At 37.6% G+C, this 52,159-nt stretch overlaps 6 protein-coding genes and 1 non-coding gene across 12 annotated transcripts; 5 read left to right on the top strand and 2 right to left on the bottom strand.

Moving 5' to 3' along the window:
* Positions 1–855: 855 nt before the first annotated feature.
* LOC103987110 (E3 ubiquitin-protein ligase BRE1-like 2) lies at positions 856–10,986 on the top strand. 3 transcript variants are annotated; one of them, XM_009405313.3, is made up of 19 exons: positions 856–1,014; positions 2,433–2,594; positions 2,695–2,782; positions 2,894–3,124; positions 3,235–3,402; positions 4,872–5,065; positions 5,171–5,254; positions 5,370–5,489; positions 5,559–5,745; positions 5,816–5,976; positions 6,701–6,772; positions 6,922–6,998; positions 8,019–8,213; positions 8,900–8,972; positions 9,064–9,150; positions 9,639–9,776; positions 9,889–10,091; positions 10,189–10,351; positions 10,597–10,986. In XM_009405313.3, exons 1-19 carry the CDS (start codon positions 934–936, stop codon positions 10,726–10,728), a joined length of 2,616 nt encoding a protein of 871 aa, XP_009403588.2. In that variant the 5' UTR covers positions 856–933; the 3' UTR covers positions 10,729–10,986. The 3 variants fall into 3 exon arrangements, with proteins under 3 accessions (XP_009403588.2, XP_064967893.1, XP_064967894.1); XM_065111822.1 differs by lacking the exon at positions 856–1,014 and having other exon boundaries at positions 2,459–2,594; positions 2,699–2,782; XM_065111821.1 differs by lacking the exons at positions 10,189–10,351; positions 10,597–10,986 and having other exon boundaries at positions 9,864–10,080.
* A 1,760-nt stretch (positions 10,987–12,746) lies between these two features.
* Positions 12,747–22,456, bottom strand: LOC135614440 (polyadenylate-binding protein-interacting protein 3-like). 3 transcript variants are annotated; one of them, XM_065111818.1, is made up of 16 exons: positions 22,261–22,456; positions 21,914–21,971; positions 20,167–20,298; positions 19,938–20,099; positions 19,612–19,742; positions 18,907–19,097; positions 18,270–18,447; positions 18,014–18,175; positions 16,811–16,935; positions 16,622–16,667; positions 16,517–16,544; positions 15,843–16,120; positions 15,573–15,716; positions 14,542–14,637; positions 14,364–14,426; positions 12,747–13,127 (listed from the first exon to the last, which is right to left on the bottom strand). In XM_065111818.1, the coding sequence occupies exons 3-16, from the start codon at positions 20,285–20,287 to the stop codon at positions 13,098–13,100; spliced, it is 1,755 nt and encodes a 584-aa protein (XP_064967890.1). In that variant the 5' UTR covers positions 20,288–20,298; positions 21,914–21,971; positions 22,261–22,456; the 3' UTR covers positions 12,747–13,097. The 3 variants fall into 3 exon arrangements, with proteins under 3 accessions (XP_064967890.1, XP_064967891.1, XP_064967892.1); XM_065111819.1 differs by lacking the exon at positions 21,914–21,971; XM_065111820.1 differs by lacking the exons at positions 21,914–21,971; positions 22,261–22,456 and adding an exon at positions 20,598–20,616.
* A 1,522-nt stretch (positions 22,457–23,978) lies between these two features.
* Positions 23,979–24,576, top strand: LOC135614439 (uncharacterized). The gene has a single exon (XM_065111817.1). The coding sequence runs from the start codon at positions 24,031–24,033 to the stop codon at positions 24,403–24,405; it is 375 nt and encodes a 124-aa protein (XP_064967889.1). The 5' UTR covers positions 23,979–24,030; the 3' UTR covers positions 24,406–24,576.
* Positions 24,577–29,128: 4,552 nt separating this feature from the next.
* Positions 29,129–29,779, bottom strand: LOC135614438 (large ribosomal subunit protein uL15x-like). The gene has a single exon (XM_065111816.1). The coding sequence runs from the start codon at positions 29,714–29,716 to the stop codon at positions 29,270–29,272; it is 447 nt and encodes a 148-aa protein (XP_064967888.1). The 5' UTR covers positions 29,717–29,779; the 3' UTR covers positions 29,129–29,269.
* Positions 29,780–33,111: 3,332 nt separating this feature from the next.
* LOC135614437 (uncharacterized) lies at positions 33,112–40,612 on the top strand. The gene is made up of 10 exons (XM_065111815.1): positions 33,112–33,351; positions 34,175–37,204; positions 37,288–37,347; positions 37,434–37,514; positions 37,967–38,119; positions 38,284–38,447; positions 38,525–38,672; positions 38,838–38,960; positions 39,649–39,736; positions 40,252–40,612. The coding sequence occupies exons 2-10, from the start codon at positions 34,424–34,426 to the stop codon at positions 40,425–40,427; spliced, it is 3,774 nt and encodes a 1,257-aa protein (XP_064967887.1). The 5' UTR covers positions 33,112–33,351; positions 34,175–34,423; the 3' UTR covers positions 40,428–40,612.
* A 1,127-nt stretch (positions 40,613–41,739) lies between these two features.
* Positions 41,740–41,812, top strand: TRNAA-UGC (transfer RNA alanine (anticodon UGC)). The gene has a single exon. It is a non-coding gene; the product is annotated as a tRNA-Ala (tRNA).
* A 4,712-nt stretch (positions 41,813–46,524) lies between these two features.
* LOC135582141 (phosphatidylinositol 4-phosphate 5-kinase 1-like) lies at positions 46,525–51,238 on the top strand. Of its 2 annotated transcripts, XM_065111813.1 has the most exons (9): positions 46,525–46,592; positions 46,756–48,046; positions 48,142–48,309; positions 48,391–48,556; positions 48,782–48,892; positions 49,005–49,198; positions 49,295–49,425; positions 49,519–49,621; positions 50,477–51,238. In XM_065111813.1, exons 2-9 carry the CDS (start codon positions 46,878–46,880, stop codon positions 50,778–50,780), a joined length of 2,346 nt encoding a protein of 781 aa, XP_064967885.1. In that variant the 5' UTR covers positions 46,525–46,592; positions 46,756–46,877; the 3' UTR covers positions 50,781–51,238. The 2 variants fall into 2 exon arrangements, with proteins under 2 accessions (XP_064967885.1, XP_064967884.1); XM_065111812.1 differs by having other exon boundaries at positions 46,534–48,046.
* The last annotated feature ends 921 nt before the right edge of the window (positions 51,239–52,159 follow it).

The following is a 52,159-nucleotide window of genomic DNA, read 5'->3' as shown; positions in this document are numbered from 1 at the left end:
CACAGGATCACACAGATCTCTTCCTATCCTTTCACAGGATCACAAATTGATGGATTTGGGGAGAGAGTCGAGGAGAATAACTGAATTCCTCAACGGAGAGATGCGTCTATACGTGTCATCAACACCCCCTCAACCCAGATCTTGTCCTTTTATAGGCGAAAGCAGAGGGTCTACGATGAGATCTTATCCAATTAGTTAGCAAATGTAGAACGATGCTATAAGAGCAAGACGAGGTAGAGTGACGCAACACCGTTGTAAATGTCTCACCTCCATCCTTTTCCTCCTTTGACGTTGTACCGCTTTGCCTCACTTGCCCCCTCTTCCTCCTTCCTCCTCGTCGTCGACAACGCAAATGCCTCACCTACCTCTTTTAGTGTCGACGTGGATACAAAGTAACATCAGAGGAAGAAGAGGAGGTAGAGCGATGCGACACCAATGCAAATACCTTACTGCTCTGCCTCCTCTTTAATCTCGTTATCGATGTTCTGATCGACATCGACAAGACCAACCATCACGTCGTTCTCGTTGACCACTATTACAATTGTCAATCACGATACCATCATTATTAAAATTACAATTTTACTTATCATTTTTGTGTCATTCATGCATGTGCTATCATATCTTCCGTCGATAAAATCAACGACGTTAAGATAAATAAGATTAATTATTTTTTATAATTATATAATTTTAATATAAATTTTTTGGACGTCTAACTATCATGTATAATATATAATCAACCCAATTTGCCCCGGCGATGGAGTTTCGGGAACTCGTGGCGATCTGAGCAGTTAGGGATGCCTTGAGATTTGTGCCAAAGATTAGCGCTTAATAAACGGGGATGCATACGGGTTCGGGTTCGCCCAAACGGGGAGACCCTTCGCTCACCGACTCTTGTAGCCTTGCGGAGTGACCGGGAGCGGCAATCCGGCAACCATGGAAGAGGATGCACCGGCCGGCCTCGGTTTCGGCGGCGGCGACGAGGGATCTCCGGCTTCCGCCATCACCAGGCAACAGGTACCTCGCGCTATTCCTTCTAAGGGTTGTTTCTTGCGTTTCAGTTGTCTCTGGCCTTCTTGCCCTGGTTGTATTTTTCGAGGAAATTGCTATCTTTAGGGTGTAGCAATCTACTTTTTCACCTGTACTTTCCTTTTTCCGGTTTCCACTGTTGTATGTGTGGTTATTATGCTTGAATCTGACTTGAACCATGTCCAAGGTTGTGCCCTTCTAATTTTCTTTCATTTTTAGCTGAAATCCTTGATTGCTTTATTCTATGATGATTATAATTGCTTTGAATGGGTTTAGTTGCAACCATATATGTGACCTCACGTGTGGTGCCTTGTTTGCCGGCAGACTGCAGCTCGATGGAAGTGTTTGATGTAATTTAGGTTTCAACGAAGATTGGGTTTTGCTTGCTTGTTCTTGACTATTTTTTTTAATGATTTTACTTAATTTCAGGCTTTTTTTCCTTCAACGTTTAGGTTTTTTTTAGAAAAGGCCACTTAGGTTATATGTCCATTTAACTAAATCTTAAGGCCTTAAAATTCCATTTTAGAAGTTGTTTTTGTTGTTGATGGTCCAAATTTTTCTTATTTTTTTTTATTCCATTCTTGATCAATTATTGTTCAAACTTAATGTGAAAATTTTTCTAGTTTCACTTATGAAGGTTTTTGTGACCTTGTGCTGTGACAATGAAATTCATATATGATTGATCATATGAACCATACTGATTCTGGTGCAATCTTGTCTAAAATTACTAATGGGTGTACCACAACTAATACAATTATTTTGAATCCTCCTTTGACTGGATGGAAATGCAAATTGAGCATCAGAAATTCAATAGCAAAGCTCTGTCTTCATGAATTTTTTGGGTTAAACTGCTCGAGAATTATTCGGAGTGACATTAGATAACTAGAGAAAGTTTTACATCTGGGATAGTTTAAAAGCAAGATTGATATGGCCTGATCTTGAATTCTGAAGATTTTGCATCATTAGTTCAGAAAAAATAGGAACTGTGGTTTAGAGTTGCTTGACTTGGCATATAGAAAGATTGAAATTTGAAGCAGAGAAGGATATACTTGGTGGCAAAATATAGACATTTCTGTTATATCAGTCATGACTTCCCTTGTGACATAAATTAATGTGCGAGTAAGTTTCCTTGAGTGAGAATTTCAATGTGGACTGCCACAATTATTGTACTCATCATAGCTGGTGATCTATACTAACATTCTTCTTTACTGTTTTAATTCATGTCTTGGCTCAATGAGGTGGCTGATAGTGATTCTTTTTTGAGAATATAGGGATTATGTACATTGATCCTCACCAAGGCTCACATTGGTGGGAGCCACGTGCACTGGGTTCATCATTTAGGACATACTGTAGCATTAACTATTTGTTTAGTGATTGGGAAGCATCTTTGAATTTTCTGTGTCCAGGTGGATGCTGCAGTCCTGCAATACCAGAATCAAAGGCTTGTTCAGCAGCTGGAGGCCCAAAAAGCTGAAATGCACACACTGGAAGGGAAGTTCAAAGAGTTGAGGGAGAGACAAAGTTCTTATGATAAGTCTTTGATGACTGTTAACAGGATGTGGAATCAGGTTATCTTGTGACTGCACTAATTCGTATTTTGATATAATGTTCTCACTTGTCCTTTTCCTGATTTCACATATTTCTTTGCAACTCCTGACAAAATCATAGTTAGTTGATGATTTGATCCTGCTTGGCATACGAGCTGGTGGTGACCTGCATTACTTACAATCATTGGACCATGAAGATCACTGCAAAGGTTGTTTCTTGAGGTTTACTCTTTTATTATAAATGAAATGACATTGTCATCTAGCACTTATGCTGTTGAAATTTATGTTGTGGTAGCTTGATCCTTTCAATTTTTTTCCAGATGCCCTTGTATCATGTCCCCCGGAAGAAACATTTCTCTGCAGGCTTATAAGAGCAGGATCTGTGGTAAAAATAAGTGGAAGTTTATCTGTGAATTTTGTTCAAGAAGCACTTGCTTCACGCCATGCAGCCACCATTGATCTGATGAAATATGTTCTGGAGACAATCACTTCTCGACGAGATAAAAATGAATGCCTATCTTTTGCTTTACATGGGAAACTAGCTCCAGAAGGTTAGAATTGAAGCATATTTAGCTTGTTGTGTTCTGATTACAGTTTGCTGTATACCTTTTTTATTTGGTTGGGCATTTAGTGTGTTTTTCTGCACTATGATGGCCTATAGATGCTATTGTTCAAATCCAGAAGTTTGATGAATCTTTGAGAGAGGTCATTAACAACATGCATCAATCTGCCGATATTCTCTTGGAGAAGCACAAACAATTTACAGAAGAAATAAACACTTACAAAGAAAGCCTTTCAACAACACAATCTGAGATAAAACGCCTTTCAGGTACTGGAATGAAGTTTTACCTTTTGCTCTATAAAATCTTCATATATTAGAAGTCTGTTTTCTAAACTGCTGTTTCATTTTTCTATACTAACTGTTAATAGCCCACATTTATTTCCTAAGAAGGTCTACCTTCTAATTCTCCAATACATGGAATTCTTTTTTCATGTGAAGCTTAAATTGGCAAGAGACTTACACATGTTCTAACATAACTAGTTCTTGCCATAGTAAAAAAAACAAACAGCTTGTGTTTATGACTGTTGATTTTCAAACATATACTACAACAGGAAATTCATTTGATGCCTGTTCCAATTTTCATAACAGATTAGTTGGTGTTGAAGAAAGAATAATTTAATTGGTTGTGCTTGCCATGTCCTAGTCTCTGAAGCCCTGTTCAATAAGTAGAAGAAACTATAGTAAAAAAGGAGAGCTTATGATGACTATTGAAAAATGAGGCTGGTAATGAGATCTTCCAGCTATTTAGATGAGAAGATAGTGGTGGAATTGTTAGCGCATCATTTGCAATGCAGGAGGTAGGGTTTGTGTAGCATGATATAGCAGGAGTGATGGCAATGATATGTACATGACAAAATAAACGTATGATAAGAGGCAAAATGGATTAGGGAAGTGAGTCAAGGATGGAGTTAGTGGAGATCCTTGAACGTCACGAAGCAAACACAGGTGTGGAAATGGCAATAAGAAGAGGGACAATGTATGAGATGATGTTGATTGGTGGGTGGAGGGTCGGAGGTGAATGATGATGAGACATAAAATGAAATAGGGAAGTGAATGAAGGTGAGAGTTAGTGTAGATCATGACAATGGCATTGCACACACTGAGGTGAAGGTGGCAATTAGAAGAGGGACAATATATGAAATGGTGTTGGTGGTGGCAAGTGGGATGTTGGCAAATTTGGGGTTGGTGGACAGAATAGTGTCAAATTTAGGATGACCAATAATTACTAGAATGTGGAAGATCATTCGAGGAGAGAGAGAGATGATACTTTTAACAATGCTTGGCGAAATAAGTAATTTAATTATGCTTTGTGGAGGTTACACTAGTAGTGATGAAAAGTCAAGCCATGTTCTTTTTGTACTAATTCTACTAATCAAGCTTTAGCTGACCTCTGGATTTACAAGATTTAATTTGAAACTGACCATACCATATAACGAGTCCCATCATTCAGTATCTTGCAATATACTGTACCAAAGCATACAGACAATTCAATAGATAGTCATTTTTTAATGAGATATCACAGTGTGCCATATGGATATGATATTGTATGGTTCAATATGGGACCAATGTGGGGGTGGGTGCTCGAGATTTGGTTCCTTGGATTAAATACAGTATGTGTACAAAATGTCAGGGCTTTGCAGTCTTACGAGGAAGTGGGATATTTATGCTTAGTTTCTTTGCTACTTCTGTCATTTTTTTTTTCTTTATGAGCTGAAAAAAGTTTTTTAATGATAAAGGTGAATTAGAGGAGAGTATGGCAGAACTCGAGGAAAGTCGACGCAAGTTGGCAATTTTACAGATGCATAAGCATGGAGCATCTACGACACATGCTTCAATTGCAAATGCTGCAAATGGAAGCAGTTCACCAGATAAATCTGCAGATAGAACCATGGGATTGAAGGATCTGAAAGACTCAATTGAGGAGGCTAAGGTGAAATGAAAGCTTGCATTTGGCTTAATATTTGTTCTTCAGGGATAATTTATTATTCATTATGATGCAGTTATCTCCCTTATTTTCTTTCCCAAAAAATGGCAGACATTGGCAGCTAGCCGTCTTTTGGAACTTCAGGAAGCCCAGGAAGATTTCTTGATTCTCTCAAAGCAATTGGATGATCTTCAAGTATTATTCTTGAATACTGAAGTTTTCTTAATGCTTTTTACGTTGCTGATTAGATTAGTCTTGATGTTTGTGTCCTAAATTACACTTAACTCTGAACCTTTTTTTGTTAATGTAGAGCCAACTGAAGGATGAAAATTATGTTGTCACATCAAAACCCTACACTTTACTAAATGATCAACTCCAGCATCTGAATGCAGAACTTGTACGGTACAAGGGTCTGATTGAATCCTTGCAGGTAACATTGTGTTTTTGTGGTTATTTTTGTGATTAATTGTTAATTATCTTATAAGATATATATATTCAGGTTGACAGGAACAACTATCTTCCAAAGGAGAATGAATTAAATCTTAAAGCAGACTCAGCTGATGCTATTAAGATTTCTGTTAGCAATTATGAGGCAAAGATTGCAGAACTTGAGCTTCAGATTCAAAAGTTTGTTGTTGAAAAAAATGATCTTGAAAGTAAACTTGAAGAAGCTGAACAGGATTTAGGTCAAAAGCTTTTCTTATTTAAGAATATGCATAATCTTTTAAAGATGTACCTAAGCTATTGCTGTTTCAGGTAGAAAAGACATCAAGGACGAAATTAATGTCATGGCATCAGCATTAACTAAAGAAATGGAGATGATGGAAAGCCAATTAAATAGGTCAAAATTGGCAGCTTCCGAAGCACTTGCACTACGTAAAGAAGCTGATTCTTTGAGACCTCTGTTAAATAGAAGGGTATTGGCCAAATCTTGCTCTCTGTGTTCTGATATGCCATTTGGTTTGACAATAATCTCCAGTCTATTGTGACATGTTTTTAGCTATCTACATCCTCTCCGTATTTATTTTGGAAACAATTTGAGCATCAACATTCCAATTGTAAAATGGATTTCTAAATTATTGCTTAACTATTATTTCCTAGTTTCTATTCCTATGTGTTTATGACTTGAGTATAATATCTCATTGCTACATTTTTCTGGAAAGTAGATTTTAAGGTTCCATAATGATTTTGTTGCTGATTAAAGTTTAAAATTTCATTGATATGGTTGTTTATGCCTTTTGTTAGAGCATTAAACCCACCAAGTTAGAGAACATACATGATCCTTGGGTCTTTCATACATCTCTTGCTTCTAACATAACTTGAAATTTTTTTTTTCACATACAGATATGTTTCTGTAATTTGCCAGAAAAAAATGTGTTTTAGAATAGCTAATTTGAACATGCCACATAGGGATCAGAGACTTTATAAATTTTACGACTAATTATTGGTCAATGATGTTTGAGAAGCTAAATCTCTTCTATTTTTGCTACACTTTTTGACTTATTTTTTGTGTTCTAGATTATTTTTATCTTTGAGTCTAGTTTCTGTAATTGTCAATTGTAACTCTTCTATAATTTTATTTTTGACAAGATTAATATGTTTCTCTTTTGATTGTATTATTAACGTCTTCAATGTTTTTAGATTAGTGAACACAAAGTCCTATCTGATAAATATGCGGAAGAAATGGTTGAGATTAAATCCCTCAAAGCACTGGTATGTTTATCTATAACATGCTTATTAATTTTCATTATAAATTAAGGTTTAATTTTGTTACTTGATCAACCATAGCAACAAAGCAAATAGTTGGATGATTATGTTCAAATTTACACATGGTTTTTACTGCTGAATAAAATAAACTGCAGGTTGATAAACTGGAAAAGGAAAAGCAGGAGTTGCAATTTATCATGGATATGCATGGACAGGAATGTCTCGATACCAGGTATGTGCAAAGTCTAAGCACACCATTTTTACACATATCAGAGTTCATTCCTAAATTGTCTGCTCTATATATTGCCCTCCTTTTCTAGTAGTCTTATAACAATATTTTTTAATATTAATTTCTTTTTTTGCTTTGGAAGCTAACATTTCCTTATAGACCTATTGATCTTCTTGATCATTGCTCATGCTGGTGATAATAAATGCTAAAAGCAAACCTTGCAGTTTACCAGCATTGTCCATGTCCCAGAACATAATAGCATGGATTGACACAGGATCTGTTTGCCCTCCAAGGGATTTGTGGTAGCTAGTGTTGTATCAGCATTTCCTTGGCATGGCTGCATGCTGAAATTGTGCTTACATGGTATGTGCTGATTGGCATAGGATGACATGGTTGACACATGTTGCTTGGAAGTCCATTTCTTTTTTTAGAAGGATTTGTAGGTGCTTGAATTATTCTTGCAAAAAGATTCATCAACATGTAACACCTGTCAATTAGAATATAGTAAAGTACCCCTTTTGATAATTTTGAAGTTTGCTTGTAACATAATTGTTTGACATTTGATATTTAAGATTTAAAAATATGTTTACATACTAGTACTGATACTTGATTAAAAGTCACATTGTTTCTTATATAAGGCTTGACATGTGCATGAACTATATATGTAAAAGGTTCGTCAACATAACTTGTCAATTTGATAATTGTAAAATACTCCTTTTGATAGTTCTGAAGTTTGTTTGTCACGTATTGTTTAACATTGGTATATATGTTCTCATATGTTATCCATTTTAAAGCATGAAGTTGTTTTTCAATGTTATGATTTTATATGCAATATTAAGTGCATTCTGAAATATATTATGCTTGAGATAGCTCTTATTGTTTAGCTAGTGTGTTGTTCACTGTATTCTCATGCAATAACAAGCCTTAGTCCTATCAGGGGTATTCTGATGATTACTCAACTAACTATTTTAGTTTGATCTTTGACAAAAGATTTAAAGGATTTGAACTTCTGATTCTGCACAGAACAATTGTTGAAATCAAGGAATCAGAACACAGAGCTCATATACAAGCTGATCTGTTGAAAGCTACTTTAGCAGATCACAGCCTTGAGTTACGAGTGAAAGCAGCAAATGATGCTGAGGCAACTTGCCAGCAAAGACTTTCTACTGCTGAAGCTGGAATTCCAGAATTAAGGGCCAAGTTAGATGCTTCTGAGAGGTTTGATATCTGCCATGGTCCAGCATAACTCTCATATTAATCCCTTCTTAACGTATTTGAATTCTTTATTTCTGTCATCCTTAAATGATTTTTACCTTTATTTTCTGCCTAAGTTTTTTTTGTGGTTTATTGCTTTATTTTTTGGATGGATTTCATTTATGTTGAGAAGTTTTAATATTGATGTTGTATAATTGTGAAAATATATATTTTGGGGCTAAATAGTTGGGACATAAACCTATTGTTATTTGTTCACGAATAAGTTTGCCACGCTGAAGAGTTCATTGCTGCTTATTAATGTCACGTAATGTGAAAATTTGCTTTGCAGGGCTAAGCAATCAGATATAAGTTTTTTGTTGTTTTTTAATGAATAATTTGTCATGTTGAAAAGTTTGTTGTTGCTTTTTGTAGCCATACTTGGTAGTTATGTAAAATTCAGTTAGATTATAGTGATTAAGGAAGCAATATGTAGGACAAGAAAGTGAATGAGCCTTGGTGTCACATTAAGGTTGCTCTTTGCGGCCTGAGTGGCCCTGGTTCAACATTTGAAAATGGCCTCTCTGGTATCAGGGCTAAGGACTCGTTACTTGGTCTTCCTCAGACCTAACATTGACAAGAGGGCACTAGGTTCAGCCTTCTAAGTAATATGTTGATATGCTCTTTTATTCTGATTTATTTTTGTTGCTCAGAGATGTCTTAGAGCTTCAAGAGGCCATAAGAATAAAAGATGCAGAAGCAGAGGCTTATATTTCTGAAATAGAGGTCAAGTTCCCGGTCTTTCTGTGTGCTTTTCTTTTCAGTATATTTTGGTTATTTATATATTTAAATGTTTGTTATCCCATTTCCCAAACAGACAATTGGTCAAGCATACGAAGATATGCAGACACAGAACCAACATTTGCTTCAACTGGTTGCTGATAGAGATGCCTACAATATCAAGGTTCTGCCATGATCTTGTCATTGTCTTGTCATTGCAAAAATTAATATGAATATTCAATAACCCTTGTCTATGTTTAATGTCAGATCTTGTGACCAAATTAGAACAATATATCAGCCATTGTTCATCATTTAAAAGAAATTGTCTCAAAAGTATTATAAGCATTGAGGTTATGCATTTTAGTCTCCAATGATATTGCTCATGAATTGAACTATCTGCTAGACCAGAAAACTTGTCTGTGTACAGAAAGGGAAATTGTGAGTCATTATATGAAGTTAATGAAATAATGAGAACTGTGATTTCTCTTTGTGAGTCATGAACATTAACATTGCTTCCTACTTTTGATTTCTTGTGTAAATCAGATTGACAGTTTGCCTAATGTTTTTTTTTCCCATTCAGTTATGACATCTGGAAGATTTGTTGCTCTATCTACAATATACAAAAGAATTATTAATTGTTTGCTCATCATTGTTATATCTGATGTATGCCAGCTAGTTTCTGATAGTGTGAAGATGAAGCAAACTCATAGCTCTCTTCTTTCTGAAAAGCAAGCCATGTCGAAGCAGCTCCAGCAAGTGAACAGCTCATTAGAGTTCTTAAAGACAAAAGTTGCTCATAGTGAAGAACAGGTTCTCTTTTTTTTTTTTTTCGCTTTCGTACTTTTTTTCTTCTTTTGTTATTTTCATGAGAATTTTCACTTGTTTTCAAGCAAATAGGTTGTTAACCGAGTGAATCATACAGATGAAGTTACATGTTACACAAGCTGTTAAAGCTTCCATGGAAAATAGGCACATTAACATCAACCTGGAGAAAACTAAGCTGGAGTTGGTTGATGCCGAGAAAGAGTTGAAGTGGCTCAGATCAACCATTAATTCATTTGAGAAAGAATACGAACGGAATGAGAAAAAGATTGCTGAGTTGAAAGTGGAACTAGAGAGAGAAAGGTGCTGATCTACTGAATTAAATTAGTGATATATTGCTCTACTTCTAACAGCTGATGCTCTATTGCTCCTGGTTTTCAATATATGAATCTGAACCCAGAAATGAGAAGAAAAAGCTAGAGGAAGAACTTGCTGAGGTAAAAAATGAAGTCATGGAAATGAGTTCTGAGAGTGAAGAAGTTACGATCCAGAAACTTCAAGATGAGATCAAGGAGTGCAAGGCAATTCTCAAATGTGGTGTATGTTTTGACAGACCAAAGGAGGTAACAGATTTTTATTATTCTGGGAGTTTTGTATGGCACTTTTCATGTCTAAAAGTTCATTATTCAGCTTGTTTCTCTTATAAATTTAAACAAATGAATATTGCTTCTGAGATGTTTGAAAAGTAAGATCAGTTCAATATAGAAGATTTCACAATACATGTTACCTCAACTTGATTCAACAGTCGAATGTTTCATTTTCTTTCTCGAGTATAACCTCTCTCTCTTGCTCTTTTTTTTCTTCTCAGGTTGTGATCACCAAGTGCTTCCATCTATTTTGCTATCCGTGCATCCAGAGGAATCTGGAGATCCGTCATCGCAGGTGCCCTGGATGTGGCACTGCATTTGGACAAAATGATGTTCGCGAGGTGAAGATATGAGCCTTTCAGAGTCGCCTCTCTAATCACCGGAGCCTTTCAGATTCGTCATTGTAGGTGCCATGAGATTCGTTACTCTCTCTCTCTCTCTCTCTCTCTCTCTCTCTCTCTCTCCCCCCATATACATATATAGGCTTTTTAAGGAATCCAATCCATTTTATAATTTTGAATCTCGTAGATGTTTCTTTCCTGTTTGGTATTCCATAATACGAAGGCTGGTGGCCTAAATGGTTGAATGAAAGCAATTCGGAGCAAGTTTAATTTGTTGTTCCTGGGTTACAGCTCTTACTCTCTCTCTATCTCTCTCCTGGCAGTTGATATCTATGCTGACAGTTCTTGATTTATCAGTGAGTTTGATGTGCTAGTCTATCTGCTTTGCTTCGGTTCTTTTGAAGCAGTTTGAGTTCTTGTTAATCGAACATGTTGATCAACTGTGGTTCTACTATAAAGCTAATTACATATTATCCCTTATAGTTATCGTTAACACTTCAGTTATTTCATTTTAAAAAATTATGTTGACATTTATGTAGTTATGAAACTAAAACATTTAAGTCTATTTACTAACATTGTTGGTTTTATCAATGGAAACATGTAAATAAAAGGTAAAAAAAAATCTAATATTTCACTTAGTGGTTGTGGACGATATTAATGGTGGCAAATGCAAAGCAACTACATAGCACTAAAAATTCATATAAGATCGTATAGTTGGGTCTCTCGCCCTCTCTAGAACCTTAAGTAGTACCTTTACTTTGCTTTTCCTCCTTGTGTTCACTTGACTCTCATTGTCCACCAGAGCCCTCATGGTTGCCTCTACCTCATCCACCTCCTTGATGTTCCCCACTACCTTGTCTTCGTTGCTCTTTACCAGGTTCAGTAGTACAATCGTAATAGTTTTCCTTGCCCTCTCGCTCCCTCCATCAACTAGGACACTGACGTCGTCCACTCTTGGAACGCTTCTATGCTCTTGTCACATGGGCAATCACTATCGTCACGTCCTCCACCACCCCCTTCCTCCCATTTTTTACCACCAGCATGAAGAGGGCAACACGACACCCAGCTCGACGAGGGTTGTGCGATTGAGTGAGTAGAGGTCAAGGCCGAAGAGGGCATTGAGTGCGTCCTTGATGGACCTAGTGGATGCGTTGGGGGCACTGAGGAGGTCCACGAGAGCGACAATGAGGGGCTTCTTTGACCCGATGATGGAACGGTAATATTCGATAGAGAGGAAGCTGTAAAGATTGTGGCGACAGGGGAGAGGAGGCGGAGGGCGATGACAAGGGTGTCGAGGATGGGGCACAACATCGACACCGGTAAGGGGGGTACACATCTCCAAGTCCTGCTTCGATATGCAATGGATCTCCATGATGGCTTCGACAGTAAACTTCGATTCTATAACGATGAAGCGTCGACGTAAATGCAAAGCAACAAAAGGGTTGCTTGGCAACTACGTCGACGTCGATGTCAACGTAGATGTATAGTGATCCTCACCTCTATCGTCACTCTTTTCATCTACAACAACCACTTGCGACTCCTAGCGACACTACCATCCACCACCACCGATACTATCGTCATCACCTTTTTTCTTTGTTTTCATATTTTCGTTGATAAAACTTTAGGATAAATAGATTTAAATATTTTATTTTTCATAACTATAGAGATGTCGATACTGAGATGTTAAAGATAACAAACTATAAAAAATAATATATAATTAACCTATGTAATCATTCAATGATTCCTTGCATGAGTTCTACATTAAACAAGATATAAGTCACTGTTATATTAACTCGAATGTGAAATCTAATAACATTGAATAAGTCGGGTAATATATATATATCCAACACAAACACGCATATAATGTAGTTGTGGCTCCGATGACTTGTGTAAGGCACACATACTACCACGACGTCGTTTCAATCATCATTCGGATGCGTGCATGAGAAAATCTCATCCGATAAGCATTAACACAGAAAACCAAGTGTGATATCTACTACTCACTCAGCTGGTGACCAAGCCCAATCAAATGAATCTCCAAGGTAGGTTTTTGGTTTTTGTTGCTCGGTTTATTTGGATCAGCACTTACAAACCAGTGATCCTCAAAAACAAAGCAGCAGGTATTGTTACAGAGAAGATCTAGTTGATCTGCCTCTGAAGCAGTTTGACATCCAAACTTCTTGTCCAAGTCTTGTGAACAAATGTGATCTGTAGGGATTTACAATCATGAAAAGTTATCATAAAACGTTTCTCGAGATTGATGAAGTCAATCAACTCCCATCCCGGCAATCTTCACCGACACGCCAGCAATTGTTCTTTCGCCGATTCTTCAGTGATCGCAGATTACAGGCCATTGAAATCGCTTGAGGTCAAATCATGTACTAGAATTTTCTGCCTTTCTGTGGCATTTCCTGCAGGTTAAAATGGAAAGCAAAGTCAGCGTAGGGGACAAAAGGAGATGCAGGAGTAATACACTATTGCGGGTAATAAAAGACATGATTTTGATGTTCCAACTGTTGACAACACCAATGTTTTCTTTGTATATCAGTAGTAAATGGTATATAATAACTTGGGTTATGAAAGCATGATCGATGTAACATTGCATCCATTTTCATATGCTTGTATTGACATGTAATTTTGTCATCTTATCAGGTCACCAAAGTAAAAAGAAGTATGGAAAGTCTGCTTAAAAATAATAACAAAGACAAGGGTAAATCAAGATGACACCAAAGGTAAAGCAAGATGGTTCCATGTTTATCGCTATTAACTATTAGACCAATTAGCATACTTCAGTTTAAACCACCAAAGGTTCCATGTTTCTGGCTTGATTGCAGATTCATGCTTCTACTTAGTATCATGATGGATGGGAAGGTTCCGACTACCTTAAATTGTCTAATTTCCAACATTCAGTTACAAATATTTATTTACCACTGAATAAACGATAACTACTTTTGAGTTATACAGCAGAATCCACATTTATTTTGGCTTGAAGGATGTCTCAGGTTTTAGTCATTTATTACAAGGCCTACATAAGATATTAATGTATGCCTGATCAGATTGTCATAAGATATTAAATTATGACAATCTGTAGCATTTATCATAGATTTTAATTTAGTAAACAACAGATTTTATAAGTCTCAGCCAGAAATATATAAATACAGAATTGAGTGTAGAAAACAAACTACAAGACATAATTTATCTTCAACGGTGTAAAAACATACATTCACTCAAACAGATTAGTAGAATCTAAAAGAATTATAGAACACAAAACATTTTTCTGTAGCTAACTAGAAATTTCATGTAGGCATAGCCTAAACATTTTCTTGTCAGAAATAAAAAAAAGTGCCAAATTTTCATAGTCAAGATTCATCATATGTCTGAAGCAGTTTCATATCCCCCTCTATTCTTTCCTTTTATTTTTAAATTAGTTTATGCAAGTAGAAAACCATGTGAAGAACTCGGTTCATGGAAGAATCTATATTTACAACTATTTACAAGAAAATGAATATTGGTCTCCAAACAGCATATTTTCATAAACAGAACTAACAATCTAAATGCGCAGTAAAAGACACTATAACAGATCCTCTAACATGCTTTAGAATAGAACGCCGGATCAAAAGTTAAAATGGATAAACAGATTAACTTACGGGTGGATAGCTCTGCACATAATAAAATTGTGGAGGCTGCCCAACAATCATCTGCTGTCCATACTGCAAACGATGATAAAAAGACTAAACAACCACTATCTTGCACAACAGATGGACATATCTGAAAAAGACTCTTCTTTGTTGGCAAAAATAAGTAAATATAGGAAAATTTGCACACCATTGGTCCACTAGGGTGGACATATGCCTGGGATGATTGCATTGGTGCAGCCTGAGGATTGTAAAGAACAGGCTGATGGCCAAATGATGGACCAACCTATAAAAATGTGAGCACAAGACATTGAAAAAATGATAACAAGGATAAAATAGGATCAGAATAGAAGCGGAAAAAGGTGGAGCACAAAACAGATCACAAACAAGTTCACATCAATGGCAATATTTCCTTTTTGAAAATTCAGTAACCGTCAATGATAACAAAGATATGTGCACATCTGATATGTTCTTATCTGGTTCACTACCAACTAAATGCTAGATGTTATATAACTGGATCAAAATTTATGAGGTGTCTTTGAGAAGACATCCTTGTAGTTAGGGCAAACGATGTACAGTGTTGGGGTCAAGGGTTTGAGTCCTAATGGAAGGATTAAATTAAAAAAAATGAGGCGACTTATAGTACTTATGGAAGGATTTGAGTCCTAATGGAAGGACTTATGGAAGGATTAAGTTTCCCAGAGAGCTTAAAATAAGAAAAAACACAAGATAGGTAATGAGTCGGACACTGATGGCAGACAGTGATACCAATCTAAATTTTCCTCCATATGAAGAAATAAAACAAGATCTTATAGTACATCACTCACACGCACAATCTATATTTGTAATGGTAATGAATTATCTAGTCTTAGAACAAAGAAGAGGCCATCAAACATATTTAGTAGTCTAGCATAGCTTAAATCACATTCTGAAAATAACATGTAATGACTCTACACATGCATGAACTAAATGACACTCAAGTCAATTGAAAAGAGAAGAAAAAGACAAAAAATTACTGAGACAATATCAAATTCTCATTATTCTAAGCTTCATAGGTAAAAAGGATATAACAAAAATAATGACTACATAACAGGAAAAGGATTCATAAAAGGGAAAGAAATTAAGTAAAGGCCAATCACATAATCTACACAAAACTGATTTATAAAAAATAAGAGCACAATACACAAATGGAAAAACAGAGAAAAAAAATCAGGAACTTACCCCCACACCTATAGGCAGACCATGCATATGTGGAACAGCAGTTGCATTACTGGGGTAATAAATTGATCCATCAGATACTGCTGTATGCAGCCTCATAGAAGATAATGGGGTAAAACTCTTAGCATTCGGATTGAGCTTAAATTCCTGAATCATAAAAGCAGAGGTAACTAGGCTGAAATATTAAAGGAAAAAATGAAACCAAATGAACTAGCCTAGGCAAAGTCTAAGCAGAGAAAAAAAAGAAGAAGATCACTTCCACCAGCAAATCACCTTAGCATTTGGGTTAAGTGTTGATTTATCTGAAGATAATGATCCACAAGAAGAGCTCGGTGATAAACAAGGATGACTTAATGCTGAGTCAGCACATGCATGTTCCGCAGAACCACCAAGTCGTATAGGGGGATCAATAGGTTTGGAAGCAGCAGGTAATTTGCCAAGTACCGGAGAATCTGAAGGTTCAGTAATTATATTTCCTTGATTGCAAGATGAAGGATCAGACAAAGTGGCACTTAAAGATAACCCCTCTGATTCTGTTGATAGATGCTTATCTGCGACATGTAGAATGTTTATAAGAAGACAAAGGTCAAACTCCGAAAGGTGGAGCAAAACACATAATTTGGCAAATCGTGTACAAATAAAATATTTTCTCAGTGGCATCAACTTGTATTAAACTAGTGGAAGCTCCAGTGGTCCAAGAAACTTGGACACATTCAGAAAAGATAAGAATGTTGGTGCAAGTTGTGTATGTACTACTGAAACCTCCATCATAAACAACAGAAGAAAATATGAGATTAGAAATAATTATCAATACTCTCAAAGAAAAAAAAAACTGAAGCATAAACAATTTCAAATTTAAGAAAATAAATACTAAACAAGATGAGAATGCCAAGATATTCAATGAAGTTAAAAATCATAGCATTTCAGAAACAATCTCATATACTGACCATCTGATGCTTGAGACTCCTGAATAGCCTGCAGAAGAGAATCATGTCAGAACCAAACAAAGGGGCTTAGAAGTTGCATGAACTATTGATAATAGAAAAACTCACCATACACTCCTTGCCAACTTGATCTTTAATCTGGTTTGCATCCAGCCTAGATACATCATAGTCATCAAATCAACAAATTATGACAAAATCCATTGATGACCAATATGAACAATCTCTCATGCACCCATTATAACAATTTTATTTTGAAAACTCAAGTACAGAATCAAATGACCTAACAGGGGAACAAACCTGATATCAACATCCAAGGATGGGGAACTCCATGAAATAGAATTGGACATTAGCTCAGTATTATGATTAACAGAAGAGAGACCTAAATCCTTATCAGCAAGAAAGTGCAAATCCATCTCCTCATCCTGCACGATTTATGAACACAAAAACCAACATATAGATAAAAGAATAATTCCCCTCATGTTAATTATCAGAAGCCTGAACAAAGAAGATGGACCAGATTTTTATAGTTTGTGCATTGTTTTTTGGATAATGCAAATAACAAATGCGATATTCTACAAGTTATATTTGTTGATAACATTTCATGTAATCAACATGACATATTGTGAAATCATTTTACTAGTCAAACTATTGTCAATCATTTTCCTAGTCTTGATATTTGTCAAATTGCTCTAAAAGATTGGTAGAGTCATTGTGGCTTTTATCTTGTATGCTACAAATCAAATCCAAATAGTTTCAACTTTCAATAACTTAGCATTCAAATTTAGTTCAAGTAGAGCTATAGAACAAGAATTATGGAACATGAGTCCCAATAGATATATGGTATAAAGTTAAATACCTTTATCTCATTTAAAGCAAGGTTTGTCATGCCACTGTGTACTGTCCGGTATGGGCGGTACATAACGGTTTGTTGATATACCTCACTGTATTGTATCAATAGGTCAGTATAGTTCGGTACATACCATACCGATGGTCGATCAATACATTGGTACAGACCGATAAGACGAACCATGATTTAAAGAACCAAAAGAAATTAACAAGAAAATCATAGTAGTGCTTTAACTATACTGTAGTTCTTACATTGTTAGTACTAGACATGGTTAGATATGTACTTAATTTCTACACATTGTGAACAAATCAATCACAAAACTAAAATCAGAAATAACAAGATTTGTTTCTTTGTTTGAAGACTGCCCATTATGAATCAAACATGAAATGGCAACCATGTAATCAATCAGATATCCAGTGAGGAGATTACTAATGTCAGAAACTCGTAACCTTTTCATCCAAGTTGAGTTCAATCATTACAAGATTATTCTGAGAAGAGATAGGCCGTAGGTCTGATTTTTAACCCGCAGCTAAGGACAAAAAAACAAGGAATTCTGATAGCTGTATACTAAAAAATATCCAGAACAAACAGTATGGCTGAGCTTAAAACTATTCATATCAGCAAAATAGAAAAGGGAAAAATGTTGTGATTACCACTGATGAACTGGTAGCTTGAGTTTCAACGTATGATGCCTGTGCTTCATTACCACTTTTCTTTTTTTCTCTAAATCCACTATCATTGGCTTCCCTACGTACAGCTGAATATTTGCTCTCCTCGTCAAGGCCAAAATCATCATGTGAATAAAAGCCTCTTTCCTGTTACATAAAGCATTAAAATAAGTGAACACAATTTCAGAATAGCAGCCATTTAGAAGGTATCAGCATAATTAAGAAAAAAAAAAAGAGTCACCTCAGCTAGATGAAAATCATGGGTTTCCTCTCCCTCTATTTCTCTAGCTATTCTTGAAGCTGCTCTTTCAAGCTCTTTCATTTGGGGACCTCTTTCAAGCTTAGTAGTATATAGTTCCTCATTAAAGGTACTCTTAACTCCAAACAAAGTCTCATTTGTTTCAAACTGATCCCAGTTCCTAATTTAGAGAATTATAAAACACATCAATGAAGAAAACACTATCAACTTAGTGACAGAAAAAGCTAATTAGCAGTTTCAAGGCTAATTTGGATAGTGACAGTAAAAAGAATACCTAGAGCTCTTGCAAGAATAATTTGGATATCTATAATATTAATTATTCATTATCCCGACAATAAGAAACTGCAATTGATATAAGAAATGTAACGAGTAAAACTGCAATTGATATAAGAAATGTAACGAGTAAAACTGCAATTGATATAAGAAATGTAACAAGGAGTTTTGAAATAAGTTTTGAAGGATATATGAATCAAAAGTGTGTTGCAAGGCAGTAAAAGAATGAACCCAAAGTAAGATGCAAGAAATATGAACAAAAATACATGATACTAATGGGATACAGCTAGTTAACCTGGAAATACCATAATATGCAAAATAAAAAAGTTGATGTCACTTCAGCTACCTATCCAATGTTCCATCAAATATATTGTCCAGTTCAGGACAATCAGGATCATCTTCATCAGGCATCCATGGTGCCAGCTGTCTCTCCATCTCCATATGATGAGAATGAGAAATAACAGAATCTATCATGAGGTCTTTTCTCTTCTCACGTGCATGCCCACTGGTAAATTCATCACTACTTAGTGACACATCCTGATATGATGAGAGAAAAGTAAAAAGGGGAAAAGTATCATATGCACCATATAAGAACTAGAATAAAGACACAGGAATATTTCAGAGTATAACAAAATAAGTAAAAGATGGACAAGTCATTCGAGTATTAACCAGCTATGCAAATGCATATGGTCAAAGTAACAGTCACTCAAGCATCAAATTTCCGGACGTGATTTATGCATTGCATGGTGCACATGCTACTGTGAGAGGAAAACCGCTCATGGAAGTGCATGTCATTTGTACGCCCACAATTTGGTGCAATACTCAACAGCAAGAATCATAGCAGCTTACGAGAAAAAGAAATCATTAGCATGGATGAGATGGGTGCTGGGCTGGCATGGAATGGCATGACAGAACACATTTTGCCATACAGGGTCTACCACTAACCTGGTATCTGATAATTGAATTCTTGCAATTAATGAGTAACACAACTCCAATAGCAAGCCAATTTAATTTAAAACCTAAAAGAATATAAAAACAAAGTAAGATAAACCTTTGCAAGAACTTGGACAAGTTCTCGTGCAGGTATGATCATTGGCTGAGGTGTTTTGATAGTATCATGGACAGACTTCTGCTCTCTGACTGAACCATCATTAACGACTTGAGCCATTTTCAAAACAATTTCTGCAACCAATTCCAAACACTTATTAATCATGCAAAATAGACAGGAAACAGAGTCAATGGAAGATATATTTTTATTATCAAGATACTGAATTACACAAATCACAAGAATAGGGAAGGGAGGGATAAAAACATAACCATATGACTGGTACTAGAACTTGTGGTACAATCATGCACAAACAAAGTATGGGTACATACCAAAATCTTTATCAGCATTTGTTGCATGAAAGATCCCCGAGATTATAGAACCATTTTTCACATGAACTTCCACGCGATGACCAACAAGACATGTCAAAACATATGTTAGTCGATCCCGTGATGGGCTAGTAACCCTTCCTGCCTTGATCCCATTTGATGAGCCTGTGCCAAAAAGCTTCATAAGACAAAGGATTTAACAAGTACAACATCTCATCTTAACAGGCATTACCAAAACTAGGGAAGGCTGACTTTCTTGATTGCATCTTACTGTCCATCCTTGAACCTGTCACTGTATCAACTCTACGATGGTTATATCCATTGGCAGATGGCCTGCCTTGTTGCGAATTCATTGTGTTAATTTCTGAGTAGACATGGATTAAAAACACATCAGTTTCAGCTTAAATAGTAAAAGAAAACACTGATTCAACAAAACAAAAAGAAGCATAAAGAAGTCCAAATATTTATTTGAAGAACTAAAAAAATAATATAATAGGAAAAAGAACAGCTTTGTCAAAGTATCAAAAACCTTGAAAATGAAACAGCAAAGTACATAGGACATGGAAGACATGAAGTTTCTGTTACACATCTCTAATATGTCACCAAGAGGTCCAAGAATGCAAAAGAAATGCATGTAAAACAAGAAAGGACCAGAGCTGATACCCAAGCAAAGAATAGATGGAGCTGAGGTCAAGAGAGGGAGAGAGGAATTTCCAAGGCTAATTGCATGTTCAGAGATGAAAAGAAACAATATGCTCCAAGTCTGGAATCTGACAAGAAAAAATCAAGAAATATTTCATGTAATTATACCATAATCCACCTCAAAGCTATAATTCCACTACATTTTAACCAGGGTTCTAAGCTGCATAGGGAACCAACACTAATCTCCAATCTCTTGTTGCTGTGTTGTTTGTTAAGCCTACCATATATAGCTCATTAAATGATATTCTTGATCTTCTTTCCCCTGGACTTCATTGGTCTCATCACTGCCTCAAATGAACTTGGAAACAAGAGAAAGAAATGGAGGCAACAGTTTATCCATAAATAAGAAAAGATAAATCACAACTGTGAGGGACCAAAGGCCAGTGAAATAACCCTTAGTCATCTATGATTTCTGAAACCTGGATGGATAACTGGATGAACTGATAGAGCTGAGAGTTTTGGGAACTCATATCAGCATTAGCTTATAGGCTTCGAGATGGTCAGATGATACAGACTTCAATTTCAGGGGGAAAAAGTCCAGGCTTGAATAAGCAGGAACCACGAAATTACAAGTTAGATACAGGCAGACAGACTTGCAAATGAACCATCAAGAATGATACAAAAAACAAGATCCAGTGGACAGAAAAATACATGAGCAAGTCTAACGAGACAGAAATCAAGCAAACAAGGTATAATGTGAGAAAGATAAGGCAAACAACTGTTATGAACATATATCCTTTTTATAAACAAATAGCCTTATTGGAACCATCAAGAATCATATGAAAAATATGATCCAGCGGACAGCAAACTTAGCATCTGCTCCATGTACAGCACATACGTGAGCAAATCTAACAAGAGAGAATCATGCAAACAACAAGATACAGTGAGAGAAAGATAAGGAAAACAACTGGTAATGAACATATCTCCTTCTTATGAACAAATAGCCTTATTGGAACCATCAAGAATAATAATAAAAATAAGATTCAGTCGACAGCAAACTTAGCATCTGCTCCATGCTTGCCACATACACGAGCAGTCTAACAAGACAGGAATCATGCAAAAAACAAGGTATAAGGAGAGAAAGATAAGGTAAACAACTGGTGTGAACATACATCCTTTTGATAAACTAAACAGCCTTATTAAGACAGAACATAATTTTTTTCAAGAATAACAATTTGTTCCAGCCTCGATACAATACTTCATCGAAACCTAGGATCATTGAACCGGCACTGGGCCACTAGATCTAGGAACAAGCAAATATCCAAGCCGATCGGTACCTTCAACGATTGGAACCTCAATAGAGGCTCCTGTTGAGATCCGACAGATCCCGACCTCCTGCAAAGAAGCCAACAGATGAATTGCACTGCTCCAAGTTCGTTCTTCTAACTTGAACTATTCCAGATCAGCAATTAGTACGAAAGACGAGAAAAAAGAAACAAAATTGGTTCCAGTCTCGAGGTTTTCTATCCAATGTAGATCAAGAAGGGAAACATATCGCCTAAAATGACACGTCAAGAACAAGCATCCAGATCACAGAGATGGATCAGGTCACCAAGAATAATTCTTATTTCTTTTTGGGTAAGAAAGGATCTCGGATCAATAAAGGGGGAAGAGAGCTGCGAACCTCGGTACCGGCGGGATCTCGGAGGAGAACCAACGAATCGAAGGGCGGTGGGATTGGAATCGGCTCCTTATCAGCGCTGAAATCGAAGAGAGAGAGAGAGATTTGAGGGTGTTTTAGGGTTCCACAAGAACAAAAGGGCCGACGATGAAGACGTTTCGGGCGAGGTTGGGGACGGGCGATAACAGCGTTTTGCCCGAGGCCCGACTTTGATGCATAATTTTATGGAATATAAGGGTTAGAGCGCTAAAAAGACCATAACGTTAAGGAAGAAGGGAACATTTATGAATAAACCCCCTTAATTTTGCGTAATTATCTTTGAATAGAGGGTCGAAGAGCCTAAATGAAACAACGAGGGACCATAAAATGGTAAATTTCTCAATAAACCCCTATCATTTTTATATTTCTAAAGACTTTTGTTGTGCCTGGAACTTGCCGTGTAATTTCTGTGGAGTAGAAGGGTTGGAAAGCTAAAACCGAGGGACAAAGAGGTAAATTATGAATTAACTCCCTATTCAAATCTCTTTTCTTTCCTCACGGAAGTTATGATTTTTCTTTTTTTTAATAACAAAAAGTAAAATAAAAGCTCTCACAAATTGAAGAACACTCTAATAGGAATAACATATATTGCCTTATATTTTTTCTTTGATATGAGATATATATACTATCTTAATCATATCAACACGATAATAACTATCTATTACTATATGTCATATTGTCCCAATTATTTAAGTATCTAAAAGAAATTTTATTGAATTAAAAATACTTAATTTTCTATTTATAGTGTCCAGTAAAATCTTCTTACCTCTTTCCTCACATTACACCCACTAATAGTAATCACCTCACGTTATTTTCTCTCTCATTTTATTAAATACCTCGCATCAACTTTAATATTTTTATTTTTATTAAATATCAATTTTCATTAGTTACTTATTAACCATTAAACATCATTAGTTAAATAAATATCTTCTATTTTTTATATCTAAAAGACATAACAATCATAAAAACTCTTTGATTGACCTCTTTAATCTAAATACATAATAAATACATTAGTTTGAGACTTGAATAATCTATCTAATATAAGAGTAAATATTATTATTCTAGTCGCATATGAGCAACGTGAGATTTGCCTCTTCACATGTTGTTTATTAAGGATTCCACAATAAGATTGATCCTTTCAGATTAAGCGATTAGGATCTCTTTGGTCTCTCTATCATAATGATGTTTGAAGCAGCTTTTCCTTGGAACTGAATCCTCCACAAAGGAGGAGGAACTGTGGTAGAACGGCCGAATCATGCCAATATCACTGCAAGGAGGCGAGCCATGGCAAGAGTTCATTCGATCACCTCCATGGCCAAGCTGTTCCATGTTCATCTTCCTGAGCTCGTTCAGAATGATTGAGGCACTTTTCGTGTCCAAGAGAAGCATGCAAGGATGATTTCTGTAGCAGTTTCTCTGATTCAAAGAGATGAAAGGAAGGGGAAGAAGGCGACTAATTAAAGATGGTGAACACTTTGTCTGCTCCACCTAACACTGCGTTTTTAGAGCAATGGAAGGCTTTCACAACCTTATCCTTTGGTTGTCTCCTCCCCGAGAAAGAAGATAACCTTATCCATCTCTCCGGCAATCAAAATCCGACACGTCGGATGCACGTGCTGATATGGCAACCCAAGCAAATCCTGAGATCATGTCTCCCATTCCATACTTAGCGCAGCCCAAACAGAGCCGCTCGAGGCCCGATCTTGATTCGGCAGATCGATTACTAGTACAACAATGGCATCGGCTTGCGCTGTCACCATGGCGATGCCGGGCGTCGGCCGCAGCCGGCCCCTCGCCTGCTCGGATGCGTTCTTCCAGCCGCTCATGCTGCCTGTTCGGCCTACTCCCGCGGCAGCGGGACGATGGCGGCCGAGCAGCCAGCGCAAGGTCCGGGCGTCGTCCGCGAAGGAGAAGGCAATGAGCGGGCTCGCGGCGGCAGCATTGGCAGCGGCGTTGGTGATCCCGGACGTGGCGGAGGCGGCGCAACCGGGAGTTTCGCCGTCGCTCAAGAACTTCCTCCTCAGCATCGTCGCGGGCGGCGTCGTGCTCGTCGTGATCGTCGGGGCCGTCGTCGCCGTCGCCAACTTCGACCCTGTGAAGCGGAGCTGAGACTGATTCATGATATGTGAAGCCTGGCATGAATGCATGCAGGTCTCCACAGTTATTACTGCGATCGCCTTTAATTTCGTCGACCTATAAACGAAGCACGGTGTGAGGAGCTCTCAAATTTGTCATTGTTGGAGAACATGTCGATGATTAATAACGTTATTCTCGTTCTTATTCCCCTGTGCAGAATTACATGATTACAATCCAATGGGAATTCTAATTTTTGCAGGGACATACTTCACCAGTAACAATCGAAATCTTGTCATTCTTTACATTAATATCTAATGCATTTGATTGAGGGCGTCAGAAACACAGACAGATCATAAACTTACAATTCCTACCTGAGCATTCTGTACACAAGCAGAAAGAACAAATGGATGTTATATCAAGTATATCACAATCAAATCTAATTGCTTCTGTGCACATAATGCATGCAAATTCATTTCATGGCTTTTATATTCACACCATGTTTCAAATACCAAGCATAGAAGACTTGCTGTTCCTTACTGTTCTAAAGTTACTTCTGACTCATTCAAGCCAAACGATGACAATAATCTATACTTCTTTAGAACTCTCTTCCATCAACGAACCAGTCACACTTCTACCTATATCAAATTTCTTAGAAGATTCAACTTTTCTTACATTTTGACATCCTCAGTCAAGCTTCCCATGAATTCTGCTTTGCTTTTGCAATCCACCATGGTACAATGCTAGTGAATCTATGGATTCAAACCAAATCAGTGTCATCAGGTACAATGCTAGTTAGACCAAGATGTCAACGACATCTTCCTATAACATTTCGATGTTAGAAGGTAGGCTTGATATTACAAGAACGTTTACTCATCGATCCTTTCAATGAACACTCAAGAGAATAAGTTTTGTGCTCAACCCATAATATTTTTACTTAAGGGGGTCCGTAACCGTTATTTTTATACATCAATGCATCCATCTCAACGTAAACACTGATGAGATATTAACGACCCAGATCTCTTACCCATAGGGATAATACAAGTTGTTGCCCCACTCCCGCTCCAACTAGTGCAACAGGAGATGCCACCAACCCAACTGCAATCCCTAGTTCCACCGGTATCTATTGAGGCTCCTCAACGCAACACCGCATCAACACCCCATATGTGCCCAAGGCCTATCGAACCATCGACAGAGGAGGCAATTTGGTTCTCAACCATGGAATTCAATAGTCCACACCACCCTTAGTCTACCCCGTTAGAATATGAGGCGTAATATGTTGACTCGATGGATGACTCCATACAGGTTTAATTGTGATGGATGGACCAACATTTAGAGGAGATGTGACAAAGCTCCAACAATCAAAAGGGAAAAAGTTGGTTGAAGCCACATCAGTCGATCATTGTTTATCCAAAAAATTATTCCAACAAGCTTCCATCCAAAAAATTATTCCAACAAGCTTCCATCTTCCAATCTTAGAGGCATTCGACAATATTGCCAACTCAACAAAGCACATCGTAGTGTTTCGCGCCCAGATGTCTCTATATAGCACTTTGGATGCAATAATATGTCACACTTTTCTAACCACATTAAAAGGTCCAACACGAGAATTGTATATTCGTTTGAAGCTGCTTTCCTTATGCTCTTTCACCTAGCTAGTGAGAGAGTTTGAGCAACACTTCCTCGAAAATGTATGCCCTCAATGCTCGATGATAAGACTCTTTGGACTAAGGCAAGGGGCAAAGAGACACTCGTACACCTCATTGCTCGGTTCACAAACGAGATCCGAGGATTAGCAGATGCTCATCCATCGCTCATCACATAAACATTCATGATGAGGCTCAAGCTCTCCTGTCTCTTTTAATCGCTGATAGAGACTACCAACGATTGTACCTGAGATGTTTTAAAGAGCCAATAAATACATTACTACGGAGGCAATGGTCTTGGGTAAGCACAAAGAGTCTTGTAATAGGTTGAATTAGGAGCGATCGTAGTCAACCTTGACCCTGGGGTTACCCTAATGAAGAAGAAATGACTAACCAAAGTTATATCGCTCAAGGTGTAAGTTGGCCACCTTAATTATGATTAGAATTAAAAAAAATTCAAATAAAAAAGGAGGGGCACTTAAGGGATCATCACCAAATAAAGACCATATTGACAAAAGAAGATAGGTCCAAGTGCTATCAATTCCATCGAGATTATGGTCACAACACCGAAGATAGTCACAACTTGAATAAATAGGTTAAAGAGCTCATATGTCAAGGACATCTCGAGCAGTTCATTTGAAAGCACCGGAAGCCCTCACCCCAACCCTAAGAGCTACTAGGGAGATAAATTTGTGTCATAGTCGGTGGATCCACCTGGGAGGGGATAGCTCCTCGGGCTGCAAAGCTTATGCCTAAGTCACCATTGAAGAGCACCCAATGATGGATGGCGACCTAGAGGTAACCTCTAAAGAGAGAGAGAGAGAGACATAATATCTTAACCCAAATCATAATGACACCTTAGTAGTTTTATGATAACGATCAATACTCGAGTGGAAAGGATCATGATCAACATAGACAGCTCTAATGATATTTAGAGATAAATATCATCTTACCCCAATGACTTCTTCATTGACATGGTTCATCGACGACTCCATCTCGCCTCTAGGGATTGTGAACTTACATGTCAGAGAGATAAACGTTGCTCTAAAATAATATTGACCAAATTCATGATGGTGGATATTCTTTTGATGTACAATGCGATCATAAGCCAACCCACACTAAACAAAGTTAGAGCGATGATACTGACATCATATAATAATGAAGTTCCTGATAAGGCCCAACATCAGAGAGTTAAGAAGCAATCTAAAGGAGTTGCACCAGTGCTATCTAACAATAATCTCTCTATCAAAAAAAGTCCAACCCAAAACACTACCTGTGGACCCTTGAGACATGGACAAATCCACCCTGAAACCGTTCATCGAGGTGCCTCTTAATACAATCTAACTAGATCGAGCTCTCAAGTTCGGGATGACACTTCTTGAGGAGAGACAAGTGCAACTTATCAATTTTCTTTGAGAGAATGCCAAAGTGTTTGCGTGGTCACAAAAGATATGCCAAGGATCAACCCAAGTGTAACACAACATCACCTGAAGATTTCTCCCAAGACATGACTAGTAAAGCAAGGATCTCGTAAGTTTGCTCCCGATCACCAAGTAATTAGTAATAAGACAGACAAGATAGTAGGAGCTAGATCTATTTTCGAAGTGTAATATCTCTAATGGCTCACCAACATTGTGTTTGTTAAAAAATATAATAAAAATTAAATGATATGCTAATTATATCGATCTCGACAAGACATGTCCAAAGGACAACTACCTCCTCCCTCAGATTGATCAGTTAATTGATGCCAACTTGGGTTACGAGCTCCTCACCTTTATGAATATTTTGTCAGGTTAGTGCTAGAGGATCCAGGATATATTTTCCTCGTCATCGATCATGACACATCTTGTTATCATGCCTTTCAAGATAAAAAATGCTAGGCCAACCAATCAAAGGATAATGAACAAAATGCTTAAACATCAGTTGAGGAGAAATGTTGAGCTTTAAGTGGGCGACATAATAGTGAAGGCAAAACAATCGACTAGCATCTAGCGGACTTGGCCGAGATGTTCCAAATCCTAAAAAGATAGGATATGTGTCTCAATTCGACTAGGTGCGCCTTTAAAGTTAACTCGGGAAAATTACTCAAGTTCATGCATCAAAGAGAAATAGACATAAACCCCGAGAAAATAAGAGTCGTATTAGAGATTCATCCACTTAAGTCGATAAGAGAGGTTCACCAGTTAGTAGGTCGACTAGCAACACTTCCCGATCCAAGTTTCTTATAAACAAAGGAATGCTAAGATGCATTCAAAAAGTTAAAGGTTCATCTCACCAAGCTATCGTAGCTCACCTTCTCTACCTCGAGAAGTTCTGAACCTCTATCTCATTATCATTGTCCCGAGTATTAGCTCAGTATTGATATAGGATGATGAAAAATCCAAAGACCCATCTACTATATCAGTAATATTTTGAACGAAGGTGGTTAATAGAGTTTATAAAGTTAGACATCCAATATGTCTCGAAGACCACCGTAAAGATCAAAGTGTTGAAAGACTTGAGACTTCATCTCATGACTCACTCCTTCATCCAAGGTCAAATAACACATCTCACTTGCATCCTAGCTCAATAAACACATCTCACTTGCATGTAAACTACACATAAACAGCTCGACCCAGACATCACCATCTTCCCAAAACAGCCATAAACTTAATCTAAGTGAGACAATCTCGGGCCACATCAGCAAACTATGAGCTTCTTTGCATCGACAACATAATCTCTTCCCCGACATCATTCATAGTTCTGTCTTCTACAAGATGTTTAACTCACTCAATAGGAAAACAAACTTCAGAATCCAACGAGGAAAAGAAAGGATGAAAACAGATTAGGCACTGAAACAACTAAGCAACCAGAACAAGTTGCTCTCTCTTTCCTCTTCCGCAAAGCTCATATTATTATACGATGCTTTTTTTTTTTTTTTCTGCCCAACTTCAATTGCCCCTTTTTTGAGCCAAAGCTTCTTTGTGGATTTCCCTTGTAATCAATTTCACCTCGAAGTCGGTGCACCACCACCAATGGGCTACAATGGTGACAGAGCAACAACAAAAGATGGCAACTTGCAACATACCCACAACTTGCGATTCTTGGCAGTTGTCGACAAGAGGGCAATGGCATAGAAAGAACAAGAAATGATTGAACTTTACTAAGTGTTTGCAACCACGGTAATCAAGACGAATCGTTAGATCAAGATCCGAACAACGCAGGAGAATTTGATGTCCAGATCACCTCTTAGGCTACGGAACTAACCGACAGGATCAAGCGGTGAGCACGACGGCGCCGCCTGCGGCCTTTATCTTCTTCTCTGCGATCTTGGAGATGAGCTTGGCCTTCACGACGACGGAGCGGCCCGGGGGCAGCATCCCCTTGCCGAGGACCTTGAAGTATCCGAACTGGGTTACGTCGATGAGGGGGGCGGCGGCGGCGTCCTTGGCGGCAGCGTCCTTGACGGCGTCGGGGACGAGCGACCAGAGGCGGTCGACGTTGAGGGCGGGGCAGTGGAACTTGTTGCGTAGGCGGTGGAAGTAGCGCATACCGACCTTGCCGAAGTAACCAGGGTGGTACTTGTCGAACAGGATGCGGTGGTGGTGCATGCCTCCGGCGTTGCCGCGGCCACCGGGGTGCTTCCGGTGCTTCCCGATGCGTCCGTGTCCGGCGCTCACGTGCCCCCTCTTCTTCCGGTTCTTCTTGAAGCGGGTCGTCATGGCGGTGGACGGCGGCTTCTCTAGTCCTCCACGGCTAGGGCTTCTGCGGGGAGAAGATAGGAGATGAGCCGTAGCCCTGAACATATAGAAATGAGAGAAGAGATCTCGGCCGTGTGATTGAGATTGGACGATGAGATTCGTTTGTGGGCTGGGCTATTTATTGGGCCTAATCTTTAAATCCATCGAGGCATATACTAAAAATTATTCTATACAAATTAAGAATTGATGTTATTTTAAATACTTTTATATTCGTCTATTTTATTTACAATTATTAATATTACTTGTAATTGATAGTAATTAATCTGAGTTTTCTGAATGGATATTAATTAGAGGATTATGCAGAAAAATCTCAATATTTGAAATTATCATGGACCTATAATTATCTACTTCTAAATCGTCACATTTCAAACAACTCATTTTGAAGAACAATCACGATTGATCTTAAACAGTTATATATATATGAACAATTAATGGACTAGGTTCAACCACATGGAATAATTAGCCGATTAATTTCGATGAATTTGACCGTCAATTAAGTAAATTGATGATACCACTCTTTAGAAATCAATCTTAATCTTAATTTACTTTCAATATAAAATTAAATGAATGAATGGTGATAATTAACCTCGATAATGATGACCATTAGTATATTGTAGATGGCTATTATTCACATTTAGCCAATCTATTCCTATATAAGACTATCTCAATTTGAGGATCGGAAGAGATTAATATACATAATCTTACCGCTATATAATTGATCTTTAGAGTAGTCATCATGTATTAAGTGATCCTAAGACTACATACTAAATATTGAGAATTACTATAGATGATGCAATTGTCGGTGATGTCTATATCAGTTTGATTCGATTGTCTGCCGAGAGGTCAGCCTAATCTGATGGCCTGCAGCTCCAAGCATCCAATATTATGTCCCAAATGATGCATGGTGTCCAGACTTGAGCAGTTCTCCCTATCTGGTACTTTCTGGTGTGTTCTCTTATGTCACCAATTGTGCTCACATTGTTTCCTAGACTTGAGGGAATCAACAAGCAGCAGTAGCTGAAGCATGATGATGATGTGAAAGCATGGACTCTGGTGGCACAGACCAAGTCATTGTAGCCATGCATTCATCTGGCCCTCCTTTGTTCTTGAGATCTTTCTCTGCAGATCCTGTGTGGCCTTTATTTCTCCTGATGATGATGACCTTTTGGCATGGATCTACAGTGCAAACCAGGAAGAAGATAGGCTGCAAATAACTATTCACCTGCTCCCTACTTGTGCAGGAAGATAAGTCCTCCATTTTCTCTTGTACGCAATCCATCACACTCAATTAATATCAGGAGAAAGATGTCAGCACAGTGCAGGTGATAAGAACAATGAGCACATCCCATGTCAAAAGCAAAACCTAATCTTGAAGCTGAAAGCTTTTCATGAGATGTATGCGTATAGAATTACTCCACTTCCACACTTTTCTAATCATCAAAGATTTAGTTCCCTTTTAAGCCAATTAGAACTGCTTTGTTTTCACTCATTTTTCTTCTGCTATAACTTATTCTGATATGTGAACATCAAAGTTAAATTGCTGAATGACATATTGTAAATAGGCCAAAGATTTATTTAAGCATTAGTGGGAGAATATGTAATGACTTTAAGAAACTGCAAATGGTTCAATGTGTCACATCAACCACAAATCTATAGAAGCTACTTGCCCACTTTGGTGGCCAGAACTTGGAACTAAATTCTCCTCCATTTCTTGTGTACATTTCAAATCTTTTGTCATTGCCAAGAAACTTGTGAAGAAAATATTGTAGAGTGGTTGGTATGTCATCAACAGATGGTCTCTTCTCCCTTCAAACTCATAAGTCTTCCCTGACCAAATGCCACATGAACATGATCTCATACTTGATACTGAGGTTGCTTACTGAAGCTGGGATGAATGATTCAAAGCTGGGATCTGACCTCAGATTGAAGATTTCATGGAACAGAGACAAACTAGATGATACTGATGGATGCCATCTTAAGCCCTTGCTCCTTTAACTCCTTGACCATTCTTGTTCTTGAAATTTTTAGTGAGGTTTGGCTTTAAATTATTGCTTGTTTGATCTTTTGAGTCTATAAAAAGGCCTGAGTCATCTGTTAAAAGCACAGGTTCAGAGATCCATATAGACATCCTAGCAATCACATCTCAATGTTCAACCATGAGGTTGACATTGTTTCATTCTCCCTGGTTGATGCATTGAGATCATCTCCATTCATTGACCTTGACATGTTAAGCAGCAAATCTTCTTCAAAACATGATGACCATCAACTAGGATCATACAGCCATTGCATAAGAAAGAACCAAAATGATTTCTCAAAAGGAGAATTAATGTTTTAGCTCATCTGTTCATATTTTGGGTGCTTTGCCTACCTCCACTACCATCATAACCAACACAATCATCAACCTGTTGTGGTTTGGCTTTATATTTGGCATGTTCTTCTGGATTTACTATTGAGTTTATTCAAACAAAATCTATGGAAAAGCAATTTGTCAAATTAAAAGCCCATAAACTCTTTGCTGATATTTGCTGATCAAGTTATACAGGCTAGAATGTCAGTCTCATGAGGATGCATGGTGCTTGTAGAGATTGTTCCAGTTGTTTCAGCAGTGAAGACAAGATTGAAGTCAATCCAACATGTTTCACATCAATCTTTCTTTTTAGTTTAACATTCACCAACTCCAGTTGGATTAATCAAACTTGAGAGCTGACACAGTACTTAATGGGGCCCAATTGGCCCTTTCTTTCCTTAATTTTTTTCTGAAACCTTTCCTCAGCTTAGTATTTGTCTATTGGAAAACATGTGAAGAAGAAAGAGAAGCATTAGTTTCCTTACAGTGTTTTTATGGAGATTAACTCCTTAACTCTTCATGTTTTGTATTTTAATGCTCTAATTGTTTTCATTTTCATATTAATTCTTCTAATCTTAAGTCATTGATGATATGTTATTGACTAACTGTAAAAAGAAATTGTTTTAAGAATGGGATATACTGTTAGATTAATTACTTACTATCAACTAAATTAAGGACTAATGTGAAAATAGAATTAATTGAAGGATTAAGACGCTTATTCAGCATTATCTTTATATTGATCAAAGCAGTTGGCAACAAATCCATATGCGCTGTGCAAATATGAAGACTTAAAAGGGTGAAAACGCTAATCTGGTGGAAGATATCTCAGGGACTAATATGCACTGTGTTATGCAAATACGAAGAGTTGAAGGATGAGAATGCTTATCCAGTGGAGTCTTCGCGAGGGACTAATGTCCAGAGAGCTGTTCATTTCAGTGCCGTCGTATCGATCATGGCAGGTGGCGTCGACTCCATTTGCATTATTTTTGTGTTGGCGAAAGCTTATTGATTGCTCGGCTATTGCGGTGTGATCGCATCAAGCTCGTCATGGCAGTGAGACCCACCCATCCCTGTCCCTGATCGAAGGCGCCAAAGCACAGCCAATGGCCTGCCTCAAGCTGACCTGTTTCATACTCAAGACTCAACCCATCTCTTTCACTCTCCCACACACTTCATATCAATTCCTCCTCCTCTCTGGCCTTCCATCTGATACATCCTGTGGGCTGTGCCTGCAGCTACAGAAGCGAAGGTATGCCACCTGAACTGAATTCTTCTTGTTCTGGTATGTTTCTATTGAGTAATGTAAATTCCAGCTAATGATACCTCTTTGGCTTTAGCGATTTGGGTGAGAAATCATCCGGTTATGAGTGGCATCGACCACTTAATTAGCTTCTATGTTTGCTTCCTCTTAAAGTAAAGAAAGAAAAAAGATCTTTTGTAGTTCATTGAAAAGGAAAAATGGGGTTTCAATGATGAATGAGATAGCTACAATCAAAATAGCAGAGAGTCGCAGGAAGCAGGAAGATGCAATAGGGGTAATCCATAATTCCATATGGTAGGAAGATATCCATGTTGATGCAAAATGATTCTTGCATGGGGAAGAACAGATTGGAGCCGTGTGAATTATTGTGCCTGTGAATTTGGCCCAAGTTGCTTGAAAGATAAGGCGTTGGTAAATGTTCTTCATTTGTTCAAGATTTCTAAGCACCCAGGAAATTGGTTTGCTGGAAATGATATGATTGAGAAAATCCTGAGTTACGAGGTGCTGATGCTGTGGGATGGGTTCATAAATAAGTAGCAAAAGAGTAGGTCTTGAGGAAGTTGGTCAAATTACGAGGCAATAAAGATGACATATAACTTTGTCAGTATAACCACGCGAGAAGTGCTAAGATGTTTGTTCTGTTCCTTTTTTTTCTCTTTATTTTTAGTGAATTAAAAGATTGTCACTCAACTTGATGCTTTAATTGATAAACTATATCGAGTTTTATCTAATAAGATTTTTTTTTACCATATCATGCGGTTTATGAAGTTGTTTATCATGTTTGAAATACAATATAAATCTGTTCGTGCAGTATATTCTGATCTACCAGAGCATATTGAAAGTGTTCTTCGGGTTGGATATGGCTTCTTATTTCCGATTTCCAGAACTTCTGTATATAAGGTAAATTATCCATATATCAGATACGATAGCTTTGATGTCAGCAATTTAGTCCAATGCAATCTCGATGTGTACTGGTAGCATAGAGTGAAGTTTTCTGGTCCTTCTCATGGTGGTTATCCTTCCTTAAATGGTGACAAAAGTAAATTCGAGATGATAGTTAATGGAACGCTCGAGGAACTCCCAAAAGCTCCAGTATGATTTAGCAGAAACTAGAAATGATGGCTTTGGCCCTGCAAACCAAACTCTTAAGCAATCTCCATTGAGCTCCAGTCACACCAATTCTAGATCTGCAGAATTTGTTGCATCGGATAGTGCTAGGCATGCCTTGAATTACTCATTTCAAACTGGTGAGGAGTTCTCCATTGAATTCATGCGAGATAAGGCAATTCCAAAGAGGCCTTATATTCCAAATCCTTCTCGACATCAAATCTCTAGCTCCAACTATGTGGACTTGAGAAGAAGACGGGCCATCTCTAATGCAGAACCTGGAAGTGAATCAGATATTCCAGGTCTTGCCTCTGAAAATAAAGCACCATCAAAAAAAATAGAGAAGAAAGGATTTGTTGAGACCAACGACAAAAGTTACCTTGCGTTAACAAGGACACTGTCACATGCCCCAGCTGGTAACAGTAGTTATCGAGGATTTCATCCTCGGTATGCTTCATCAGATCCTTCACCAACAGGAGTGAAATTCCTATGCAGTTATGGTGGTAAATTCCTACCTCGACCGAGTGATGGAAAACTCAGATACGTGGGAGGTGCGACACACATCCTCCGAATTAACAAGTCCATGTCCTGGGAAGAGCTCATGCAAAGAGCAAGAAGAATGTACAACCAAACTTTTGTTATCAAGTGTCAATTGCCTGGGGAAGATCTGGATGCCTTAATTTCTGTGCACTGTAATGATGATTTGCAGCATATGATTGATGAGTGCACTATTTTAGAAGACAGTGAGGCATCACAAAGGCCTAGGATGTTTCTGTTCTCCTCAGATGACAGTGATATCATGCATTTCACTCTTGGCACCATGGAGGGGGATTCTGAAGCTCAATATGTTGCAGCTATCAATGGTTTAGAGGCATCTGTTGACACTTCAAGTCTTCTAGGCTTGCAAAGTATGTTACCCGGTGACTTCAAAAAACACCCAGAATTTAAAGACTACAACAAAAGGCATAATGCTGAAGGTCCATACTCTGCCATCCATCATCATGACACGTACCAGAGTGATGGAAATGGGATTCCAACTTCTGCATCCACTATTGAAACTTATGCAAAGCCACTCAATAAACTTCTTAATGCTCACTGGAGTGGAACTGAAGATTTCTCTGTTGGCATCTCAAGTCAAGACCAAAATGAAGAAAATAGGGAGGCAAAACCCATAGTAAAAGGCTTGAGCCAGCAAATAGATCCAGCAAAGGAAAATCAATCAGGACATAGATTTTCTTCCCCAGTGCAGCAGCATGGTGTTTCACTTTCATATTTGCAACTTGAAACACCCAGTGGAACTTCAGCCTCGGATTTTGAAACTTCTTCAAGGCATTGGATGGAGATTTTAGAAACTCAGGTGTCACTACCACCTGACACTAGTGTTAGTGCTGGCAAGAGTAGTATGCCTCAAGAACATGTCCAACCTTACACTTCTGCTGGAGAAGTTACCACTGAATGTTCTGATTATAAGCCTAAGATAACTGCCCTTGTCTCTGAAGATTCACATCCAAGGGTCTCAAGAGTATCTTTTAAGGATCAGATGCCAATAAATCAGGAAGAGTTATTAATTAAGTTATCAAACTTTAATGATCAAATTGGTTCTCACAAATCAGAACTTGATCAATTCTCCCATAAGAAGCAACAACTACTTGGACTTTTAGTTCCTGTGCCCGTAGAAGACCTGTCTTCTGAATCTGATATCTTATCCATTGCAGCAAATCCACTGAGGTCTAATCCTACAAGTACTCAGAATGATGTGAAAGAAATCGAAAGATGTGAAACTTCAGTTTCAGTTATCCAAAGGAATCAAGTTGGCATTGTATCCATAGCACAGACACCAGAAAATTCCAATTGTCCTCGTGAACCTATGAGTGGCAGTAAACCCTTGACAGAGCATGGTGCATGTAATCATGAAGAAGCTGTTGTCCCTTCATCATCTCACCTAGCATCCAGCCAGACTGTCAATGCAAGAAATAGGACTTCTGAATTACACAGGAAGGTTGAGAAGCCTGAGAGGGACTACACTCCATCATCGGTGGCTGATGAGAAAAACACTTTAAAGAAGTCTAGGATCTGGAATGAATCTGATATGAGCGGAAGCCGAGAGAGTTCCAGTTTTGATGGTAAGATATTTACGCCTGATATTTGTTCCCAAGATCCTCTTGTTGAAGGATCAGAAGCCACAAAAACAAATTCTCCATCTTCAAGCATAGGAAGCATCCTGAAACAGAAGGAAAATCCAACACTTCTTTCTAGCAAGCTGTGCAAGGAGGAGATAACTACCACAGTTAGAAAGTTGGACACTGCAAGGAAACATGCTGATACTCATCTGGGCAGGGATGCAGGAATTGCTTCTCAAGGGAATAGTTCTCTTCCTACTACGGAACACAATGACCCTCTTAATTATACTAATTCTCAATTTCTTCCTGATCTAGTCTCCAATTCTTTTTCCAAGGTTAAAACTTCTGAGGAGCCCTCTAATTCAACTACCTCAAGTAAGCATAATGTCATAATCGGCTTGGATATGCCAAGTGGTGAAAGTCAGTATTCTCTTTTGAATTTGTTCGATGATGAGTTTTCAAGCAAAGATGTCACATTTATGAATCAAAAGCAAGTTCACGAGGAACATTTTCTTACTGAAATTGAAGGGCCGCATTCTGGTCAACTTCATTTTGCTCCTTTAGAAGATGAAGTCATGTTTGGCCAGAAGAATCCTCAAATTGATTTTGATGAGGTAATGCAATGACAATCATCCAGCACCATGGAAATTAATGTGCAATACCCAGTTTAATCATTTATGGTGGTCGTGGCTTTCAGGTAGACAGTTCCCTTGCAAATGTTGGAGAAAACTTAAGAACAGCACTCTTGGAGTATGAGGTAGTTTTTTTTGTGTTGTTAAGGTGTTTGTATGTTTCAATTATATTCTTTGTGCAGACAATTTTTCCAATTTTTGTTGCATACAGGAATGTGTATCTGATAAGAAGGAAGTGAATGAGCCAGGAACTGATGCTTCTATGGAAGTTCCACATCTGAGAAACGTGCAGGTTTGTTGATGAATGTCTGTATAGCCAGCATTAATTTTTTGGACTTTGCAAGCTGAAGCACCTTCCATCTGGCATTTGATCATAATTATTGGGTTTTCCACTTTTAGTTATACAAAAGATATGGTTGATTAATGTTACTGTGTACACCGAGGCTTTTGTTCAAACACCAGACAGCATACCAGAGCTGATTCTTAAAACTAGCAATGCAGTATACAATTAGTCGATTTATTTTTCTTCAATAATTTTCCATGCTACAATGATTTTGTTTTTCAGTTTTTATTTTCCATTTGTATTGGGTTGTTCAGACCTTTTTTTCCCTTAACTTCCCATGGCAGTCTGCAAATTCAGGTGTTCTAGAACTTTCCATGACCAGCAATTCTGTTGTTCTAGTTTACATTTCTAATGCATTTCTTCACTACTATCCTTGACTTCTTGTGATGTCATGATAGCAGATTATAAAGGATGAAGATCTTGAGGAGCTGCGAGAACTGGGTTCTGGCACATATGGAACTGTGTACCATGGAAAATGGAGGGGCACAGATGTAGCCATTAAGCGGATAAAGAATAGTTACTTTACTGGTCAATCATCACAAACAGACAAAATGGTGATGTTCGAGGCCAAATAAATCATTTGAGCCTTCTTTTCCTTTCATTGACTGTTGAGTATTAAACATGTGCATGTGAACACTAGTTATATGAATGAATTGAGAAGCTGACATTATTAAGAGTGTTTCCTTTATGGTAAATAAATTTAGTGCTTGTCTTCCAGATATTAGGTTTTTGGCGTGAAGTGGGTATCCTATCAAAGCTTCATCATCCAAATGTTGTAGCCTTTTATGGAATTGTAAAGTATGAACCAGGAGGAACATTGGCAACTGTGACAGAATTTATGCCTCATGGCTCTCTCAAGCATGTTTTACGACGCAAAGACAAGTACATGCTTTTTTGTCACTCTACTTTTTCAATATTTTCATTTGCATATTGCTAATATATTATAATGAATCTCTTAGGTATCTTGATTTCCGTAAGCGGTTATTAATCGCAATGGATGCAGCTATTGGTATGGAATATCTGCATTCAAAGAATATTGTACATTTTGATCTGAAATGTGATAACTTGCTTGTAAACCTCAAGGACCAGTCCAGACCTATTTGTAAGGTAATTGAAAATATTCAGATGCGTGAATATTTCATTTGGCCTACAAGATCTGCTTAATCCCATGTATCAATCATTTATATTTCTATGTATATATACCAAGTAATTGATTGGAATCTGATAATGCCACCCCATGTCGAATTAAGATTCGGTACTTGTCTCATCCAGGTCTGTGATTTTGGCTTGTCAAAAATGAAACTACACACCATGGTTTCTGGTGGTGTGAGGGGAACACTTCCATGGATGGCCCCAGAATTGCTCTATACCAGCGGCAACAAGGTGTCTGAAAAGGTAATTAGATCAGTTTTTGTAATTTGAACAGCTCCATTGTGAGTTTGATTACAACATAGTGTTGCATTAAGGAAAACCAATTTTGGTAGTTTTTGTCAGTTATGGAAGCTAAAATTGTATGCATTAGCTAGTCGCATTTGCTTCATGGAAAATTCTCAGGGAACATGCTTTATTAGTTTCGTTATATTAACTGCTAAGATAGACCTGATAAAATTGTATGCTCTTTAAAACCATGACAATAGAAGCATCTGACAGTTGACAAAAAGCACCCTCAGTATTATGAAACAATCTAGTAATTCAAGTGGCAGGAGGCCTCAAGAAAAGCATGTTGATATACGTATATGGTGATTATATAGTCATAATTTCACAAAATTAAATTCCTTTTTTTTTTTTTACCTTTTCTTTCTTTTGATTGTCTATGCATTACCCGGGATCATTTCTTTTTTCAAATCACATTTACATCTTTCATATCCCACTCCACTGACCTGCATTTCTAGTTTAGGCTAGTTGACCTTTTAACATTTCGAAATGACAGCATAAGCATACATTCTGTGATCTGCCTCACCTGCGATTGGATATCAAGATCACCATAATGATTGTCCTAAAATATGTTCACTGCAAAATTGTTTTGATATGTGAAAATTATAATGTATGACAAATATTTGTTTCTGTTTCACATTGAAAACAGATTGATGTATATTCCTTCGGCATTGTCATGTGGGAGATTCTCACTGGTGAGGAGCCTTACGCAGATATGCACTATGGAGAGGTTATAGGTATGCTTATGAAACTTAATCTGAAACAGCTTCATCGGTTTGCTAACGTAACATTTGCCGGATGCGTTACTCACATATGCAATAATAGCTTTTCTTAATGATCTCCTTGATTGGTATCTCTGATATTTTCAATTTGAAAATGATACAGTGTCATTGTAAGACCAATGAACACTTTAAAGACTTTGATATTTTCATCTTTTAGCAGATGATTTGTTAAAGAGCATCATGAACTTCTAAGCCAGACATAACATTGGGTTCTAATATTGTCCTAAGCGTTCATGAGAGATACAGACAAAAAGATTCAGAGTAATTCATTATTCAATTTTTGTTCTTCCTTTGGTATCCATTCTCAAAGCTAGAGTTCATTTGTACTTCCAGACATCAATCATGTCAGATTAGCAATCAGCTATTAGATTCCTGAATAGTGTTTCTACACATAAATGAACTGACAAGCTCTTGGTCTTCCTTGTAAAGAATTTTACATGCCTTACTCAACATTTATACTGTAAATGCAGGAGGTCTTCTACATAATACATTGAGGCCTCCTGTGCCAGTTTCATGCAACAAAGACTGGAGAAATCTAATGGAACTATGCTGGGCAGCCGATCCTGAGCAACGACCAACGTTCACCCAAATCGCCAGCTGCCTATACTCCATGTATAAAGCCAGTCAAACTAGGGCATCCAGTTGACAGTAGATACAATTACAAACTCTTTCAATTTTATTTGCCCTTGATTTAGTTGGGGTACTAAATTGCGACCTCCCAGGTGACATTGTTAGGCTTGAATATAAGACCTTCTCTTTTCTTGGTGGAGAAGCTGTATGTTTGCATAATGTGAAAAACACAAAAGTATGTATCACTATTGTTCTTCCTCATTTATGTACTGGTTTTTCTTGTTCTAGAAACAATTATTAGGCTGTTCGTAAGAAGTAAAACTTGTTAGTACATCTACAAACATCCACTGAACCAACAAGATGACATAGTCATCTTCAATCTCAGTATTTGAGAGCTTTTGTAACCTTCAAACAGAGAAAACTCCATCTTCACATCTTGACCAAGATTGATCCTTTTTTCAACTCTTGTGTCCATCTGCAAATTGTGTTAGAATGCATCTATAGTGATTGAACACAGCAGTTCTATTATTGATTGTGGCATGTTCTGGAGCTGGTTGCAGGTGCTTTTGCTCCATTCCATGCCCACAAGACTTGGATGTGACTGTCATTACAAGGAAGCACATTGTGGGATCACAATAAGGTAAGACACTGAAGCAATTAGATAGGACAGTGAAGCTGGCTCCTATTAGCAAGCAAAACAATTGCAAGCAACCATTAAATTTTTGTCTCTCTCTCTCTCTCTCTCTCTCTCTCTCTCTCTCTCTCTAACAATTCAGAAAATCTGAATTGCAATCATGGATTGGTCTCAAATCTGAACATGTGAAGTCAAATAATAAACCCAAGGCTCACAATTATATTTACAGCTGGTATTATCGGTCATTGTTCGGACCGATATTGTATCGGTTTGTATACGATGCACTAATTTTCGATTACCAAACTTCATAAAAATCCCAAAAAACTTTCAAGATTAAGGTTTGTATCATCCTAGCACTAAATATCATACCATTAGAAATCAAAAAACACAATGACACAACATGGTGTAAGGAAAAAGGTGGTTCAAATGTTGAAACAAGGAGGAGGTGATCAGCACATATATTGAATAAGAAGCAACCAAAGTCAATGGTCCATGCTGATCACAACCTTTTGAATCAGAGAGTAAATGTAGTAATCAGACTGAACATATTATATTGGTGAAATATTTTAGTGACCAAATCCAAGCATAGGGAGTTAATGTTCTTTTATTGACATACCAAAAAGTGGCAAGACTTGAACTTGCAGTGGTGGTAATATGGGAAGCTGATTCATGGATTCTTGTCAAGTGTGCATCATTATTTGTATATTTTAATATATATAGTATATAATAAATTTATATAAGAGATTATAACAGCGGGGATGTAACTCAAACGGTAGAGCGCTCGCTTTGCATGCGAGAGGTACGGGGTTCGATACCCCGCATCTCCATTTAGATTTTTAACCTCTTTTTAAAAGAAATGTTTTTCTTAATTATGTCCTTTTAAAAATAGTTTCTTTTCTATGATTTTTTTTCTGTTTTTAATTTCTTTTATATGATGATATCTATTTTTCTAAAAATATTATTTTCTAACAACCTATTCTAATTTGTTTTGTGATATTTATATCTCAAAAATCAAAATTATTTTCAGGAATTTTTATTTTAATATTCTTTTTTTTTCTTGTGATTGATTATTTGTGATGTTCTTTTTCTTATAAATAAATAATTATTTTGGTAAAAAATATTTTCCTAAATTAATTTTTTCTACGAAATATTTTTCTATTTTTATTTTTTATTATGTAATTTATTTTAGACAAAAAATTATTTTCTAATTAATTTTTGCTTTTAATTAATTAGTTTTTTAACTTCCTTTTAAAATAAATGCTTCACTTAATGATGTTCTTTTTAGAAAAATAGTTTCTAATCTATGAATTGCTTTCTGTTTTTAATTGCTTTTTATGATGTATATATTTTAAACAGAAAATTATTTTCTAACAGCCTATTCTAGTTTGTTTTTATGATGTTTCTATTTCTCAAAATCAATTTGAAAAATATTATTGGTTGGATAACATATTTGGAATGTTATACTCTCATGTAAAATTTATTATTAATTTTTTTTAATTGGAACCTATATCAATTCTATGAGGTTTACTTTCCCACTGAATATTTACATAAGACTTAATTAAGTACATGATCTTCCTTATAACAAGCAAACAATACTAAATAAGAAAAATAGTCTCCTTCTATGTGCCAATAAGCAGATTATATCATCCATGATCATGTAAATTTTGGCCAACTATATAACTGAATATGATAAATTATAAAACAATATTGGATATTGAGTCTCTTCTCCAGCCTAGTTTTGGTTTTGTTTTTTTTCCAGAAGACTAGAACAAGAACAATGGATTAGATCACTGTTCTCCATGTCTCAATTCTTCAAAACATCTTTAAATTTTTGTTATTAGTGTTAATCATGACTAGGTGAAGGATCATAGTATTTTATAAAGGCAAGTATGCTGTTTTCAAAATATGACAAGGATGGATGTGCAAGAACTCATATATTTATGCTTGTAATACATGTTGCTAAATCATATATATTTATTTTTGTATCTATCTTCAACTTCTTCTTGCAGCAATACAAATAGGAGAGTGTGTCATGTAATTATGGATGGGCTCAGTGGACATTCCAATAGGGGATTCCACTACTTCACAAATGGCTAACATGCTACCCCATCAACTCATACCAAAAGTCATATGGGTTGGTGGAGAGACACAACACTCAAGTTTATGGGAGTCACTGATGCAGTGCTTGCATAGGCATTCCTGCACTTGAAGAGGAACTGCTACCATATGCTTGTAGGGACTTACAAAGGCAACTCCATCACCAGAATAAGACCTCTCTCATCAGCTCCCAAGGGTGACTTCTAACACCTGTGTTCATCAGTAGGGATGAGAGGTTGGAACTTTTTTGGTAGTGCTGTCAACTACACCTTATCTACAAAGAATTATCATCAGGTAAATGATGGGTATGCAGAAAGGAAATATGTTGTTCCTACGGTACAAATAGGCTTTTATTCCTATCTATATTTTATGGTAGGAGGATACATTGGAAAATAATTCCTTTTTTGTTCGAAGCCAAAGACAAAATGATTAGGCTTATTTGAATCTCAACTCATTTGATAATTATATATAATATCTTACAATTCTTTACGACATATGATGTTATGACCAATAAATATAACTATTTGAAATGATAATACAAACTAATTTATTGGTGTAAATAAGTCTCTTCTCGGAGAAATTGATTTTTACAATAAAATCACTATAAATTCATGAGATAATCATATTAATTGTTTTTTTCAAACTCTTAGTCCTTGATAAACGATTCTAATATATTATCATCATGCCAATATTTTAGTTGTGAAAATTTATTAGATGATATTTTTAGCCCTAAACTCCTAATAAGTGAGATCCAATACATCAATTCTAATTTGAACAAATCTTTTCTAAACTAAATTTGCTTCTGTTTGAATCCTTGCTTCATCATATTTATCTTCTGTCAATATAAGGAAGATATGCACTACTATAATTAGTACATGAAGCACCCAATTCCTATTCTTCTTGAAAGAAACATTACATACTCCTATCTTTATCTTTTGTCATACTCCTATCTTCTTGATCTATTTGAGTCATTCTAAGATCCTTGACACATATTTCTAGTCTTGAGTATAAGCTAATTAAATTTAACTCTGTGATCTTGTGTGTGTGTATATATATATATAGGTTCCCTACTTGTTGTTATTCAAATACTGAATTACAACACTGTAGATCAAGTTTTTCAGTTAAAATATATTTTATATTGAGAATAAAAAAGGATTTGGATATCTTAAATGGATTCAGATAACAAATCATGTTCACAAATATCATATAAGAATTGTGTTGCTAATCAAGGTTGTTCTTTTACTGAAGGTTAACTTTGATAGATGGTAGAAAGTTAAACTTTGATCCTAAGTACTTTTGTTCCTAAAAAGAAAAAGAAAAAGAAACTTTGATCATAAGGCCTAACCCTTGTGAATTGTTCAAACAGTGGTTAGTCTTCATTGTTCACTTCAGCTTTACCATTGAATGATGGGCCATAGATTCCAAAATCTTTGAATCAAATAGTCCAACACTTAAAAGAGCTGATTCCTTGTTTCACCTTTTCCCATTAACCTAGGTAAAACTTTGACCCTTTGGATTCTTGTTGATCTTTGGGGTGTCTTTCCTTCTCTCTCTCTCTCTCTCTCTCTCTCTCTCCCTTCCTTTTCTTCTTTCTTTGTATTTGTATGTGATTGATGCTTCTTCATGGTTCAAAAATTGGAATATTGAAGTACATAAAAATTGAACATGGATGCAACCATTACTATCATTATTGCCATTAGTTTCTAGTTCCCAAATCACTCTTCTTTCAACTCATCAAGCCACTTCCTTGCTGCCCATTTGTACTTGGGGGAGTGTTGGGTCACCTCAGTCATCTTTCTTTAGCAACATAAACTATCAACCTTTGATGCATCAATTTTTATCCCACAAACTAAAATAAATGGGCTAAAATTTTGATGCTACATTGTGGTTTGCCTCAATAATACTAAACCTATCATTTAGTAATTCAATTGGTGATATAGAATTGATGTGGTCAATCTTATAATTGATTTAAAGATGTAATTGTTCCATATAATTTTATGAATATTAACATGATGATCTTCCAACAAATATGTTCTAATTTGTCACAGTTAAGATTTAAAGGTTCCTTATGACTACCACAACCCATTAAAAATCATTATCATCCCCCTCTAATTATCACAAATTATAGTGGCAAAATAACAAGAATCAACCAACAAATATGCCATTCTGAATTAAAATAATAGCAATGCCGAAATATTTTGACTTTTAACTCATTACTTCTATTATAATCATATTGTCTAAAAACTATAATTAATATCATATGAAATATAGATTTATTATAACAAAAATTTCCATAATCTTTTTGGTGATGCATCATATTCACTTATCGCGACGAACTATTCAATGAAGATGTCATTTGTCAATAGTAAGATCTTGATATTAAATTACATCTTCACCATATATTATTTGAAAAAAGAAAAAGAAAAAGAAGAAAGTAAGATAATAATATATTAATCATATCAAACATGTTTGATGAACCAAAAGCTCATGAGAGTTTAAGTGGACCTGCCAAATCTACAACCTGGTTTGGTGTCATTATTTATTGTGGGTCATGTCAAGAACAAGGTTTGCCTTTACTGCCTTCACACCAATTACTCACAACACAAGCATTCATGTGAAATCATCTCAGATGAAGAAGACCTTTAGGCAGCAACCCCTTCTTCCCCTTTCATCTTTTCCCTCTCGAGTTGATGTCAAACCCAATATCATGACCATGGTGATCACATTGCAACCTCCATCAACAACAAAATACAAGCTCCAAATCCCATTCACAATGAATTGGTCTCCCAACCTCACAATCATTTTAGATTATGCCCACTTCAATCGATTTTAGCGCTCACTCAACCCTATCAACAAACATGTATATGGTGATTATGTAGATTAATCTAATTCAAGTACCAATTAGTACAAGTACCCATACAAAGAGATCCACTACATTTAAATACCAATAAATATCACCAAATCCTTCATTTCCTCTTGGTTAGTACAAGGGATGCTTTGATATATAAAACACCTATTGAGTATCTCAACAAAATTTGATTGGATATAATAATTTTTTTATGTTTATTTTATAAATAGGAGTGGGATTTAATTCGATTATTAGTTGACAGCTTAAAAATAATAATTATCATAAAATCAAATTAATCCCCGGAGGATAACTATAGGATCAGCTGTCTCTGTTAGAACAGGGTTTAGGTAGGGCCAACGAGTACTGTTATGGGGCCCCTGTTGGGACCACGGACACCTGTCCCGGTAATGTGAACGGTGTTGGGTACAGTGTACGTGATGCGTATGCTTTGTCCCCTGGGGGTGGAAGTTGGAACAAAGGGACATGTCCGATAATTAAGAGATTTAAAGGGGGTATTATCGTCAATGTAGTGTAATTGTGACAGCATTATAGTGATATATATATATATATATTATTATTATTATTATTATTACCACCTATAGTTTCTCTCTCTCTCTCTCTCTCTCCTCCCGTCGCAGCTGCAACGTTTCCCCAAGCGAAGGGTAAAGCAGCAGCGGCAGCTCACGCCTCCTCCTGCTTCTCTCACTTCCCGCTTCCTAATCCTCTCTTTCCCTTAAAGAAACCGCCTTTTTCGTCTATTTCTTCCGGTTTTCGTCCTCGGCTTCGATTTGGATATCGATTTGCTTCGTTTGGTGTGTTTTTTAGGGAGTTATCGGAGGTCCGGGAAGGACAGAAGCGCTGGATCTGCATTTATCAGCCAAGGAATGCGCTTCGCTATCGCCGGAGATTAGGGCTTGCGATCGCAGGGGAGCGCGCGGGGGCGTAGAATGCGGCGACCCGCTGACGACGACGGCGACTCGGCGGAGGGAGACGGCGGGGATGAGGTGGCTGAGGATCGAGAGAAGCCCCCTGTTCAGATGAGGGGCAGATCGCAGGGCGGAGGCGGGCGGAGGGTGGCCCCCACGGTCTGCCCCGCCAACGATGAGGAGGCGGGGGACGCGGTGGTCGAGAAGGCCCTGCCGAACGGGGACCTATACACCGGGGAGTTTGTGGGGAGCGCGCCGCACGGGCGGGGGAAGTACCTCTGGGTGGATGGGTGCATGTACGAGGGGGAGTGGCGACGGGGGAAGGCTGCTGGGAAGGGGAAGTTCTCGTGGCCTTCTGGCGCTACCTTCGAGGGTGAGTTCCGGTCCGGTAGGATGGAGGGCTTCGGCACCTTCATCGGGGCTGACGGCAATACCTACCGCGGCCAGTGGGTCGCCGACCGCAAGCACGGGTTGGGGAGCAAAGCCTACGCCAACGGAGACTACTACGAGGGCATGTGGAGGCGCAACCTCCAGGAGGGCCAAGGACGGTACATCTGGCGGAATGGCAACCAGTACATCGGTGAGTGGCGAGGCGGCGTCATCAATGGCCGCGGCGCCCTTATCTGGGCCAACGGCAACCGATACGACGGCCAGTGGGAGAACGGCGTCCCCAAGGGCAGCGGCGTCTTTACCTGGCCTGACGGTAGCTGCTACGTCGGCAGCTGGAGCCACGGCGAGCCCATGGCCCTCAACGGGACCTTCTATCCCGCCCCCACAACCGCCCGGAAGGAGACCCCCGGGAAAAGAAGCTCCTTCTTTCATTTGGATGATGAGTTGGGGGTGCCGATGACACCACTGGTTCCGTTGTCTGGGAAGCTTTCTTCAATCGACGGTGGAGCACCTGGGAGAGGGAGCTCGGCAGCAGAGAAGAGCTTCCCCAGGATCTGCATATGGGAGTTGGATGGCGAGGCTGGGGACATTACTTGCGACATCATCGACACCCTTGAGGCAGCAATGCTTTATAGGGATGGATCGACCTTCGACCAGAGCAGTGCCACCCTCATCGGCACAGTGCAGCAGCGACAGAATCCCTGCTGCTTATCAACTCATGAAGTGAAGAAGCCGGGTCAGACAATATCGAAGGGACACAAGAACTATGATTTGATGTTAAACCTTCAACTAGGCATTAGGTAGATGGTTAAAAAAATTTCGGTTTTATCTATTGTTGGCATTGTCCTGAGAATGTGGTTGTTGAGCTGCTTGGTCAATTTGATTTTTGGAACAGATACTCAATTGGGAAACCAGGTTCAGCACAGCTGAGGGAGCTGAGGCCATCAGACTTTGATCCAATGGAGAAGTATTGGACGAGGTTTCCTCCAGAGGGATCGAAGATTACTCCGCCACACTTGTCGGTTGAATTCCGATGGAAGGATTACTGCCCCATGGTCTTTAGGTATATATTTGTGTTATTCTTAACTCAAAGGAGTTTGCATTTTTGGGTGATGAAATTGTTGGCATGGCTCTTGGATTGCAGGCACCTGAGGAAGTTGTTTTCAGTGGATCCAGCAGATTATATGTTGGCTATTTGTGGAAATGATGCTCTGAGGGAGCTATCTTCTCCTGGGAAGAGTGGAAGCTTCTTTTTCCTGACCCAGGATGATCGTTTTATGATTAAGACAGTAAAGAAATCTGAAGCGAAGGTGAGACAGGCAGCTCCTTTTTCCTCTTTAGGTATTATTTATCGTGATTATTGATCGTACTGGTCTCCTAGTGCTGGTTCACCTTCTCTGAATTACTGAATTAATTTGACTAAAAAGATAGATTTTTCTCAGTTGGTAGTACTCAAGTACACACCTCCTTTTTCCTAGGAACAATGTATCGCCCTTGATATTCATTCCTTCATTTGATTTGCAATACATGTTCAGGTTCTCATTAGGATGTTATCCAGTTATTACCACCATGTATGTCGGTATGCAAACTCGTTAGTCACAAGATTCTATGGTGTGCATTGCGTGAAACCTAATGGTGGTCAAAAGGTACGCAGATATTAGGCATGGGCTTGCATGTGTTGCTTCCTGTTTTACAGCAATTGCTACATGCATTAGTTATTCTCCAAATTATGATGCATGTATGTTGGTTGGAAGTCAGGTCCGTTTCATTGTTATGGGTAACTTGTTCTGCTCGGAATATCATATACATCGAAGATTTGACTTGAAAGGTTCATCCCATGGCCGGACAACTGACAAGGCTGAGGAAGAGATTGACGAGACGACAACCCTTAAGGATCTTGACCTCAACTTTGTATTTCGCCTCCAAACATCTTGGTACTTAGAGCTTCTTGAGTAAGTTTACATTTCTAATAGCAGAAATGTGATTTTTTTTGTTATTTTTACTCTCCTCTCTGTGTTATTTGGTCTGATAGAACCTTAATACCTTAGACAAATCAAGCGAGACTGCGAGTTCTTGGAAGCAGAAGGAATTATGGATTACAGTCTTCTGGTGGGGGTTCATTTCTGTGACGATGTCTCAGCATCTAAAACAAGCATATCACCATTTATTGGTTCACCAAGTAAGTCGATAATTTTTGGAACCCTGGTTACCGTCGTAAACAATTCATGGGATGGTTGACAGTGATCTGACCATAGTATTGATGCATGGTCAGAAATATATGGCAAAAAGGAAGCTTTTCAAGAAGGAGATGCCTGGCCAGACTTACGAGACTCAATGTCAACCTGTCAAGATGTGAATGGGATTCTGGACACACGGTACTCTTTTTGGTGTTGAGTTTGATGGTTGTTTTCTAATTGAGGAAGCTTAGTGTTGATTCTTTGAAAATACATTCTCCTTGAAGCAATGATAATAATGCCATGATGGTGGTGTTTCCTTTCCCTCATTTAAAAAGGGTGCTTTTAATTTAAGCTTCGTTCCTGCTATGCTAGAAAACTAGCATTCAGATGTCTTATCTTACTGCACTTTGATGTTAATTGTGAGTGCCATTTTTAAACTGGGCTTACCTTTTCCTAAAGAACTTGTGGTAGAGTAAGTTGCAGGTCATTATCTGTTACCACAAAAGATTGGGGATTGCTGTTTGTGAATCTTGTTTTGAGGATATAGCACTTGGAACCATTTAAATAACTGTATCTGCCTAGAATAAGCTGGTTTTATTTAATCTATTTTATGCTTTCATACATTGCATTAGGTTTAAACAAGTTGTCATTTCAGTCCACTAAAGATTCTGTGTCACTTTTAAGATTCTCTATCAACTAGTCGTCACCTAATGATATACTTCTGTTCCCATGGACAGAGTAATTGAATAAGTTTAAAACTTGTGGACTCTTAGCCTCTTCTAGAGGACCTGCACAGTTTTAAGTGGTATGATGCAGTTGGTTCTCATCATGATGTAGCTCCAATGTCATGTACTTGGCTAGCACTGAATGAATATTGCACATCTGGACCTAAAAGTTTGCTCCATGTGTAGCAAAAAGAGAAAGCATAATCTCTTAATAGTCATCTGTATAATGATTGCTGTTCCTATTTCAAAGTTGGTTCTTAATATGACTGTTATGCTTAAAAAGTTTCAATAGTATCTTCTAATATCAAGTTCTCTTTGTTATGATCAGGAGACCCTTTATCCATCTGGGGGCAAACATGCCAGCAAAGGCAGAGCATGTCACAAGAAGTGAATCCGAGCCATTCGTAAGCAGTGTAGCATTGTCACCACCTACACAAAGCGGCAAGCTCCATGATGTATTCCTCTACTTTGGGATAATCGATATCCTTCAGGACTATGACATCACAAAAAAGTTGGAGCATGCCTACAAATCATTGCAGGCCGATCCCAATTCCATCTCAGCCGTGGACCCGAAGCTCTACTCTAGAAGGTTCCAAGATTTCATAAACAGAATCTTTGTGGAAAATGATTAGCATAACTTATCAGCTCATAGACCTTCAGATACGAGGCAGGGAGTTTGGCCGTCGGAATGACATGCATCATCAGCTCAACAGCAATCAAAGTAGTACATATATGTGCAGCTCTAGTTAATCTGAACACAGGAGCTTCAAAATGCCACAAAAGGGAAGAATTATGTGATTATAGAGGCAATTTTAAGTTTGCTACAGGTGGTGGGCCAGGCTGAATTTTGTAGCTCAGCCAATTTGTACATGGTTATTGGAGCAAGGGAGAGTTGGATTCCTTTTGTATCACCCTTTTCTTTTTTTCCCTAAAATAGGGAGGGAGTAGAATTCATTTGCTTCCTGAATAGAGAAGATTTTTTTTTAAGCAAGCTGTTGTTAGAGATATGGAATAAGGCCTGTACAGATGGATGTTGTTGTTGATGATGATGATGATATATGTATGATAGCATGGTAAAAGTTAATATTTATATGATTATGGCCTCCCTCCCTCTCTATCAGAGAATTCAGCTTCTTTTTGTGTGTTATTGTTCTTTCCTTTTCAGAACTTAAATGGTTGGAAACTAAGATTTTGCAGATGATGCAGGGAAGCATACACTACACTTGATGGACTTGTGTGTCAAATTGAGGGTTTGAGAAAAGAGCAGTGGGAAGAATGGCATCAAAAGAAGTGAAAAGTGTTGCATGTTGATCCCATCTGTTCTGTAGTATGTGTATCTCATTCTCATCCTCAACCTTTCTTTGTTGCTGATCCTTTTCTCAGTATCCTATGACCTGGTGATTTGTTTGATCATGGAGTTCTATGGATGTCTCAACTTTTGGTTGGCATCATCCAATTCTAACATAATTGAACACAGGATAATTGGAGAGCATTCAGTGATTTGTTGCATGAGAAACAAGATTATTGTAAGAACAATAATAAGTTTCACTACTCATTTTTCGAATCCACTGGTATTTATTCAAAGGTTGACAACTTGAATTCAGAAAGTTATGTGTGATTTTTTTCCTTTGTTCTTAGATTAGTGTGATCTAATATGAAAATAGAGAGAAAAACAGAAAAGGAAGAAGAACAAAGAACTTTAACTTATATCATTGAATAAAATACATATATAACATAAAATTCTTAATATTTTATGGAATATGATAAAGAATAATAAAACAAGTACAAAGTCAACTCCAAACTACTTTTGGTATTAAGTAAGATTTTTCTACAAGAAATGATTTTAAAAATAATTACTACTTGTGCCAATATAAATGTCATCCATGCAGATCTCATTATTTTATGTAAATAAATAAATACTCTTTTTGTTTTCAATTTTTTTGACAAAATTTATTTTATTTTTAATATTTAATAAAGACAATAAAATTTTGCATTACACATAAAGATAAGA

The sequence above is a fragment of the Musa acuminata genome, chromosome BXJ2-6 (genome assembly GCF_036884655.1).
Source record: "Musa acuminata AAA Group cultivar baxijiao chromosome BXJ2-6, Cavendish_Baxijiao_AAA, whole genome shotgun sequence".
NCBI lineage: Eukaryota > Viridiplantae > Streptophyta > Magnoliopsida > Zingiberales > Musaceae > Musa > Musa acuminata.
This window is presented reverse-complemented; position numbering and strand designations above follow the sequence as displayed.

Excerpts from the sequence above, each read along its gene's own strand:
- LOC135614439 (XM_065111817.1), top strand. The coding sequence starts at position 24,031 with ATGGCATCGGCTTGCGCTGTCACCATGGCGATGCCGGGCGTCGGCCGC.
- LOC135582141 (XM_065111813.1), top strand. The coding sequence starts at position 46,878 with ATGCGGCGACCCGCTGACGACGACGGCGACTCGGCGGAGGGAGACGGC. Across the intron at positions 48,047-48,141 it reads AACCTTCAACTAGGCATTAG|ATACTCAATTGGGAAACCAG; the intron begins GTAGATGGTTAA and ends TTTTTGGAACAG. Across the intron at positions 49,199-49,294 it reads TGGTACTTAGAGCTTCTTGA|ACAAATCAAGCGAGACTGCG; the intron begins GTAAGTTTACAT and ends TTAATACCTTAG.
- LOC135614438 (XM_065111816.1), bottom strand. The coding sequence starts at position 29,716 with ATGACGACCCGCTTCAAGAAGAACCGGAAGAAGAGGGGGCACGTGAGC.
- LOC135614437 (XM_065111815.1), top strand. The coding sequence starts at position 34,424 with ATGGAACGCTCGAGGAACTCCCAAAAGCTCCAGTATGATTTAGCAGAA. Across the intron at positions 37,348-37,433 it reads CAGCACTCTTGGAGTATGAG|GAATGTGTATCTGATAAGAA; the intron begins GTAGTTTTTTTT and ends TGTTGCATACAG. Across the intron at positions 37,515-37,966 it reads CACATCTGAGAAACGTGCAG|ATTATAAAGGATGAAGATCT; the intron begins GTTTGTTGATGA and ends TCATGATAGCAG.
- LOC135614440 (XM_065111818.1), bottom strand. The coding sequence starts at position 20,287 with ATGAATTCGCAACAAGGCAGGCCATCTGCCAATGGATATAACCATCGT. Across the intron at positions 15,717-15,842 it reads CACTTAACCCAAATGCTAAG|GAATTTAAGCTCAATCCGAA; the intron begins GTGATTTGCTGG and ends TTTATGATTCAG. Across the intron at positions 14,638-15,572 it reads GTCTGCCTATAGGTGTGGGG|GTTGGTCCATCATTTGGCCA; the intron begins GTAAGTTCCTGA and ends ACATTTTTATAG.
- LOC103987110 (XM_009405313.3), top strand. The coding sequence starts at position 934 with ATGGAAGAGGATGCACCGGCCGGCCTCGGTTTCGGCGGCGGCGACGAG. Across the intron at positions 5,746-5,815 it reads AGAAGCTGAACAGGATTTAG|GTAGAAAAGACATCAAGGAC; the intron begins GTCAAAAGCTTT and ends TTGCTGTTTCAG. Across the intron at positions 9,777-9,888 it reads TTGCTCATAGTGAAGAACAG|ATGAAGTTACATGTTACACA; the intron begins GTTCTCTTTTTT and ends TGAATCATACAG.